General features: G+C 34.4%; 3 protein-coding genes and 1 non-coding gene across 4 annotated transcripts; 2 read left to right on the top strand and 2 right to left on the bottom strand.

Annotated features, from left to right (window-relative positions):
- Positions 1-9,500: 9,500 nt before the first annotated feature.
- LOC130972428 (small nucleolar RNA R71) lies at positions 9,501-9,604 on the bottom strand. The gene has a single exon (XR_009083596.1). It is a non-coding gene; the product is annotated as a small nucleolar RNA R71 (small nucleolar RNA).
- A 24,815-nt stretch (positions 9,605-34,419) lies between these two features.
- LOC130968326 (protein PSK SIMULATOR 1-like) lies at positions 34,420-40,888 on the top strand. Its single transcript, XM_057893530.1, has 12 exons — positions 34,420-35,306; positions 36,738-37,063; positions 37,145-37,237; positions 37,374-37,464; positions 37,594-37,687; positions 37,954-38,051; positions 38,165-38,234; positions 38,472-38,575; positions 39,455-39,571; positions 39,726-39,802; positions 39,926-39,970; positions 40,082-40,888. The coding sequence occupies exons 1-12, from the start codon at positions 35,031-35,033 to the stop codon at positions 40,566-40,568; spliced, it is 1,878 nt and encodes a 625-aa protein (XP_057749513.1). The 5' UTR covers positions 34,420-35,030; the 3' UTR covers positions 40,569-40,888.
- A 2,722-nt stretch (positions 40,889-43,610) lies between these two features.
- On the bottom strand, positions 43,611-47,681 carry LOC130968933 (MACPF domain-containing protein At4g24290-like). Its single transcript, XM_057894445.1, has 7 exons — positions 47,202-47,681; positions 46,513-46,751; positions 46,205-46,373; positions 46,039-46,092; positions 45,351-45,543; positions 44,907-45,073; positions 43,611-44,597 (listed from the first exon to the last, which is right to left on the bottom strand). Exons 1-7 carry the CDS (start codon positions 47,457-47,459, stop codon positions 43,908-43,910), a joined length of 1,770 nt encoding a protein of 589 aa, XP_057750428.1. The 5' UTR covers positions 47,460-47,681; the 3' UTR covers positions 43,611-43,907.
- Positions 47,682-58,019: 10,338 nt separating this feature from the next.
- Positions 58,020-60,554, top strand: LOC130967948 (MACPF domain-containing protein At4g24290-like). Its single transcript, XM_057893008.1, has 7 exons — positions 58,020-58,042; positions 58,153-58,442; positions 58,523-58,761; positions 58,864-58,993; positions 59,066-59,249; positions 59,353-59,519; positions 59,597-60,554. The coding sequence occupies exons 1-7, from the start codon at positions 58,036-58,038 to the stop codon at positions 60,278-60,280; spliced, it is 1,701 nt and encodes a 566-aa protein (XP_057748991.1). The 5' UTR covers positions 58,020-58,035; the 3' UTR covers positions 60,281-60,554.
- Positions 60,555-72,089: the final 11,535 nt, after the last annotated feature.

Genomic DNA, 72,089 nt, shown 5'->3' with positions numbered 1-72,089 from the left:
TATTCCTCTCTGGGCTCTGATTGTCCTCAGAGGGATTTTGGTTAGCCATCTGTTCATTTCTTGGCTTCCTGCTATTTTGAAGTGAGGTATTTAATGTTTTCCCACTTCTTAATTGAACTTCTTGGCATTCTTCTGTTATTTGTTTTGACAGTTGCTTTTCTGTTTGCTTTAACTGTACTTCCATATTTCTGTTAGCCATTCTTGTTTCTTGTAGTATTTCCTTGAATTTGGCTAGCTGCTGAGTTAGAAAATCCAGCTGCTGATTGAATTCATTAGCCTGATCTACAGGACTAGGTTCAGCAGTTACTGTTTTAGCTTCTTCTTTCATGGAAGATTCACTGCTTAGGTACAGATGCTGATTTCTGGCAACTGTATCAATAAGCTCTTGAGCTTCTTCAATTGTTTTTCTCATATGTATAGATCCACCAGCCGAGTGATCTAGAGAAATCTGAGCTTTTTCTGTAAGCCCATAGTAGAAGATGTTTAATTGCACCCACTCTGAAAACATTTCAGAGGGGCATTTTCTTAGCATCTCTCTGTATCTCTCCCAGGCATCATAAAGGGATTCATTATCTCCTTGTTTGAAGCCTTGGATGCTCAGCCTTAGCTGTGTCATCCGTTTTGGAGGAAAATAGTGATTCAGAAATTTTTCTGACAGCTGTTTCCATGTCCTTATGCTGTTCTTAGGTTGGTTATTTAACCACCTCTTTGCTTGATCTTTTACAGCAAATGGAAACAGTAATAATCTGTAGAAATTGTGAAAATTGTGTACTGTGTCAGCAATTTGTAAAAATTGTGCCAGAAACTCTGTAGGTTCTTCCTGTGGAAGACCGGAATACTGGCAACTTTGCTGCACCATGATAATGAGCTGAGGATTCAACTCAAACTACCAACTCCAATGGAGGGTATACATATACTGCTCCCATATGAAACAGTAGTGGGGTTAGCATATGACCCCAGTGTCCTTCTGGACGGTTCATTTCCACTTAATTCCATGATAGAACAAGGGAGATGATATGTATGTTGATATTATTTATTTTATAAAAATTTATTTTATAAAATAAAATAAAAATGAAATAAATAAAAATGAAATAAATAGAATAAAAAAAAGAAATTGAAAATATTTTGTGAAGATTTTCGAAAAATTTGAGGAAAAAGAGAAAGTGGTTAGGATATTTTTGAAAGAGATAATAAAATATATATTAAAAATACCTTTTTTATTTTTTAAAAAAAAACTTAAAAAGATAAGAATTGAAAAATTTTGAAATTGAAATCTAAATTTTTATATAAAAATTTCGAAAATGTAGTTTAAAATTAGTTAGAAAAGATATTTTTTTGAATTTTGAATTTTATTATGAAAGAAAAAAAACACTCAAAAGACACAAGACTTAAAATTTTTAGATCTAATGCTCCTTATTTTCGAAAATTTTGGAGGAAAAACACCAAGGAACACCAAACTTAAAAATTTTAAGATCAAAACACAAGAAAGACTCACGAACACCTTGAAGATTCACAAGAACACCAAGAACAAAAGAAAGAACATCAATCTTAAAATTTTTAGAAAACCAAGATAAATTTTCGAAAATTAAAGAATCAACAAGAAAACACCAAACTTAAAGTTTGGCACAAGATTAAATCAAGAAAAATTATTTTTGAAAAAAGATTTTAAAAAGAAGATGCCCAATTGCCAAGAACATAGACAAACGCTCTAGCCAATTGAGAGTAAATGTAACACTTGTTCAAAATAGGTATATTCCTTTTGGAAGATTAATGCTTTAAAAAGAACACAAGTGAAACAAGAAAAGACACAGAACAAGACAAACCAAAGATCAAACAAGAAAATTGACAAGAACAATTTGAAGATCAAGGAAGAACAAGAACATGCAATTTGAAAAATTAAGAGACAAGGAAAAACATGCAATTGACACCAAACTTAGAACAAGACACTAAACTTCACGAAAAAAATTAGAAATTGAAAAAGAAAAATAATATTTTTGAAAAATTTTTGAAAAGGGAATAAAGGACTCAGAATTTAATGACTCTATAATAACAAAAATAAATTATTCCTAATCTAAGCAACAAAATAAACCTTTAGTTGTTCAAACTCGAATAATTCCCGGCAACGGCGCCAAAAACTTGGTGCACGAAATTGCAATCACACTTTTGCAATCCGCACAACTAACCAGCAAGTGCACTGGGTCGTCCAAGTAATACCTTACGTGAGTAAGGGTCGATCCCACGAAGATTATTGGTTTGAAGCAAGCTATGTTTATTTTATTATTCTTAGTCAGGATTTCAATTAAAATTATCAGTTTGAATTATTAGAAAAATAAAAGAGCGTGAATTAATTACTTGTAATGCAGTAATGGAGAATATGTTGGAGTTTTGGAGATGCTTTGTCTTCTGAATTTCTGTAATGTAATATTCCATCCATGGAAAAGTGCAAAGTTCCTTCTATGGCAAGCTGTATGTAGGGTGTCACCATTGTCAGTGGCTACCTCCCATCCTCTCAGTGAAAACGGTCCAGATGCTCTGTCACAGCACGGCTAATCAGCTGTTGGTTCTCGATCAGGTTGGAATAAGATCCATTGATCCTTTTGCGTTTCTCATCACGCCCAGCAATCGCGAGTTTGAAGCTCGTCACAGCCATTCAATCCTTGAATCCTACTCGGAATACCACAGACAAGGTTTAAACTTTCCGGATCCTCAAGAGTGGCCGCCATCAATTCTAGCTTATACCACAAAGATTCTGATTACGGAATCTAAGAGATACTCATTCAATCTAATGTAGAACGGAGGTGGTTGTCAGGCACACGTTCATGGATTGAGGAAGGTGATGAGTGTCACGGATCATCACCTTCTTCATAATTAAGCGCAAATGAACATCTTAGATAGGAACACACACGTCTGAATGGAGAAATAGAAATAATTGCATTAATTCATCGAGACGCTGCAGAGCTCCTCACCCCCAACAATGGAATTTAGAGACTCATGCTGCCAAGGAATATAAAATCCAGTTCTATAGACGTCATGAGATATAAAACAAGTCTCTAAAAGTTGTTTAAATAGTAAACTAGTAACCTAGGTTTACAGAATATGAGTAAACTAAGATAATTGGTGTAGAAATCCACTCCTAGGGCCTACTTGGTGTGTGCTGGGGCTGAGACTTAAGCCTCCCACGTGCTTGGGCTGTTTCTGGAGTTGAACGCCAGGTTGTAACGTGTTTTGGGCGTTGAACTCCAACTTGTAACTTGTTTCTGGCGCTTGACGCCAGACTGCAACATGACACTGGCGTTGAACGCCAGTTTACATCATCTATCTTCGCGCAAAGTATGAACTATTATATATTGCTGGAAAGCCCTGGATGTCTACTTTCCAACCCAATTGAGAGCACGTCAATTGGACTCCTGTAGCTCCAGAAAAACCATTCCGAGTGCAGGGAGGTCAGGATCTAACAGCATCAGTAGTCCTTTTTCAGCCTAAATCAGATTTTTGCTCAGCTCCCTCAATTTCAGCCAGAAAATACTTGAAATCACAGAAAAACACACAAACTCATAGTAAAGTCCAGAAATATGATTTTTGCCTAAAAACTAATAATATTCTACTAAAAACTAATTAAACATGCTAAAATCTATATGAAATTACCCCCAAAAAGCGTATAAAATATCCGCTCATCAATGATCAAGTGACATTCATCATCATTCTCACTTATGAACGCGTGCCTGACAACCACTTCAGTTCTACCTGAAAACAAGCTTGAATGCATATCTCTTGGCCTCCTGGTTCACGAAGCATGGTTGCCTCTCCTGACAACAGAGTCTTCCATTCCGTGCGATCAGAGTCTTCGTGGTATAAGCTAGAATCGATTGACAGCATTCTTGAGATCCGGAAAGTTTAAACCTTGTCTGTGGTATTCCGAGTAGGATCTGGGATGGGATGACTGTGACGAGCTTCAAACGCGCGAGTGCTGGGCGCAATGATATTGCGCAAAAAGATCAATGGATCTTATTCCGACACGATCGAGAACCGATAGATGATTAGCCCTATGTAACCCGTAGCCGGACCATTTTCACTGAGAGGACAGATGGTAGCCATTGACAACGGTGATCCCCCAACATACAGCTTGCCATGGAAAGGAGTACGCATGACGGGATGAAGGCAGTAGAAAAGCAGAGATTCAGGAGGAAGAAAGCGTCTCCATACGCTTATCTGAAATTTCCACTAATGAATTACATAAGTATCTCTATCTTATTTTATGTCTTATTCATCTTTTAATTATCAAAACCCCATAACCATTTGAATCTGCCGGACTAAGATTTACAAGATGACCATAGCTTGCTTCAAGTCGACAATCTTCGTGGGATCGACCCTTATTCATGTAAGGTATTACTTGGACGACCCAGTGCACTTGCTGGTCAGCTGCACGGAGTTGTGAAGAAGTGTGAAAATCACGATTCTGTGTACCAACTACTCTTGAATCTTATGTGGAATTTAATCGATTTTTACACTTAACCTATTCGGTTAATCAATTAACTAAGATATTAGCTATTGATTAATTAAGGAGAAACCGAGGAGCCAAAACATTAGAAATTAGTTAATTAAGATTCATTGTGAATAATCCTTGCTTACTTTGTACAGAGAAAATAAAGTTTAATTCTTCTAAAAACTTAAGCATTCCTGAAATCCTTGACTTTTCCATCATATATATTTTTCTCCAACAATCACACGTACTGCCTCAAGCAAATCAAAACCCTAGCTTTCAAGTTCCTTTAAGCTTTTACTTTTCCAACAAGTTTTCAAGATGCACTCAACAATTCTAGGTTTTATTGATTTAATTAGTAGTTTAATTCGATATTTGTGTGCTCAATCCATTAATCCTCGTGGAAACGATATTCACTCACCGTAGTATTACTTAAACAATCTGGTGCACTTGGCGGTACCCGTGAGCTTCACTTTGCGCTCATCAAATTTTTGGCGTCGTTACCAGAGATTAACAGAGATTGACATTATACGTTGGATTAAATTGCTAAATTAGATCCTATTTTATTTTTTATTTTGTTTTCTTTTTACTATTCCATATTACTTCTTTTCAAATTTTGTGTATAAGAAAGCAATGGATAGCATCCTTGCAGTCAATAACTGCATGTTTGAATAAATTTTCTTGCTCAAAGCACAAATAGAGCAATTAAAGGATTCATAAGTTCTTACGTGTGACTTGTGTGGAAGAACACATATAAATGAAGAGTGTGAGTTACATGAGTACTACCTTGGATGGGAGAATCACCCTAATGATGGCTAGTGGAATCAAAAACAATATTTCTCCAATGTTGCATACCAACAACAAGAAAGCCAAATACAATTCCAAAATCTCCTTGAGCTTGATGTAGAGAAAATATCACAAACTGTGGCTGAGTTTTTTCTTGAGAATATGATAGATAGATTGTCTCAAACTATTGCTAAGTTTGTTAAAAAAAACTCAAGATTTTATGCAAGCAACAAGAACAAACTTCAAAAACCAAGAAATCTCCATTGACAATTTGGAGAAGCAAATAGGACAAATTGTTAAGCAATTGGCAGAGAAGCAAGCAATTTTCTCTCCAAGCGACACAGTACCTAATCTTAGAGAGGAATACAAGGCTATTAACATTGAGAGCCCACACTCCAGTCCATTGATCCGAGAAGTTCTCAAGGAAGAAACCATTGAAAACTCTCCAAAGCACTCAATTTTTGAAGAAAAGGGAATGAATCTGATGAGCGGATAATTTATACGCTTTTTGGCATTGTTTTTACATAGTTTTTAGTATGTTTTAGTTAATTTTCATTATATTTTTATTAATTTTTATGCAAAAATTATATTTTTGGACTTTACTATGAGTTTGTGTGTTTTTCTGTAATTTTAGGTATTTTCTGACTGAAATTGAAGGACCTGAACAAAAGTCTGATTCAGAGGCTGAGAAAGGACTGCAGATGCTGTTGAATTCTGACTCTCCTGCACTCGAAGTAGATTTTCTGGAGCTACAGAAGCCCATATAGCGCGCTTTAAATTGCGATGGAAAGTATACATCTTGGGCTTTCCAGCAATATATAATAGTCCATACTTTTTCCGAGATTTGATGGCCCAAACTGGCGTTAAAACGCCCACCAAAGACCCTTTTCTGGCATAAAACGCCGGAACTAGCACCAGAACTGGAGTTAAACGCCCAAACTGGCATCCAAGCTGGCGTTTAACTCCAAGAATGGCCTATGCACGTGAAAGCTTCAAAGCTCAGTCCAAACACACACCAAGTGGGCCCCGGAAGTGGATTTCTGCACTATCTGCACTTAATTACTTATTTTCTGTAAACCCTAGTAACTAGTTTAGTATAAATAGCACTTTTTACTATTGTATTAGGGGGCTTATGCCATTTTTCGCATTTGAGAGGCTGTCCATTCGGCCATGCCTAGACCTTTTTCTCTTATGTATTTTCCAACGGTGGAGTTTCTACACCTCATATATTAAGGTGTGGAGCTTTACTGTTCTTCAAGAATTAATGCAAGTACTATTGTTTCTCTTCAATTCACGCCTACTTCTTCTCCAAGATATACTCTCGTTCTTAATTCAGTTAAGTCAGAATGAAGGGGTGACCCGTGACAATCACCCACTATCTTCGTTACTCGCTTAGCTAAGATCCGCGTGCCTGACAACCACAAGCGGTCTACATGATGTTCAACGTAGTCATTGGACGACAGCCGGAGTATAATCTCTTGGGTCTCTGATCCACATATTTGACTCACCTCTCCTGACAATAGAGCATTCGAATCTGTGAGATTAGAACCTTGGTGGAATAGGCTAGAACCAATTGGCAGCATTCCTGAGATCCGAAAAGTCTAAACCTTGTTTGTAGTATTCCGAGTAGGGGCTGGGATGGGATGACTGTGATGAGCTTCAAACTCGCGAATGTTGGGCCCAGTGACAGTGTGCAAAAGGATAGAGAGATCCTATTCTGACACAAGTGAGAACCGACAGATGATTAGCCGTGCGGAAACCATACCTGGACCATTTTCACTGAGAGGATGGATGGTAGCCATTGACAATGGTGATCCACCAACATACAGCTTGCCATGGAAGGGAGCACGCATGATTGGATGAAGACAATAGGAAAGCAGAGGTTCAGAAGAAACAAAGCATCTCCAAACGCTTATCTGAAATTTTCACTAATGAATTACATAAGTATCTTTATTTTATTTTATGTTTTATTTATCTTTTAATTATCAAAACCTCATAACCATTTGAATCCGCCTGACTAAGATTTACAGAATGATCATAGCTTGCTTCAAGCCGGCACTCTCTGTGGGATCGACTCTTACTCACGTAAGATTTTATTACTTGGATGACCCAGTGCACTTGCTGGTTAGTTGTGCGGAGTTACAAAAGTGTGATTGCAATTTCGTGCACCAAATTTTTGGCGCCGTTGCCGGGGATTGTTCGAGTTTGAACAACTGACGGTTCATCTTGTTGCTTAGATTAGGTAATTTTATTTTATGTTTAAGCTTTTTATTTTTATTTTTTTAAAAATTAATAAAATCATTAAAACAAAAAAATTTTGTGTTTCTTGTTTGAGTCTTGTGTCAAATTTTATGTTTGGTGTCAATTGCATTTCTTTTTAATTTTTTTTAGATTTTTGAAAATTCATGCATTATGTTCTTCTTTGATCTTCAAGTTGTTCTTGATGATTTTCCTTGTTTGATCTTTAAATTTTCTTGTTTTGTGTCTTTTCTTGTTTTTCTTGTGCATTTTCGAATTTATGGTGTCTAAACATTAAAAATTTTTAAGTTTGGTGTCTTGCATGTCTTTCTTTTCTTAAAAATTTTTCAAATTCTTAATGTTCATCATGATCTTCAAAGTGTTCTTGGTGTGCATCATGACATTCAAAGTGTTCTTGCATGCATTATTTGTTTTGATCTTAAATTTTTATGTCTTGTGTCATTTTTGTTGTTTTTCTCTTTCCTCATTAAAATTCAAAAATAAAAAATATATTTTCCTTATTTCACTCATAATTTTCGAAAGTTTGCATTGAATTAGTCAAAGATTTTCAAAATCATATCTTTTCTTATTAGTTAAGTCAAAATGTCAATTTCAAACATTTATCTTTTCAAATCTTTTTCAAAAATAAAATCTTTTTCATTTTTCTTTTAATATTTTTGAATTGTTAGGATAAAAATTTTCAAAATCTTTTTCTTAATTTTATCTTAAATTTTCGAAATTAATACTAACTTTTAATGTTTTAATTCAAAAATTTCAAGTTTGTGACTTTCCTATCAAGAAAAATTCAATCTTTAAATTCTAGAATCATATCTTTTTAGTTTCTTGCTAGCCAAGTCATCAACTTTAATTTCAAAAATCAAATCTTTTTTTCATATCTTTTTAATCATATCTTTTTCAAAATAAGTTTCAATCATATCTTTTTAGATTGATAATTTCAAAACCCTTTTTCTAACTTCCTATCTTTTCAAAATTAATTTCAAAATCTTTTTCAACTAACCACTTAATTTGTTTGTTTTAATTTTAAAGTTTACTATTTCTTATCTTTTTCAAACCACCTAACTACTTTTCTCTCTCATTAATTTCGAAAATTAGCTAACATTTTTCAAAAATAAATTTAATTAATTAATTTATTTAATTTTCAATTTGCTTTTATTTTCTTTCTTAAATTTCGAATTCTAAATTAAAATAAAAACAAAAATATTTTTCTTCTCTTTTAACTAATTTTCAAATTCCCTCTCCCCCTCTTCTCTTTCTATTTATTTTATTTATTTACTAACACTCCTTCTCCACTCATCAAAAATTCGAACCATCTCCTCCTCTCTGTGTTTGAATTTTTCTCTTTCTTTCCTCATTCTTATTTTCTTCTCTTCTACTCACACAAAGGAACATCTATATCTTGACAAAGAGGATCCCTATTATTTTCTGTTCTCTTCTTTTTCATATAAGCAGGAACAAGGATAAAGACATTCTTGTTGAAGCTGATCCTAAACCTGAAAGGACTCTGAAGATGAAGCTAAGAGAAGCTAAAGCACAACACTCTGGAGATGACCTTACAGAAAATCTCGAAAAAGAAGCGGACATGGCAGCCGAACCCAACAACAATGCAAGGAAGATGCTTGGTGACTATGCTGCACCAACTTCCAACTACTATGGAAGAAGCATCTCAATGTCTGCCATTGGAGCAAACAACTTTGAGCTTAAGCCTCAATTAGTTTCTCTAATGCAGCAGAACTGCAAGTTTCATAGACTTCCATCAGAAGATCCTTATCAGTTTTTAGATGAATTCTTGCAAATCTGTGATACTGTTAAGACCAATGGGGTTGATCCTGAGGTCTACAGGCTTATGCTTTTCCCCTTTGTTGTAAGAGACAAAGCTAGAACATGGTTGGATTCACAACCTAGAGAAAGCCTGAACTCTTGGGACAAGCTGGTCAATACATTTCTAACTAAATTCTTTCCTCCTCAAAAGTTGAGCAAGCTTAGAGTGGACATTCAAACCTTCCAACAGAAAGAAGGTGAGTCCCTCTATGAAGCTTGGGAGAGATACAAGTAATTAACCAAAAAGTGTCATGCTGACATGCTTCCAGAATGGAGCATCATATGTATCTTCTATGATGGTCTGTCTGAGTTATCTAAGATGTCATTAGACTATTCTGCTGGTGGATCCCTTCATCTGAAGACACCTGCAGAAGCCCAGGAACTCATTGAGATGGTTACAAATAACCAATTCATGTGCATCTCTGAACGAAATCCTGTGAATAATGGGGTGACTCAGAAAAAAGGAGTTCTTGAGATTGACACTCTGAACGCCATATTGGCTCAGAACAAAATATTGACTCAGCAAGTCAATATAATTTCTCAAAATCTGACTGGATTGCAAGCTGCATCCGGCAGTGCTAAAGAAGCCTCCTCTGCAGGAGAAGCTTATGACCCTGAAAATCTTGCAATGGAAGAGGTGAATTACATGGGAGAACCCTATGAAAACACCTATAATCCTTCATGGAGGAATCACCCAAATTTTTCATGGAAGGATCAACAGAAGCCTCAACAAGGCTTTAACAACAATAATGGTGGGAGAAATAAGTTTTGCAATAGCAAACCTTTTCCATCATCTTCTCAGCAACAGACAGAGACTTCTGAGCAGAGCCTCTCTGGCTTAGCAAGCATAGTCTCTGATCTATCTAAGGCCACTCTAAGTTTCATGAATGAAATAAGGTCCTCCATCAGAAATTTGGAGGCACTAGTGGGTCAGCTGAGTAAAAGAGTTACTGAAACTCTTCCTAGTACTCTCCCAAGCAGTACAGAGGAAAACCCAAAGAAAGAGTGCAAGGTCATTAACATGACCAAAATGGCCCAACCTGAGAAGGAGGAGGAGGACGTGATTTCCATTGAGGAAAACCTCAATGGACGTCTACTGATCAATAAGAGGTCCCCTAATGGAGAACCAAAGAAATCTGAGGCTCATATAGAGACCATAGAGATTCCATTGAACTTTCTACTATCATTCATGAGCTCTGATGAGTATTCTTTCTCTGAAGAGGATGAAGACATTGTTGAAGAGCAAGTTGCTCAGTATCTAGGAGCAATCATGAAGCTGAATACCAAGTTATTTGGTAATGAGACTTGGGCGGATGAACCTCCACTGCTCATCAATGAACTGAATGCCTGGGTTCAGCAGACATTACCTCAAAAGAAACTGGATCCCAGAAAGTTTTTAATACCCTGCACCATAGGCACCATGACCTTTGAGAAGGCTCTGTGTGACCTGGGGTCAGGTATAAACCTCATGCCACTCTTTGTAATAGAGAAACTAGGGATCTTTGAGGTACAAGCTGCTAGAATCTCACTATTCTGGGCGTTAAATGCCAAAACTGGCAGGCAGACTGGCGTTTAATGCTAGAAAGAGTGTCTGGTGTCTGGCTGGTATTAAATGCCAATAAGAGTAGCAGAATGGGCATTTAACGCCCAGTCTGGCAGCATTCTAGGCGTTAAACGCTAGAATTGGCAGCCAAACTGGCGTTTAACGCCAGAAATGGGCAGTAGCCTGGCATTTAACACCAGAAATGGACAGCAGCCTGGTGTTTAACGCCAGAAATGGCACACAGAGGGCGTTTAAACACCATGAAGGTGCAGGGATGAGAATTCCTTGACACCTCATGATCTGTGGACTCCACAGGATCCCCACCTACCCCACCTCACTCTCCCTCTTCTTCACATCTTTCCATAACACTATTCCCCAACACCCACCTACCTCACCATTCAAATTCAAACCATTCTCCTCCCAAACCCACCCATTCTCCACACGCTTACCCTCTCTCCCTTACCCTATAAATAACCCTCCTTACCACCTTCCATTTCACACATCTCCAACACTTAACCCCCTTGGCCGAATTTCCACATACCTCCATCTCCTTTATTTCTTCTTCTTCTCCTCATTTCTTTCCTCTTTTGCTCGAGAACAAGCAAATCTTTTAAGTTTGGTATGGGTAAAAGCGTTGCTTTTTGTTTTTTCCATAACCATTAATGGCACCTAAGACCGGAGAAACCTCTAGAAAGAGGAAAGGGAAGACAGTGGCTTCCACCTCCGAGTCATGGGAGATGGAGAGATTCATCTCAAAAAGTCCATCACTAGAAAGAGGATGGAGCAAACAAGCCCATCTCCTATGAATCATTCACCTTTCTTAAATGAAAAATGTTCCTAATTACAAAAGAATAAGAAGTACATAAATTTCAAATTTTATCTTGAAATTAGTTTAATTATTTTGATGTGGTGGCAATACTTTTTGTTTTCTAAATGAATGCTTGAACAGTGCATATTTTTTATAGTGAAGTTTATGAATGTTAAAATTGTTGGCTCTTGAAAGAATAATGAAAAAGGAGAAATGTTATTGATAATCTGAAAAATCATAAAATTGATTCTTGAAGCAAGAAAAAGCAGTGAAAAAGAAAAAGCTTACGAAAAAAAAGAAAAAGTAGCAAAAAATAAAGAAAAAAAAGAAAGAAAAAGAAAAGCAAGCATAAAAAGTTAATAGCCCTTTAAACCAAAAGGCAAGAGTAAAAAGGATCCAAAGCTTTGAGCATTAATGGATAGGAGGGCCCAAAGGAATAAAATTCTTGCCTAAGCGGCTAAATCAAGATGTCCCTAACCATGTGTATGTGTCATGAAGGTCCAAGTGAAAAGCTTGAGACTGAGTGGTTAAAGTCGTGATCCAAAGTAAAAAGAGTGTGCTTAAGAACTCTAGACACCTTTAACTGGGGACTCTAGCAAAGCTGAGTCACAATCTGAAAAGGTTCACCCAGTTATGTGTCTGTGGCATTTATGTATCCGGTGGTAATACTGGAAAATAAAGTGTTTAGGGTCACGGCCAAGACTCATAAAGTAGCTGTGTTCAAGAATCAGCATACTAAACTAGGAGAATCAATAAGACTATCTTAATTCTGAGTTTCTATAGATGCCAATCATTTTGAACTTCAAAGGATAAAGTGAGATGCCAAAACTGTTCAGAAGCAAAAAGCTATTAGTCCCGCTCATCTAATTAGAACTAAGCATTCATTGATATTTTGGAATTTATAGTATATTCTCTTCTTTTTATCCTATTTTTTTTGGTTGCTTCGGGACAAGCAATAATTTAAGTTTGGTGTTGTGATGAGCAGATAATTTATACACTTTTTGGCATTATTTTTACATAGTTTTTTGTATGTTTTAGTTACTTCTTATTATATTTTTATTAGTTTTTATGAAAAAATTACATTTCTAGACTTTACTATGAGTTTGTGTATTTTTCTGTAATTTCAGGTATTTTCTGGCTGAAATTGAGAGACCTGAGCAAAAGTCTGATTCAGAGGCTGAGAAAGGACTGCAGATGCTGTTGGATTCTGACCCTCCTGCACTCGAAGTATATTTTCTAGAGCTACAGAAGCCCATATGGCACGCTCTAAATTGCGATGGAAAGTAGACATCTTGGGCTTTCCAGCAATGTATAATAGTTCATATTTTTCCTGAGATTTAATGGCCCAAACTGGCATTAAAACGTCCACCAAAGACCCTTTTCTGGTGTAAAACGCCAGAACTAGCACCAGAACTGGAGTTAAATGCCCAAACTGGCATCCAAGCTGGTGTTTAACTCCAAGAATGGCCTATTCACGTGAAAACTTCAAAGCTCAGCCCAAACACACACCAAGTGGGCCCCGAAAGTGGATTTCTGCACTATCTGCACTTAGTTACTTATTTTCTGTAAATCCTAGTAACTAGTTTAGTATAAATAGCACTTTTTACTATTGTATTAGGGGGCTTATTCCATTTTTCACATTTGAGAGGCTAGCCATTCGGCCATGCCTAGACCTTTTTCTCTTATGTATTTTCCAACGGTGGAGTTTCCACACCTCATAGATTAAAGTGCGGAGCTCTGCTGTTCTTCAAGAATTAATGCAAGTACTATTGTTTCTCTTTCAATTCACGCCTACTTCTTCTCCAAGATATACTCTCTTTCTTAATTCAGTTAAGTCAGAATGAAGGGGTGACCCGTGACAATCACCCACTATCTTCGTTACTCGCTTAGCCAAGATTTGCGTGCCTGACAACCACAAGCGGTCTACATGATGTTCAATGTAGTCATTGGATGACAGCCGGAGTATAATCTCTTGGGTCTCTGATCCACGAATTTGACTCGCCTCTCCTGACAATAGAGCATTCGAATCCGTGAGATTAGAACCTTGGTGGAATAGGCTAGAACCAATTGGCAGCATTCTTAAGATCCGGAAAGTCTAAACCTTCTCTGTGGTATTCTGAGTAGGGTCTAGGATGGGATGACTGTGACGAGCTTCAAACTCGCGAATGTTGGGCACAGTGACAGTGTGCAAAAGGATAGAGAGATCCTATTCCGACACAAGTGAGAATCGACAGATGATTAGCCATGCGAAAATCGTACCTAGACCATTTTCACTGAGAGGATGGATGGTAGCCATTGACAACGGTGATCTACTAACATACAGTTTGCCATGGAAGAGAGCACGCATGATTGGATGAAAATAAAAGAAAAGCAGAGGTTCAGAAGAAACAAAGCATCTCCAAACGCTTATCTGAAATTCCCACCAATGAATTACATAAGTATCTTTATTTTATTTTATGTTTTATTTATCTTTTAATTATCAAAACCTCATAACCATTTGAATCCGCCTGACTAAGATTTACAGGATGATCATAGCTTGCTTCAAGCCGACAATCTCTGTGGGATCGACCCTTACTCACATAAGGTTTTATTACTTGGACGACCCGTTGCACTTGCTGGTTAGTTGTGTGGAGTTGCAAAAGTGTGATTGCAATTTTGTGCACTAGAGTCCCACGATATGCATGCACAAAATATCACTGAAAAAGATTCAAAACCTGTGGTCTAAGTATAGATAAGGCTTAATCCCACAACAAATGAAGTTGTTCACAATGAGGTAGTAATATTGTGGGAGGCATCCCAATCAGTGAGTAGTTTATTCTCTCCTCCATTAAAGTCCTTTCTTTTAACCAATTGAAAAAAGAGAAAAATATTTTAATGAATGAGTTAGATCTTAGTTAATTTTTGCTTTCTATTCATAGTTTTTCTTTATTGATTTTAATTTTTAAAACTAATTTTTAAAAACTTTTGCTACCATCATTGTTTTCTTCTTATCCATGCATCACGTAACACAACGTATACTTAATATTCTATGTTCCTCCATACTCTTCACCACTTTATCATATGGCCAAACATTAGTTTGGTGTTCACCAATATGTACATGGCCAAACTTTAAGTTTAGTGTTGCAATTAAGATTAAGGAAGAGAATGAAGAGGGCAACAAGGACAGAAAGTGATTGAGATAATTTGGTGTAAGGTGGTTAGTATTTTTCTTTTTCCCTTCCATTTCCATTGACTTTTCTTTCTCTTACTCAAGCATCTTGCATGTTTCCTTTATTTGCATTATCTAAACTTGTACTAAACTTGTCTTCTGAAACTTATAATCATCATGAGAGAGAGTTGTTTTGATGGAGAAAAAATTGAATCTAATTAATAAAGTTCTCTTATAAAAAGTGGTGGTCCATAACCATGTGATTATATTCCATAGATTATGGTAAAATATTAATAATCTTGGAGGAAAGAGAAAAATGATTCTTCGTGAGCAGAGACATAGAAAAGTATTATGAGATCTCTAAACAAAAAAAATTCTTGAGTTGAATTGGAAAAAAAAAGAAAAAAAGAGAGAAAAGAAATAGCCAAAAGAAAAGAAAGAAAAATGAAAAGATCAACAGAAAAGCAAAAATTACAAAGCTTTGAACATCAATGGCTAAGACCCAGTTATGTGCCTGTGGTGTCGATTGTCCAAGGAAAGACTTGGGTGATTAGATTCAAGGGTGTTTCATCACCCGATAACTTGGGCCAACAGGCTCGGGATTATCAATCGAAAGCCCACAATCAAGAGCCACCTTGAAACAAGACATTTAGAAGTCTAAAGAGGCTCTTGGCATCGATGTCTAAGAAATAAAAGCTTTGGCTATATGCTTCTGGTGCGACCGTGTCAAGGAGAAGTTTAGGTAATTAAATCCATATGGTACTTCATCACCCGGTCACTTAGGCCAACTGACCCGAGATTATCGATTGAAAGCCCATTATCAAGAGTTGCCTTGAGACGGAACATATAGAGTTGTCAACTAAAAAGGTTCTTTCTATTATAAATAAAGGATTCAAGGATCAATCAAAGCTTAAAGAAAAGATCTCATAATATCATTCGAGCCTCAGTTCTAAAGGATTCTTCACTCTTAAGACTTCAAGATTCATTAAGAAAGAAGAGAATCCATTTACAATCACATGATTTGTTAAACCCCACTCTTAAGAGGGATATCAGCTTCAAGAAGATTCAATTCTCCATCATTTATTCAATTCCTTTCTTTTCTTTTCTTTTTGTTTAGGGACAAGAAAAGTTTTAAATTGTGTTGTGATGCATTCACATCATTAATTATTTTTCTTGCTTTAATTCATTGTTTTCTTAGGTTTAATTACACTTTTTTTCTTCTAATCTTACTACTTTTAAGTATCTTGTACTACTGAGGTTTTCTAAGTGTTTTCAAGGAATTATGATTAAAAGAGAAGTAAATCAATTAGCAAAGAGAGGTTAATCAAGGAGCAAGGCTTAGCATGAAAAATGGAGAGCCAAAGATGTAAGAGTCAAGCCATACAAGCCATGCACCTAAGCAGAGGAAGGGCGTGCCATGCCCTATGGAACTAAGCAAAGGTGTGCCACGAGAAGAGACAAGCATGTGATGCCTTGACCAAAATTCAAGCCCTGGAAGCAAATCAAGAAGGAGGGTGTTCTACGCCCCAGCAACAAAAAGAAGGGCATGCCACACCCAAGTAAGAAATCAACCGTGGGAGAAAATTCATAAATGTTGTCCATCCTGACCTCTTCACACTCCAACGACTATAATTTGAGTTAGAGAAGTTCAAATTAGGCGTTTTCAGTGACGTTGAAAAGCTAACATCTAGACCTTCACAACGATATGTATATGTTTATAGTGGACGTTCAGTTTGAGCCGCAAACAGCCCTCGTCTTTGCATTTCAGAAATCAGCGTCAGGAGAAAAAATTTGCATGGCGTGCCACGACCAAGACAGCAAGTATCATGCTCAAAACATCCAAGACATGGCGTGACATTCCCAGACAAGTAAAGGACACACCCAAACACCCTCCTACATGCTTAGCTTCAATTCTACATGCTCAAAAGCCTAAATTTTTCACCAAGGCAAGCTTTTGGGAGCCATTCAAATAAAGGGCGTGCCACACCAAGAAGTGGGTGTACCACGCCCTAGCCAACCAATAAAGGGCATGCCATGCCCTAGTAAAAAACTAGCCCCTAGAAATGATCCAAACTTGGGCGTGCCACAGGGGATGTAAAATTCTAAAAAAGTGATAAATAATTAGTTAATAAACTAAATATGAGTATATAGGGTAAAGAAATTAATAAATTATAAATTGAAATTTTTTCAAAAGAAAATTAAGTTAGAAAATAAGATTGAGCGCAAAAATATAGATAATTGCGAAAAAAAACATATATTGTCAATAACAATGGCTGTACCGCCTTAAATTTGTCCGGTACTGTGAGTGAAGAAATTAATTATAAGTGAATATGGTTATGAATTTAAAATTTTTAATTTAGGAAGATAAAAATATTTAAAATACTAATTAAATTCGAATCTTAAAGGTTTTGGCCTAAAATTGGGCCAAACGAACTAAAACGTGAACCAGACCCAAGTTAAGCCCAAGGCCCAAAATGTATAAGCCCTAGTTATGGGCATTTTAGCTCATTAATCTAAGAGAGAGAGAAAGAGAGAGAGAGAGAGAGAGAGAGAGAGAGAGAGAGAGAGGCACTGAGATCGGAAGAAGAGAGAAGAGAAGGGGTTTTACTATTCACCTTCATCTTTGATCGTCCATAACTTTTGATCCAGAGCTTCGATTGATAAGCTGTTTATGGCCACACGTCACTCTCCTCATCCTCTTCGATTCTATCTAGGTATTGTAATGATTACCTCAAATTCCTCTACCCAATTTTATTTTTCTCTTTTAATTCATGTTTTGATTTGGATTTTGAAGAAATCTTGTGATTTTGGTTATTTAGGAGTGCTCTAGTATGAGTTGTTAGTGAGTTTCATCCAAATTTTGTGTGGGTTAAGGTAAGAAATCTTAACTCCCTTCATTATCCCTAATTTTATATATGAATCCTAGTATGAATTTTGAGATATATTGTTGCGACTAGATTATATGGAATAGAGATTGATAGGGTTGAATTTGGTGTGAAGCAGAACTTGATTGAAAAATTTGAGTGCTGAACTTTTAGTGGCGGACCTTGGAGATTGAGTGAGGAAGGGCTTCAAGGGTTTGAACTGCTGACATTCAGGTACGAGTTTGAGTTTCAAGTAAGCATTATGTAAAAATGTGAATGCCTAGGTTAGTTGCCCCTAGGATAAAATTGAATTATATTGATTGTATTTGTAATTAGTTGGTTGTGATTGAGAATTGAGGATTTGATTGTTATTGAGTTTGGGTATGAATTATGATGAGAATATGATATGTTGAATGAGATATAGTGAGTATGATGTATGTTGACAATGAATTTGTGGTTTAGCATTAAATTTTGTGAATTTTGGATATGAATGTGGTGTTGTGCAAAAGTGGGCCTAAGGCCGTAAAGGGGGTGATGCGTGCCTTATGAGGTAAGCTATGGTAAGTTGCATAATTGCTAATATTCAATTTGATTGTGATAAATGAATGTTAGTTTGGTTGGATTGAACCTTGTCTAAATTGAGTGTTGAATAGATAGAGAGTGATTAAATTATTAATAGAAGTTAGAATTGATGTGTGGACTTGTTGATAAGTTGTTGAATGGTGAGAAAATAGTGAATGGGTATTGAGTATACTTAGAAAAGGGTTTTGGTATGATTTTGGATTGAGAATTGGTAAAAATATATGTTTTTAATATTTGGTAAAAATAGAGTTTTTGGCCAACTTCAGCGGGCTGTAACTCTGTCCTCGAAGTTAGAAATTTGATAAAATAGATTTTAATACAAATTTATCTAATGATATTTCCAATGGTTCAAGAATGGTTTAAAGATGAGTTTTGAGTAGAAAGTTATAAAGGTTTAAAGTTTGTGTTAAAAACTGAATTTCTACAGCATAACAGTTTTCTGTTTTGCCAAAAATGAAATTTTAAATCTTCAACCATTCTTCTAGCCTTCTAAATCCCTGTAAGCTCTGTTAGGAATCTAGAGCCAGTAAATTGAGGGTAGGGGAGTTAAGGAAGGAGCCTAGTGAGTTGATAGTGAGAGATGATGGTGAACAAATATGATTATGACTATGAATGAGGTAAAATATGTTGTTTATGATAATTGATGATGAAGCGAGTTTGGTATTTAGTAAGGGAAGTATTGGATTTTGAATTACGGATTGATAAGGCATGGTTGAATGAAGGGGAGCTGGAATTGAGAATGGTTATGAGGACGGTGGTCGTATCTCACTCACGTGTTAATGAGAGATGTAATATTACGGAATGGTGATTAACTATGAGTAAGGTATTGACGAGGGTGAGTATGATATCCTGAGAATGAATGGAATGTGTACAATAGTGACTGTGAATATAATGAGGGTTTCTGGCCTGGCAAGGTGGAGGTCAGATCCCGCTTTCTCAGTGCGTATCCCAGTATGTGAGGATGGTAGTTTATCCTGCCCACGGTGAGGACGGAGGTTTGATCCTACTCACGAGTTAATGAGAATGAGTAATTGATAAGTGACTGGGATTTATGAGCTTTGTAATGTATGAAACAAGCAAGAGAGATTAATGTTAATTGAGTTGAGTTGTCCTAGCAAGGACGGTAGTTTAATCCCACTTATCATGGTTATTGAATAATGATTTTTGTCCCAACAAAGACGGTGGTTTGATTCCGCTTGTCATGGTTATTGTGCGTATGCGGGGATGGTGATTTTATCCTACCCGCAGTGAGGGTGGAGGTTTTATCCCACTCACATACTATTGAATTATTTAGCAAGAACGGAGGTGTGATCTCGCTTGCATATTATTTTGTGTTTGGCAAGGACGGTGGTTTAATCTCGCTTGCAGATTGAGTTGTGAATGTAACCCGAGCAAGGATGGTGGTGTCATCCCGCTTGTTTGAGGTGCCCAGTAAGGATGGTGGTTTAAAGGACGGTAGTTTAATCCTGCTTGCGTGTTCTGAACAAGAATGTTGGTTTAATCCCACTTGTTTATGGAACCTACAGATGAGGACGGTGGTTAAATCCCACTTATCCAAGTCGGGTCTGGGAACATAATCGACACGTAAGCTCATGGCAAGTAGGACAGGCATGCATCATTTGCATCTATATGACATTGTTTAGGTGTGCTTATTGTATATATAGTTTGCCTATGTGATTATTATTGTTTAATTGCTATCTGTCATAATTGCTGTAATTAAATTTGGTTGTGTTTAAATTTTGTTACTTGTGTTTGCTATTACTAATTAACAGTGAGACCACGTATATGGATGCTGAGATAAAATAGGAGAATTTGATAATGAAAATAAACAGGATGAGTGAAAGGTGATAGAACTAATAAGATACAGGTTGAAAGAGACTTGAGGTTTGATGAAAAGAGAAAGGGCGAGTGAAAACCTGAGATGTATGAATATAGTTAGATATACCTAACATACCTTGTTGTTTTTCTGGTTTAGTATACTTCTAGGCTTGGATTTCTGTCTGTTGCAGTTTTAGGAATGCCTAGAGGATTTATGTAGTCTTTACATCATCTCTGCTTTGGAACTATTACCCTACTGAGAACCCTAGAAGGGATGATGTTATCATCCGTTTCGAAAATTTTTACTATATAGATACTGGACGTGATGCACCTCGTTGAGCGTGCCAGTTTCTCTTTGCAAAGTGAAGACTGTCTTTTGGAATTTTTACTTTTGCTTTGACATATATATATATATATATATATATATATATATATATTCTCCACTAGTGTATGTTATGACTTGTACATCCCTCTTAGAGGTTGATTATGGAGAAATACGACTTATATTTATGCTTTTGTCATACTTTTCAATTGTATTATATTAACTAGTCGGCCTTATCTTTGCAGATCAAGACTAGTGTTGCTATATATAACCTTTTGAATCATATATATATATATATATATATATATATATATATATATATATATATATATATATATATTCTGTCGTTCTGCTTATGTATATCGTTACCTTTCGAATGTAATGTGATTTTGCTTATGTCTCTGCTTCACGGGCTGCTAGTATATCATATTACTTCCATTATATATGTATATATTTTGTTTTTAGATGTCGTAATACTTCACCACGATTGATTTATGATCTAGGCGTAAAGTTTTATGTGGTAGGATATTACAAAGGAAGCAAAGCGTGCCATGCTTAGGCTAAGCCAAGAGATGGTGTGCCACGTCAAGGAAAGGACGTGCCACGCCCTAACAATTTCAAGCCCTGGTGGTGTTTTCCAAACCAGGCATGCGACGAGGAGTGTGGGCATGCCACAGTATCCCAAAAGTTGCCTTTCCGACGTTGATTCATCACAAGCCCAATCTTGAAGATTTGATTTTGATTTTAAGATTAAAGAAGATTCTGTAGCTAATTAGCTTTGAATTCCTTTTGATTCTGTTTTGAAATTTAAGATTTGGATTAGTTAGAGATTATCTTAATTATTTTGATTAAGATTAAGATTAGAATTTGAATTTGGATTAGAGAAAAACCTAGGTATAATAAGTGAATTACATTCATAGAGAGAACGCACGGCGAGTTCACCGCAGACTTTTCATCTTTGTGTTTTTACATTCTCCATAAGTCACTAATCCTTTGTCAAAGGGTTAGGAACTCTGTTTCTGTTTTCTATGAATTATTAATCTAAGTTTTCTTCTGTTTTAAAGCTTGCATTGATCTGTTTAAGATTGAGTATTTCGTTATTCATCCTTAAAGGATTGTAGTGTTGACAAGTGTGCTAATCCCGTTTTGAATTTGTTTACTAACTCGACAAAGCTTATATCCGAATTGTGCTTGAAAACTCTTTCACATGGCTTTCTAAATTGACTAGACATAGCGTTTTTAAAGCGTGTGACACAGCACATGATTTTTTATTACCCTAGTTTTGAATACATGATATATAATTCGGATTAGAACGAATTTTGAAAATTGTGTTTCAGCATAGGATTCAATTAGACATGACTAACTTGGATACATGACATATAATGCGACCTGAGGACTACTCTTGAATCTTATGTGGAATTGAATCGGTTTTCGCACTTAACCTCTTCGGTTAATCGATTGACCAAGACATTGGCTGTTGATTAATTAAAGAGAAACCGAGGAGTCAAGACATTGAAAATCGGTTAATTAAGATTTGTCGTGAACAATCCTTGCTTGCTTTGAACAGAGAAAATAAAATTTAATTCTTCTAAAAACTTAAGCATCCCCAAAATCCTTGACTTCCCTGTCATATATATTTTTCTCCAACAATCACACGTATTGCCTCAAGCAAATCAAAACTCTAGCTTTCAAGTTTCTTCAAGCTTTTACTTTTTCAGCAAGTCTTCAAGATTTTAGCACTCAATAATTCCAGGTTTTATTGATTTAATTAGTAGTTTAATTTGGTATTTGCGTGTTCAATCCGTTAATCCTCGTGAAAACAATATCCATTCACCGTGGAATTACTTAAACGATCCGGTGCACTTGCCAGTATCTGTGAGCTTCACTTTTCGCTCACCAAAATATAAGAGTAAAATTAATTAATTAATTAATATATGCAATTATATTAGACTTTTTAATTTTAATAAGTACAAATCAATTTTAAAAATCTCCACTTTCTTTTAAGGGGTTGCAAGTATAAGTGCATATTATTTTTAATTTACCAAACACAAAATGTAAAGCTTGTACTTTTGAAGAGCACAAATACCTCATCAAAAACTTTACTTAAACTAAGTCTTATTTTCATTTTAAATATTTTATTTATCTTATTTTAATCTTCTGATTAAAATTATTTTTTTTTAAATATTTTTTTGTTATGATTTTCTTTTAAACAATGAGAAAAATCATAATCATAGTGATGATTATAATAATTTGAGAGTAAAATTAATAAAAAAATAATATAATAATAAAATAATATTTTAAAAATTAATTTTAACTAAAAATAAAATTTAAATGAAATAAAAAAAATTTTAAATATTAAAAACAAAATATTATAAACTAAAATAATATTTTATTCTTTATTCGTTTATTGTACTCATAGGTCATAGGTATTGTTAATAAACTATTAAAATAATATTTAAAATTTTATATTATTGACAAAAATAATTCTAAAAGATATTAATAATAAAAATTACTAAAAAATTTTAAAATATAACAAAAAAATATATATTAAATATGACAAAAAAATTATTAAAAAATTTAAAAATATGACAAATAAATTACTAAAAATTTTAAAAATAAGACAAAAAAATAAAAATTATAAAAAAACTTTAGAGAATATATTTTGATTTTTTTTACAATTAACATTAAAAAAATAAAATATTTTCATTCTCAAAATTTAGTAATTTTATATCAACTATTTCTGTTTTATTATGAATGATCAAATTGTTGTTTAAATAAAAAATCTAATGATCAAATTATGCTTTAATATTTTTTGCACATTCTAAATACTTATTCAAATGTTGCTAAAAAAAATGAGAACCAAATCAAACCGGTTAGTTTAACCAAATTAATTAAAAAACGGTCATTGGATTAGTTCATTGTAGTTAAAAAATCATTTGGCAACGAATTAATTAAAGAATCAAAAAAATTAATCAAAGAATAGATCAATTGGTAACTGGTACATTTTTTTAATGATTAATTGATTTAAAATAATAAAACATAAAAAAATTCAAGAAAAATATTTTATATATGATATATTATTTTATTATATCCAATTGATATTAAATTATATTTTTAAATTTTAAAATCTCTATTTTTACTAGTTCAATAACCAGTTTGATTTTTAGAATATTTGTTTCAATCCTATTCTAAAAATTTTTAATCTGTATCAAATATATCTTGATAATTAATTTTTTAAAAAATTTAAGGCTAATTTAATAATAACTTCACATGGATAAACACAAAATTCTTTAACTGATTACTATTTGTCGAACATTATAGTTAGATTGGTTATAAATTTTTTTATAAATTAACTATTAAAAATATAATTAATATAAATAAAAAAATTTTAGAATAAAAATATAAATTTTTTTATTTAAAAATTTATTTTTAATCAACACATGTTTCATAGGCTCAAGAATTTGATTATGGATTCAGGGCTGGTGTTTTAGTTGAAAATGAGTGTACTAAGTGTATTTACAGCATGATAGACGTGCCAGATTCAAGGTCTAATACGCAGGGAGTATGTTGCATGCAGTACGTGGGGGCATGGAAGACACGTGGCAAAGCCTGCTTGGTTTGGCCTGCAGCACGTGGGGAGCATATTGAGTCAGCACAAGGGCGTGTTGACACGTGGCGATGTCTGGTTGGTTGGACCTGAAGCACGTAGGGGTGTGCTGAGTGAGCACGCTTGGGGCGTGTTGACACGTAGCTCACTTTGATTGGCAGTTGAAGCAACACGTGGTGGGCGTGCTGAGTGCTCCCCTCTATATAAGGCAAAGCTTGGTACCATTTTCATTGTGAAGAACAGTATTCTTTGAGTGTTTTTTGAGTGTGTTGGTAGTGTAATGGAGGGTACCGCAAATTTGGTAATGTATCGCAATGGTGAGATTATACAGAATACTCATGAAGAAGTGAGGTTTGTGTGTCAGAATCCGTTTTTGTTTGTGGTTTCATGCACCATGACGTTAATGGAGTTTCAGAACGGTCTCTATCAAAGCATGAAAAATGGTGTGTTGAGAAGAGTGAGCAGTATTCTGTACCGAAATCCGGTTGTAGGTTTTAGTGGTCTAATACAGTTTCATATCATGCCGATCATTGACGAAGCGAGTATGCAGAATATGTTCCAAATTCATCGACAGACTCAGATGCAACATCAACAGATTGAGCTGTATGTTGAGTTTGAAAACATAGAGGCAGATGGGATTCAAAATAATTTAGATATAGAGGATGATAGAGCTGTTGTGTATGACGGAATGAATAGTGACAACGAGGAGAAATTCGAAGCCACTTATGAAGCTGGCGGCGAAGACGATGATGGTGATGTGGGAGTTGAGGCAGCAGCAGAGAATGTAATGGTTCATCCCTCAGTTAGTCAACCGATGAACGTTCTACCTTTTATGCTTAACTTGGATCTTGACGCCATGCATACACCGGAATTTTCAGAATATGCAAACATAGGTACATGATGAGTGAATAATACGTTTTTGTTAATTTATACTTTAGATTGATTAATAAATGATGATTTCTACTTTCTGTATGCATTGCTGATCTTGAGGACGGAGAGTTCAGGATTGGAATGGAATACTGTTCTAGAAAGTCGGTCGTCACAGCAATTAGAAGTTACACTATCTCTAGAGGAGTTGACCACAATGTGTATGAGTCTGAGCCATAGACGTTCTATGCAAAATGCAAGACATATGGGCGTGGGTGCGATTGGTTTATTCGAGCCAGCTTGATACGAAAAAAAAGTTGTTAGGAGATACACAGATACAATGGTAGGTAGAGGTGGCAGGCGGGGAAGCCCGCCCCGCCTTGCCTAATGAGGCGGTCCTAGAATCTTGCCCCACCCCGCCTAATGGAGCCCGCCTAAACTCTTTTTTTTAATAATATTTGTAAGAGCAATAAACAATCCCTTCTGTTTAAATCAATATAAAACCAAATGTTAAATATAAATAGTCTCCAAAATAAATAAACATAATCCAAAATACAAAAATATAATTATAAATAGTCCCAAAGGTAAAATAAATATAATCCAAAATCCAAAAAATATAATTATAAATAGTCTCCAAAACAAAATAAACATAATTTGAAATACTTAATTTTCATTTTCATCTTCATGTAAGTCAATAACATCATTGGAACTAACTCCTGAAGAATAGCCTTCTCCTTTTGCAATATCTTCCTCATCTAAATCTTTCTCTATAAAAAAGTAAATAAATATATTAGAAAAATAATACATAATAAGGAACAAAATCACTCAAATATGTATGTTATAAATATAATTATACCATAATCATCATATCCACGTATCCAATTTCGAGTGCAAATCACAGCTTCAACATTATCTGGCAATAAACGACTTTTATACTTATTCAAAATATGAGAACCCATGCTAAATGCAGATTTTGAAGCCACGGTAGTAATAGGAATGCTCAACAAATCTCGTGCCATTAGTGATAGTGTTGGAAAACGATGATGGTTGTCTTTTTACTATTGCAAAACATCTATGATTGCATCATTGCAAAATAATGTTGCCTCACTCAAATAAATATCAAGTTGGTTCTTTCTACTTTTCACTTCAGCTTCTTGATTACAGGACATCAAATCCTTTGCATTGTAAACAATATATGACTCAAAAAACATGAACAATAAAAAATACATATAACCAAGTAGAGTGAATATAAGATAAAAATACTTGCACCAATAATTTTAATAAGCTGAGTTCTAATTGCAGAAGATGTCGCTTGAGAAACATTGCTTGTAATTTGGGAAGCACTCTCTACAGTTGTAGAGGAATTATGGTCATAAACCTCAAAGAGCTTGTATAACTTACTCTTCACATGCTCCACTTTGTCTTTAGCACTAATAGGATCAATCTCATTATAGCAATGAACCAAAGTGTTGAGTTTAAATCTAGGATCAAGAACTGCTCCAAATGCAAGAACAACAATGTATTCCTTCCAATATTTCTTGAACTTAATCATCATTTGTTCTCCCATGTTCCTTATAACCATTTCATCATTCTTTAAACTATTCATCAAAATAAGCTGAATTTTCCAAACTTGTAAAAAATACAAGTTGGATGTTGAGTAAGAAGTTCCAGACATCAACTTGGTAGTTTCGTAAAATGATAACAAAAAATTACATATCTTTTCAGTTCTTTTTCACTCATCTGATGAAGGACAATATTCCCTAAATCTAATTTATTTTACTTTATACATTTCAAAAGCTTTTTTTATATGGAATAACATTTGCAAGCATTGCATAAAGTGAATTCCACCAAGTAGGAACATCTAAACATAATGCAATTGTATACTCAAGTCCCTCAATATCTTGAAAACATTCTTTAAACTTAACCATTCGACTTTCAGATTTTCTCAGATACTTAATACAATCTCTAATCTTATGCACTGCATCATCACATATTTTCATTCCATCTTGGATAATAAGATTTAAAATATGAGCAGAGCAACGAATATGAAAGAATTCACCACCACACAACAATGAACCATACACATCCAAAGTACTTTTCAAGTGATCAACACAAGTATCATTAGAAGAAGCATTATCCAAAGTAATGAAAAAAATCTTTTTATCAATTTTTCACTCATTCAAAAGCATAAAGATTTTAGAAGACAACTCAAATCTCGTGTGAGGAGGAGGCATATGACAAAAATTTAGAATTTTACTCTGTAATTTCCAGTTCTCATCAACAAAATATGCAGTCAAACATATATACCCCTTATTGGTATTGGACGTCCAAAGATTAGATGTTAAGCAAATTCTATTTGGAATGGAAACTAAATTTTTTTTAAGTTTTGAAGCTTCTCTCTTGTGAACTTTCACTATGTCAGACTTAATCGTATTTCTAGTAGGAAGTTTCAAAATTGGACTTATATATTTCACCCAATTTCTAAATCTCCTATTATAAACCATATTGAATGGCATATTCCCAGCAACAACATAAGAAGCAAATATATCTCTAGCCACTCCGGAATCAATCTTAAGTGAACCCATTTTAAGTTGCAATTCTGCTATAGTTTGACCAATATCTTCATGCTTAATTTGAGTACAACTATCAAGATGTTGTTTTAAAGTAAAAGTGCCATATTGCTTACCTCCAGCTTTAAACACCTTCTTGCATCGTTTACACTCAGAACGTTCTACTCCATCCTTATCTGGACTGAGTTTTCTAAAAAAATTCCAAACATCAGATGTTGCTGGTCTGGCCCTTTTCGAATTAGGTTCATCAACCTTGACCGGAGCAGCCTCAGAATCAGCTCCAGTAGTAACAAGGTTACTCCCAATTTCAGAATTCATATTTTCTGAAATAAAAGCAAATGTTAATTGTTAAACTACGTATCAACCATTTTAATTTAGTTAACACTCAAAACCATTTAGTTAACACAGCAAATCTGCATCAGATTTAATTAACACTCAAAACCATTTTAAAACAAGCATCAATAATTTTGATTTAATCAAAACTCAACCATTAAAAAACAAAACAAAAAAAGCAAACAATATATAAATCTCCATCAGATTTAAGCAAAACTCAGAACCATTTTAAAACAAGTATCAACAATACTGATTTAATCAAAACTCAACCATTATCAAACAACATAAAACACAGCAAACAAACCTAAAGCTCTGATCTAAAACCTAAGCTAGAAAACTAACATACTAGACAAACAGTGACGAGCCGATGGACAGCGAGAGGACAGACGAGCCGACAGAAGAGGCGAGGATCAGTGGCAATGAGGACAGACGAGCACACCCAGAGAGTGAGAGGACAGACGAGCATACCCAAAGAGCCCAAGACCGAGACTAGCGATGACGACGGCTAGATAGAGTAGCAGCGGTGACTAGAACCCAGGAGGACCGAAGAGCGACGGTGACGAAACGTAGAGCCCCGCGACTGCTGGGTGCAACTTTGCTGTCTGTGTGAGACTGCGAGCGTGAGCACGGAAGTGCGAGCATGAGGAGTGAGGACGCACTGCGACGGCGCCAGATGCTGTACGGTGGGGAGTGGTCAGCGGCGGGAAACTGGAGATGTTGAAGCTCTGTGTTGTGACTTGTGAGTTGTGAATAGGAGGGAGTGAGAGTGATAATCACAGTATCCGAGTGGTAGGGAGTGAGGACTGAACTGAGAAGGCTGCAATTAGGATTTGGGGAGGGTAGGGTTTCATTGGGGGCGAGTCAAATTGTATGGAAGTTAGGCTCTGGCCTTTTGGCTAAAAATATGCTCAGCCTTTTATAAAAAAGAAAAATTTGCTCATCTCGCCGGGAAAAGCCCGCCAAAGCCCATGGTTTAAGCGGTGCGGGTTAAGCAGATTTTTGTTATTCAGTGGTCCCACTTTTCCAGCCTGGACCGCCTTTTTTGGCGGGTTATGTGGGTCGGCCTGGCAGGTTTAGGCCTGTTTTCCACCCCTAATGGTAGGCACACGTGCACAATGGGAACGATTTCACAATATCATTCCAAGTTAGACTCGGATATAGTTGCTGAGGCTATAAGGCCATTGGTCGAGACTGACCCGTCCATCAAGGTGAAATCTATAATAGCGAAAGTCCAGTCAAGGTTCAACTATACCATCAATTAGCGAAAGGCTTGGTTGGCAAAGCAGAAGTCTATAGCCAAAGTTTTCGGTGGTTAGGAGGATTCTTACCAAGCTTTACCATGGTGGCTCTCAGTCATGGTTCAAAAGATGGCTGATTGAATTTTCCAAATAGAAACATGACCACTGTACAATGGGAGTCAGGAGGTGCACAGTGTCAAAATACTTCATCGTGTATTTTGGAGTTTCAATCCATGCATTAGGGGGTTCAGGCATTGCAAGCCTCTAGTTTAGGTTGATGGCACACACCTATACGGAAAATACAAAGGTACACTTCTAGTTGCTATTGCACAAGATGGGAACCAGAACATTGTGCCTATCGCTTTTACCTTGGAGAAAGGGGAGACAGCTAATGCATATCACTTCTTTTTTAGGAATCTGCGAATGCATGTTGTTAGAAGAGACGGTGTGGGTATGATTTCGAACCGATATGAGTCAATCCGGGCAGTAGTAAATCGTTCCGGAGGTGACTAGCAACCTCCAAGAGCATGGTGGATGTTTTGTATAAGACACATCAGCAGCAACTTCTTAAGGGCATTCAAAGTCCAGCACTTGCAAAAACTTGTTGTCAATATAGGGTATTCAAGGACGGTGGAGGAGTACAACATCAACTATAAGAGGTTGGAAGAGTTAGGTAAGGCATATGCCAGGTGGTGCAATACCATTGGACTCAGATATTGGGTATTAGCATTCGACGAGGGACATCGATGGGGCAATATGACAACGAACCTTGTCAAGTGCATTAATTCAGTGTTGAAGGGTGCCCGAAATCTACCTGAGTTGGCGCTCGTCCGAGCAACATATTATCGGTTAAATAAACTTTTTACGCGGAAGAGTGTGGAGACTCACGAACCTAAGCGTGCTAGATTTACGTACTCTGTATTTGCACAACAGCGGATAGAAGCAAATATGCAACATGCTGGGAATATAGTTGTGCACTGGTTTGATAGACGAAATGAGATATTTGAGGTGCGCAAAATGACTAACGGAAAGGTGTTAGTTGTTGATCTTGCGCGATGGACGTGTGACTGTGGCCACCTTCAGGTGGAACGACTACCATGTCGCCATGTTATTGCTTGTTGTGCTAACCAACGTCTCGATTGACTGTTGTATATACATGATATATGCATACCCAAATTGACGCATCACTCGATCCGCAGGGTGCCATTCGACACACTCGAATGACAACAACAGAGCAACAATGTCACACACCTCAAGATGTCTATGTAACTCGTCGGGTATGATCAATCCATCGTACGGCCGCCACTCAAACTGCCACATATTATTGGAATATTAGAACCCTAATATTACTGTTTGGAAATAGGAATCACAGAAACCTAAATATTTACCTCCTCCATGTAGTCTATATCCTGCCTAAATCTCGCTGCGGTCTTCGATAAACACGTTGTGGTCCGTGCTGAATGACTCCACCTGAAACATGATTCATTGAAAAAATTTAAAAAAAGTCAACGTAAATCAAATATGCATCATGAATATAATGCAAGACTAAAATATGAATTATTATCTCTTGACAACTAGTATCCCAGTCTGTGGGAGTGTTTGTCTCGGTACGGACGCAATACACGACAGTCACTCCCATGCCCAAACAAACAACAGATTAAGAGAGCCATCCATCTCCTTAGTATCATATTGTGATGCACGAAATAGTGCTCTGTAATGATGTGCGAGACATGTTGACCCCCAACTATAAGTATGGTTCCGCTCGAAATCGCGAAGCAACGGTTGATACTTCGCGTGGGCATATGCAGTCGACTTATCCGTGAATAGGGTCGAACCCGACAAAAAAAAAATCTAGCATCTGACGTATCTCTTAATAGACTCCTCAGTGTCCAACTGCTCTGCGTCTCTAATACGCGGAATCCAACCCAACTTTATATAAGATTTCGAAGAACTACTAACTTTTGGTTCGCAATCGAATATCGCGATGCTCGGACTCTATAGGAAGTCGCTACTACTATCTGTCCAGCCGCTCACAGGCTCTCTATCAATGGGTAGGACAAATATATGAGCGACATCTTCCAGTGTCACATCAACCTCACCCACCGGCAATACAAAGGTGTGAGTTTCTGGTCTCCACCTTTTCACCAAAACAGCTAATAAGGGGGTAAAATCCTCTTATCACCCCAATCCTAAAAATGTGGTAGAATCCTATAAAGCGTAAGTAGTTTTCGACTATCATATTTCACGTCTGCGACGGATGCAGTTTACGAACCATCAAATTCCTATTAGACTAGGTCAACAAAAATATATATATATTAGTTTAACTAAATATAATTATTACAAATAAATATTTATTTATAATACAAATTGACATCAATATAAATATTGTTATAAATATTCACATGTTTATTATAATATTTATTTATTAAAATATTTAAATTATTTATTAAACATAAAGAAAAATATTTTCATTCGAAGAAAAATAATAAAAAAATTATATATTAACATTTATTTCTTTAAATATTATAAATAAATATTTATATTTACACTTATTTTCCAAATTAATAAATATGAATTTTTTTTCAAAATTAAATAAAATATTTAAATAATATTTTTTATCAAAATATTTATTTTTCCAATATTTAATAACAAGATATTTTATAAATATTTACATATTTATTATAATATTTATTTATTAAAATTTTAAAAATAAATATGCACATATTTATTTTTAAAAAATCAAAATATTTATTTATTTATTAGTATTTTCATAACAAAAATTATAAAATATATATTCCATTATAGTATTTTTATAACAGAAAATTAATCTCATTATAACAAAAAAAATTATATATTCATGTTTATATAAAATAAAATAAAATAAAATTATATTAGACAAATAAAATTTTTATTTTAAAAATTTTATAAAATACAAAAAACAATAATCTTACTATATTTTTATATGATACTAACAATAATAAAATTTAAAAATTTTAAATACATAAAAAATTAAAATTTATCAACTTACATAAATTAGATGATCCAGATATTGATAATATATTTTTCGAGTGTCGTATAATTACGTACTATTTTTTAATCACTACAAATTAATAATTTTATTTAATAATTTTTTTTTTGCTAACAACACTACTCACACTCTTACTACTACTAACACCTACTAACAACACTCTTTCTCTCTTTCGGTGATATGTCCCTCTTTTTTACACTTTTTTTCTCTCTCGGTGTGCTGTCGTGCCTCTCTTTTATGCATGAATGAAATGGGTATGAAGCTTCAATTTATACAACTTTAATGGCTGGTTGTTGGTTACCGAAGACGGAAACTGTCCCTCACATGTAGATAGACTCACAACACGCCTCGTGTACTGCTGCTGCATCATCGGAACCCAGCAAAAACTTGCAACGCTTCACGGATTTCAGAGCAAGACGCCTCCCGCGTGTTGGCAGGGCACTGTCACTTGTCCTTACCCGCCACGTCACTACGCTTTCTACGTGTTGGTGGGAGACTGACACGCTATTAACGAATTCAAACACCATACTTTTAGCGTGTTGAATCTAACACCCACAACTAGACAAAACACTTTTTTTTAATATTTAGTTAATACACTAATATTAGTTTTATATGAAAAATCATTTGTGTGTTTGATGATTATTTTTTTTACGTGCACGAAATATTTTTTTATACTATACATTATACTTTATGCATATAAAATGGTGAAAACTCAGGTGAAGTCAATTTCATGTGAAGTTGATTTTACATGAAGTTAATATCTAAAAATCGTTAGATAAAAATTTAGTCAAATCAGTTAAATCATCTAACGACTCTTATATATCAATTTTACGTAAAGTCGACTGAGTTTCATAAAATATTCAATCCGATTCATTCCTCGGGTTGCGTAAACAAGTTGCTTAAAAAGCTTGTGTGTTGTTGGCGTGGGGTGGATGCCTGGTCTGCTCTCATTCTTCCTTTCAGTCAGCGGTCTTTGGTTGACTTCCCTTAATTGGGCCTTCTAGATATATTTTCCATTTGTCTTCTTAATTAACCCCATAATAACTAATTTAAATTGATCCGTTTACAGTAAATATAAAAAATTTGTATAATCCACTACCAATTAATTTTTGTGTGCGTCGGATTAGAAAATATTATAAACAAAAAGAAACCACGGAAATAATAATTTAACAGACGCACCTAATAATGAAGCTATAACGAAAAGAGCCTTTCCTACCCATTACACAGGCTAAGTTCAAGGTTGTTATGATAGCATAGCCTAGGCAATGATGTAGTAACAAATTTGATTTGAAGCGTAGAAATAAGAGGAGACAAAACAATAGTAAATGGTAAATGATTAAAACAAATCAAAAAGGTTCGTTACACACGAGAAAAGGTCAATAATCTTCGTTCCCACTGCCGCTTTGCTTCTTCCACGAGTTATTTCACTTCCTACGCTGCTTGCAATTTTTCGTAGCCATTTGTCATGTTCACAACCAACGTCAATGACTTTGCTTTTGGTTTATCAACAAATTGAATTTCTTCCGCAAATTATCAAAGCAACCCACTTGCAACAACACAATAAAGAAGTACATATTTCAGAAAAATACTAGATTATTAATATTTAACTAATTCTCTAATTTTTATAAAAAAATATTATATATATTTTAAAAATTAACTTTCAAATCAATATATATTCTATATGAATAATTAATTTAATAGTTGATTTTTTATCTAAATAATGTAATTAATTTTTTAATATTATAATTATTGGCCTTTAACATTCTCTTTAATTTAATTATTATAATCAATAAAATAACAAATATATTTATTTTTATCTCTTACTCTTTAACCTAATAATAATAATGATTATCAACGAAATATAGTTTAAATGACATAATTTTTTTTATACTCATTCAGAATTCGTGAGTTTAGTCACACAAAAAAAAGAGTTCGTGAGTTTAAATTTTACTCTTAATTTTAAAAAAATTAATAATAATAATCTTAAAAAATATAAAAAAGAAATTTAATAAGTGAATATTAAAAATACTTCTTAAATTATATATTTAAATAAAAAATTATTATTTAATTTAATAATATTGTTAAGTATATATAAAAATTAACTATTAAAATTAATAATTAATATAAAATAAAAGTTAAAATATAATATATATATATATATAATAATTGATTTTATTAATTGATTTTAGTATATAAATAATATTTTTGAGTGATCTAAAAACCGTAAAAGAATAAAAGACCAATCAAACCGCAATGGTAATGGACTTATGGGGTGTATGTATTTGGAGAAAGTTTAGCAACGAATGATGAGTAATGAGTATAAATAGATAAATAAATAAGGAAGTGTCATGTTATGCATCGTTGGCATTGACGATGCGCAAGAAACGAAGATGGAGTAACTGGCATTTAGCAAAGTTGATTGGTAGGTCAGAGATGTTCAAAGTGTTCAAGTATGACAACTTGCATCGATGCCTTCCCTCTTGCATTTGCAGTCCAATGCTTTCTGTGTAGTCACTCACAACGCTACTCTTCTTAGCGTTTCCTCACTTCTCACTGCTAAACTTAGACCTACCACACCACACACACGCCGCCTCATGTCTCTTTGATTCTTTCTCTCTCTCTCTCTCTTAAATAAAAACTATGTTTTTGCTCTCTCCCATCCCTTCTTTTTTCTTATTTATTTATTATTATATTATTTTTCTACTTAGCTCAAACCAATGGCAACTTGACTGTGGACTTTTTCTTCTCTTTGTTCCAATCCCAGAATCCCTTTTCTCCTCCCCTTCCCTCCCTTTCTATTATTCTTTTCGCCACCAACATTGAAACCCTTCTTCTTTATTGATTCCTGATTTGGATGAACATACGAAGTTGCTACTCTATACAAATTTCTTATTTTTGGGAATTTAACTGTGCTGCTGGATGCCCCAGTTGCTCAGAGATTGAAACTTTGATATAATATATGGGGGGTCTTTGTTCCAAGTCTGCCAAGGGTGGTGACAGGGTGGTTGCCACCACAGATGGCGCCAAAGAAAACCATAAGAGCTACAAGACCACCGTGCCTTCTGATTTGGCACCTGCGCCTCACACAAAGGAGGACAATAACAAGCATGAACGTGGTGCTGAGAATGCTGCAGGGACTGGTCCTGATGAATTCTATGATGGAATCCCACGCTATAATGATTCTTTTCCGAATAAGTCAAGGTCTGTAAGGTCAAGGCAGACTGCTGTTGCAAAGGTTGGTGTGTTTGATGCTCCTTCTTTTTTCAGTTTCATCTTTCCTTTTTTTCCTTGTTCATAACATTCTTTGCAATTTGATGAATAGATTGAGTTAGATAGATCAGGGTGAGTGGAAGTGTGGAGGAGGATAACGATTGTTCCTAGAATTACATATTTAGATTCTTTCTTTGCAATTTTAGGGTTTGATTACTATGTTGCTGGTAATCAAAAGATTCGTTAGTTTTATGTTAAGCATTTGATTCCGATTGAGAGGTTGGCATTTTGGGAATGTAATTCTAACTAAAGTGGTTTTTTGAGATGGGGTTGTCTATATTTTTGAATGATGAATGATTTCAATTATTAGTATAATAGGATTGGATTCGACTATTAAATGTCACACTTAGACGGCAATCCCTGCCACAACATTGAATTCTATTTTCATTCCAACCAAATCTTGACATTGTCAATTTAACTGGCATATTTGATAGGGGAGGGAACATTTGTTTTATGGTTTAACTCTCATGGTAGCTTGCTTTGTTGTTTCGTTTCCTTTATATTTAGTTTCTTCATGTATGCACATATGCATCGATATCTGCAAACCTCGAATAATTGAAAACTCAACTATGCAAATGTATAGATCTTGATATAATTTAAAATATACTGCAAACAGTATCTAATTATTTCTTGACAATATTTAAAGTTTGTTATTTAATTCCATTTGGAGAAATATGCTTGAAGCTTGCAGGACTGTAATGTTATCAGCGGCAATTCTTTATTGTGCCTAGGTTGTGTGTTCGTACGTCAAATTAAATTCAGAACAATTATCTTTGTTAACTAGTTCTAAGTAGTGTGATTACTAATCATAGGTAAAGTATACTTTTTATTCCTAACATTTGCGATTTCTTTAAAAATACCCTAACGTTTAATTTTATTCAATTTTGTCCTTAATGTTTTCGATTTATTCAATTTTGTTGCTAATGTTTCCGATTTATGTGAAAAGTACACCTGGATGTTTTCAACTTTGTCCCGAAAGTCTTAGATGGAGTTATTGTCCAGGGGTAATTTTGACACAAATCGAAAACATTAAGGATAAAATTGAATGAAATTAAACGTTAGGGATATTTTTTATGAAAATCACAAACGTTAAGGATAAAAAGAATACTTTATCCCTGATTATAAAAGCAACAGGAATCTAAAAAAAGAAACAAAAGATCAGTTGAGGTGATGAGAGGAGCTGATATTTACAAGCCTTGTTTTAGTAACCTGAGATTTATATATTATTTGGGAGTAGGGTTTATAGATGCAGATTTACTGTTTAATTATTAGTATTTAGGGACTCCGTAATTGTGCTGTTTGTGTATTGGATATCTTATTTCACTGGGAGAGAGAATGGTTAGAAATATATTATCATTGGAGAAGAATGAAGAGGTACTAAATCTTTTTACTTCAGGTTTCAGAGGTGAGTTCACGTCTAGGCAGAGCCGGTACTTACGGAATCGGGAAGGCAGTTGATGTTTTGGACACTCTTGGAAGCAGCATGACAAGTTTAAATGCTGGCAATGGGTTCGTTTCGGGCACCATGACAAAAGGGAATGAAATTACTATCTTAGCATTTGAGGTAGCAAACACAATTGTGAAGGCTTCTAATCTCATGGAATCTCTTTCTCCTGCAAGTATTAAGCACCTGAAAGAAGAGGTGCTTCCTTTAGAGGCTGTGCAAGATTTGGTATCAAAGGATACGGATGAACTTCTAAGAATTGTTGCTGCAGATAAGAGGTAAATATCAGCTTCTGTTCCATCAATTGTTTTAGCACGAGAAAATGGCAACTGCATTTGATTTTCTGTTGATGCTTTTAGGGAGGAGTTGAAAGTTTTTTCTGATGAAGTGATTCGATTTGGAAATCGTTCAAAGGATCCTCAGTGGCACAACTTGGACCGTTACTTTGAGAAGTAATATAAATTGTACTCACTAAATTTGTCTTATTATTGAGCCTTTCAGAAAAATATTTTTTAACCCTTTATATCATTGGTTGTTCTGACCCTTTTTGTTCCTTCTTTTGTCTTTTCCTTTTAATTGTGAATTTAGAATTAGCAGAGAACTTAATCCTCAAAGACAATCAAGGGATGAGGCAGAATTGATCATGCAGCAATTGATGAACTGGGTTCAATTTACGGCTGTGAGTGTATTCCTTCGCTAAAGAAATATTTACTATTGCTCCAGGACTGATTTACTTCTGAAGCTCAAATGTAGTAAAAACTTCTTTCTAAAACAGAACTTTTGGTAAAAAGTACTTTTATCACCTCAGGAATTATACCACGAGTTACATGCTTTGGATAGATTTGAACAAGATTATCAACGTAAGCGTGAAGAGGAGGATAACTCAAGTGCAACTCAAAGCGGTAATTCAGGAGAACACCATTGACATTCAAATCTTGTTTTTGAAAAACAATTTCAACCTAACCAAAAATCAATAGTTTGATGAATAATAATAATTAAAAAAAAAGGGTTAAGTTTTGTATTGCAAAACTTTTATTATCAAAACTTGAACAAGAATCAAATTGAACGCATAATTGGTTCGGTAAAGTGGAGAAATATGTACAATAACATCATATACCATCCCAGTATGAATGCATATATATCTTTGATATCTTTTTTCATCATATAGGTGATAGCCGTTCAATCTTAAGGGCAGAAGTAAAAAGCCAAAAGAAGCAAGTTAAACATTTAAAGAAAAAGTCGCTCTGGTCCAGAAGCTTGGAGGAGGTAATTTCATGTTACTGGTGTTCATGCATTTGATTATCTCATCTCTTAGTCTCCTAAAATAAAAGGAGAAAGTGTGGAAATTGTGGTATAATTTGCATTCTAACTGGTTACAGGTTATGGAGAAGCTTGTAGACATTGTAAGTTTTTTACATCTGGAGATAGATAACATCTTTGGCAGTCCAGGTATTAATCCACTTAAAGGCATTAAGATCATACTGTTATGCTTCTTGTTTTACCCTCCTGTAATTTTCATTTATCAATATGAATACTTGGTTGAGGTCATTGATACCCACTAAACAAATTTTAGCCATGTATGAACCTTATTTTGAACTTGGAAGATCTTTCTAATCAGTTCGTAGTGAAAGACTACCTAGTTGTATTGTATTATTAAAATGTGTTATTATCTATGGGTACCTGCAGATGTCCGTAAACCATTAATCGGAACCATGAGCAATCGCCAAAGATTGGGCCCTGCGGGCCTTTCTTTGCATTATGCAAATATAGTGCTTCAAATTGATACTCTTGTAAGTGAATCATTGCCATCAACTATTTATTTCATCATGGGTCTGTTTTTCCATATGCCTTCCGACAGTTGATGTATAATTAATCAAGTTTGCAGAGTTGCTTCTCATATTTTGTTTTTATAAAAACGATCTCTCTCCTTGCCTTCTTAGAATCTTAGTTTTCCTCAATAATATAATAGGGTTCCAACCATTTGTGACTTGATCTTGAGAAGTGCATGACCCTTATTGCAATTCTTTTCTAATGAGGTTATTGAAATACTAGGTTGTCGATAAAGTTTAATGCAAAATTGACATGCTAATAATACGGTTATATATGTTCTTACTTTTTCAGTTTTCTTTCATTATGGTTTAAGAATATTATAGACTTCAAACCGTTCAATTTGCATTTTACATTGAATAAATATAAAACAACATATTCACTACATTTATTATATAATGACGATGAGTGTTATACTAAACTCGTGAAATTTATTGTTAAAAATATTATTTTCGGTTTACCATGTCAAATTAGAATGTAAGTCCGTGCATCTCACGGGTTTAACACTAGTAATTAATCAAGTTTGCAGAGTTGCTTCTCATATTGTGTTTATAAAGATGATCTCTGTCCTTGCATTCTTAGTTTTCCTGAATAATATAATATGGTTACGACCATCTGTGACTTGATCTTGAGAAATGCATGACCCTTATTGCAAAGTGAAAATGGGAGGATCCTAAAAGCTTGATATGTGACATTCTTATGAGATAAATTTCGAATATTGCCCTGCTCTATCAGTTTCCCTGATTCCCAATCTTGATGTGTTATTGTTACATATGTAAGCCAAAGACTATATCTGTAGATGAAGATTATTGTGCTAACTGCTAAGCCTCTGTTGTTGTCAGGTTGCCAGATCCAGTTCTATGCCTGCGAATACGAGAGATTCGTTATATCAGAGCTTGCCTCCTAATATAAAGTCAGCTTTGCGTTCCAAATTACCGTCCTTTCATGTTGTAGAAGAGGTATGATCTTCTCTGCTGATACTTACTCAATTCTTTACAGTCACTACCATGTCATTCCCTTAGTCACTACTTCCTTTGAAAATATCCCATATTGATTAAGCTTTTTTGTTTGTTCTTTCCCTTGCGGTTGCTGTTTGCGGTTTGTTTCCTGCAGCTCACTATAGCAGATATAAAAAATGAGATGGAGAAAACATTGCATTGGTTGGTTCCAATTGCTACAAATACAGCCAAGTAAGATTTATGGATTTTTATATTTTCCTATGTGAGAATTTTCTATAGGCATCAGTTAATTTGCTTTCTATTATAAGCTCGCAATTTATTATTTTTCTTTCGGTTGCTCCAAAATTGAATCAGGGCCCATCATGGTTTTGGTTGGGTAGGAGAGTGGGCAAACACTGGGTAAGTAACAATCTGCTGTTTCTATTTGATATAAACATGCATGATTTTCCATTTTATCTCTTATTTAGAGTGTTCCTATTCTGTTTCTAAATATTTGTTTGGTTCTTGCAGCTCTGAGCTGAATAAGAAGACCTTGAAGACCGATATAATGCGGATCGAAACATTCCACCATGCAGATAAAGACAAAGTGGAAAATTATATTCTTGAACTTCTCTTGTGGCTTCAGCGTTTGGCCATCAAAAGTAAGGTTGGCATAGATGCAGGCGAAATGAGGCTTACCACGAAATCTATCGGCACTGCTCCACAGAAGACAAATCATTCTGAATCGCCGTTGCTAACAACTGATGAGCAGAACATGTTGCAGGATGTAAGTAAGAGATTCCGAATGAGAGGGATCAGTAAAAGCTTGGACCTGGACAGTGTGAAGGCTAGCTTGACAGACAAGAGCATACTTACAAAGAGTAGCAGTTACTCATCAACGGTTAGATGCAAGGAATTTTCTTTTAATAGGATTTGCTCTAAGCTTCCCGTGATTGATTTTGATATCGACAAGAAGAGAGCGTTGGATCTGATCGATAGACTAGACGTGCCTAGATAATTTGCAACCATGAAGACAGAGTTGTTGTCCTTGTGTAAATATGAAGCAGCATATTATTCAGGCTCCAAGTGCTGAATGCAAGCCTTGCATGGGTGGTATTGTGCACCATGATTGATGTAGATAGTTGCTGTCTTGTCTGAAATTGAGGGCATTGTTGAGAAGATAGGCATCAATGTTTGCAGTGGTTGCCCGTTTGGCTTTAGAACAGGGTGGTTTCTGTTTTTGGTTCTTGATAGTGAGCGAGTGTATAGACAATATAATATGAGGATATGGCAAGGTTTGTATTATCATATAATATTATTATTTATTTATCCTCGTTATATTTTTTGGCCAAGTGTTGCATCCATTGTTGTTGAATAATGAAAAAAGGACTCGGACTCGTATACTACCTTACGTGGTGTATAAAGAATACTGATGGATGAGAAATGTCACGGAGTTTTTAAACGGAGTAAATTAATAAAGTGAGAGATTGATTATTTTTAAATTAGAATAGTGGAATATATATTTTATAAAATTAATTATAATTAATTTTTTATTTTATTAATTTTTTTATTTTAGAAGATCTAAATTCTTTATTATTACGTAAAGATGATAATGAAAATTATCACACGAAGAGTAATCATCAAAATGATATTATATTATTCCATTTTATAGTAATATACTATAGGAAATATAGTATAACAATTCACATGTATCTTGATGGTTGTCATGGGAAGGAAATATAATAAAATAAGAAAAGAGAAATAGAATGTTTGAGGGGGCGTCCAGACAGACATGAGGCATCCATATCGGGGACAAATGCATGCACCACCACCGCTTCCAGTGCACGCAACGCGGCTTCCATTCCTTTGACTTTGAACATTGACCAAATATCTTATCCTTTCATCCAATTACGTAAAACTTGCATCAACCCAACACAAAGGAATAACTGTTATTCAGTAATTTAGTACTCCATAATTTCACACTTTCTCAAAATATCCTACTAACCAATTAGTACGGATAAGTGATTTTGTTCATTTTCTTATTAAAAATTATTATACGCACACCAAAAACCAGACATTAAATTAATTATTATGTATTTATCTATAAATAAGTATATATTTTATTTAATTTATTTTTAATATATATTTTATACAAATTTGATGATTAATTTTTTTTATATTTGTTCATACCCTAATCCAACACGGTCTAGAATCAAATAAATCAAAAAGGTCTAATCTAAAGATTAGCCTTCACCATCCACCTGACCTCTTATAAAGAGGTCAGACTTGACATAAACTCCTCCTTAAAGAGGTCAGGCTCGATAGATAGCTGGCAGATAATACTTATTCAAATAAGAAATGTTCCTAAAATCTCTCAACTCATTTCTAGGAGCAATATTTCAACAATCCTAAGATAAAGGAACGGTTAATCCACATTCAGAAGTGGAACTACTCCTACAGTAGTTATTGGATCACCACTATATATACCCTGACACCCCTCAAGTATCTCTAAGTTCCAATACTCTCTAAACCTGCTAAACCCCTTACTAACTTAGGCGTCGGAGTGTCTTTGCAGTTACCATCCCCATTCTCCAAAACACACAACTCGGACGGCGGCTCCCGAACGTGAACAAGTCGGAACCCACCTTCCTTTGACGTTTGGGCCTATCCCACTAGGCCAATTCACCTATTTCAAGTTACCCACATAACAATACTCATAGTATGACTTTTTTTTTAATTGATAATGATATTTTTTATTATGTTATTTTAAAATTATTTTTTATTAAAAATTTCCCAAATTTAAAATACCAAAAATAAAGGATAATTTAGAAAAGTACATAAAAAAGTGACATCAATTTAAATGTTCAGATGATTAATAATAATATAGTCAGTATACACATTACCGCTTTGTATTTTTAATATGGGGGTAGAAGGTAGTGTTTTTAAATAGATGGTGTGTTTTTTATTTATATGGATATCATAAATTTGAGGGTCGGATTTGTGGTGTTTTAATTTTTTTTTATTGGTAATCACAAATCTGAGCCTCAGATTTGTGATTTTAATTTTTTTTTTAAAAGTACAAATTTGAGGGTTAGATTTGAGTTTTTTTATTTTAAATTTTTTTTGAATATACAAATTTGATCCTAAGATTTGTAATTCTATGAAATCTGATTCTAAAATTTTTTTATTTTTTCAAATTTGAGGGTCTAATTATTTAAAATTTAAAAAAAATTAATCCATATAAAAAAATATACCAATTATGATAAATTACACAATTTTTTTCCAGCCACACATTACATAGCAAGTTTTATTAATTCAACTACAGAAACACTGATGATAATGACGGAAAAATAGAAATCTTGTTATCTAATGATTGGCTTCTTGCATGGTTGGTTCATTAATGCAATGATGGTTCACGGGTCAGAGAAAAATCTGCTGTACCTTTACCTGTTCCTCTCACAATTGCCAAATGACAAATGTGGAGGCAAGCTAGATTTTTATTTGACTTTTGCTGCATCCAAACATCTGAATCAAACATTATCATTATTATGGCGTAGGCCGGATTCGTTTATTGAAACATGGACGCTAGTTATTACATACGGTACGTCTATGGTTTATTTGTTAAGACATAAATTTAGATGGCACGATGATATATAGATATATACAAAATACATATATTTAGTGTTTCTTTTTAAAATTGAGATACGGAGACAATACATAAACATAATTTAATTTTTTTTATTCTTAATTATTTTTAAAATTACTAATTTTTATTCTTGACTAACTGTGACAGTGATGAAATATATTAAAAAGAGTAAAATTAACATTTGATTTATACATATGTATCTTGCATACTATTACCAAACACATTATAAAATTTGTATATCTTTATGTTCATATATCATTTGTTTATGTGTCTCAAAAACACTAACCAAATGCAACCTTATGAAACACTCGTCTAAACACAGTCAACGTTTACCCGTCTAATTACCTAATAAAGCTTAAAATGGTATATGAAAAAACCTTAAGAAATAAAGCACCCAATAACCTTGCAAAAGAATTAAAATGAGAATTAAATATCCTTCCATTGTTCAAAGTTATTGATAAAACTGGAACCACTATCTACTTGAAGAAGCCACGGTCACCAACACAAAAGAAATACACTCAAAACATCCAGGCATCATCAGTTCATCACTACACAAGCTTCTCTCAAAAACTACAAGGATCCCCCCCAAAAGTGTAGGTATACACAAATAATGGTAACACGATCAACTAGTAAGTAACCTATAATGAATGGAGGCAAATGTACAATGGAAAAGAATCATGCATTATATATACAAACCCCATTTGATATTTTTCAATAACCTGCCACCTCTTCATCAGGTAAAATGGCCGTTAAAAGAGAATACCTCACTTTCAGAGATATTTTACCCTTATCTACCACAAGCCTTGCACCGGAGACAACCCAATACCCAGGCAAGTCTTGTGGTCCTCTTGTCATTTCTGTTGTATCAACAAACCTCAGAAGTTTTGGTGTCTGAGTGGGCACCGGAGGTCCTGCAGGGTATAAAGCAGAGTTGATGTTTACGTCCGATGGTCGTGGCGGCGGTGGTTTTTGAGGACCTGAGAAGTGAGTACTGATCAAAGTTGAAATTATTCCGGATTTCTGAGTGAAGCCAGGAGGATCATCCCACTGAGGTGCTTTCACTTGGGTTGCATTAACAACTTTGGAGAAATGAAGTCTTAGGAACAGAACACTTTTCAGACCAGCTTCTCCAACTTCGAAATGAGCGCCAGTCACAATTGAGGTGTCATCTTCAGACTGAACAGGGACTGTGCAAACATGGGAGAAACTCTTCCACTGGACCTTCTCATAGTATTTGCGTTCTTCCAAGGACACATCAGATACATTCCCGTTAGGCTCATCTTCAAGTTGGAAGGTCTTGGGCATCGATGAGAGATGCTGTAGATGGATTGCCAAACAGTTGCTTCTCTTTCCTTCCAAATACAACCGAAGGCCTGTCACAGGCTTCTTTCCCACATCAACCTGTAAGTAGTTCAAAGTCCATCTAAATCAAACCATTTACCGGACCATCTAAAGAAACAATAGACCCTTTGCTAGTACAAGTATATTGATCAACAAATACAGTATGACAAACAATTTAAGTGAATGGTCAATAATTCTGGTCCTAAATTCTAAAATTTTCTTTAATAATAAAAGAAAGCAACATATGGGGAAGGTATTAACATGGCTGTCCACAGGCACTCAAGACAACTAATACTCGTCAAGAACAAAAGAAACAAGAAACCGTTTGGATTCATGGGAAAATGTTCAATGTGAAACAAGCAGCATTACCGGTGTTGTGTTAACATAAAGCTTCGGACCCATGAAACTGAACTGCAGTGATGCACTATTCCGTGGCTTTCTTTCAGGACCAAGGGCTAGTTCACCAAATACAGGAGCCCATTGCCTTGGAAGCTGGAACTCCAAAAACTGATGCAGTTCATCAATCTGTGGTTTATCTGTGGTCACAGGTCACAGTCCATGGTTATACACTTACATATTCAAGGATCAATAATCACAATTATTGCATATATTGAATTAATTTCATAGACATCAAACATTGGGAACAATGCCGAAAACCCCGCCTCCTCTTTAACTAAAGTTGCCGTGAATGCAATTATAATGTCACAAACACAAGATTATAAAATTGCTGCCATAATATTTAGAAGATTCCATATGTTTTGAGTCAAAATGTAAATAAGTAGATGGCTAAAGAAACCATGCTTAGTTGCTTACATCGTAGATAGAGATTTATTGCATGAGTTAAATATCCACTCCCGTTTATTCCACTAAGTAGTGATGTAATTGGTATGAATGACATCGATATTACATCAGGTTGGGACCAAACAGTTTGGCACCACTCATTATGGGAGAGAAATTTTTTGCGACTTCCACCTTTCCTCTTGCACATGAACTTGGTATCCTGCACCTAAAATATAGTAAAAGGGAAGGAAGAGTAAGAATATAAGTTGTTGTGTTTCCTTTTGTTTTATTTATTCATTTGATTTTGGGTTGTGGCAGTAAAAAGATGATATTGAAAAATATATCAATTTGATGACATTCTTGGCTAGAATGGAATACTTAATTCTATCAATAATGCAACAAAATATACACTTGTCCACCATCAATATTCAGCTGTTTAAATGCAGATCTCAGTAATGGACATGAAATTATAGTGTCAATCACAAAGGTTTGGAATTTTATATTCAAACACAATACAATCTCTATTAAACAAAAGAATCAAAGTAATAAACCAAAGAATAAAAAACTAGCCCATCAACTGTCTTCATGTTACGCAGTAAACAAATTGCAAGGAACAGGAAAAAGGAATTAGGCCGAGGTTATCAGAGCCAAAGCCAATACAATTGACAATAAGGATCCTAACCAGGCATAAAATTCAGTTCTCAAAGAAAAATATACTCACCTGTGATTCAGAATATGATGCAGATGGAATGTCGAAACCAAGCCCATCATCAAACTGGCAGGAGAAGACACAGTTACAAGTTATGCTTGCTGGCTGCATATGGCTAATAAGTGGATTTCAAGTGGGGAAAAGGAATGAAATTCGAATTGGAAAGCAACATCCAAACCTTATTCAATCCAGCTTGCTCTACGAAGAGTTTGTCTGCCATCTCCCTCAATGTTTTCTGCACTTCAGCAGGTTGTAGAGAAGATGAGTACTGCTGCTTTGCATAGATTATATCAGTTCCTCCTATTTTCACCCCGACTATTACATGGGTCCCAAATTCGTTAATAAACCTAAAATGATAAGACAAAAGATCATCTACATAATCTGAACCTACAATATATATTTAGATATAAATACCATATTTAACTACTAGCATAAGATATAAATGTATGTAAGGAAATGAAGCAAAGGTGTGACAGGTGAAAGTACTTTGCCAATGCAGCAGGATCCCAAGAAGAAGGAACAGCTTGCTTGACAAAATCACCAAGCACCACCTGAGTTTTCTCAAGTGCAAAGTTGTAGAGGGCGATGGAGACCCCGTCGAATGCAAGACTTTTGGTGCTAGCAGCATCTTTCTGCCATGCTCCTGTGAACTCGAATGCAGCATTGAAGTGCCCTGTTGGAATCTTTCCAGACAGTGACAACTCCTGGTTAAACTGCTCTGACATCTGTACAAGCGGTAGTAAAACAAACAAACAAGCCATTCTAAATTGTCAGACAAAACAACAATTATAATCATCCACCTTCAATAATAATAATAATAATAACTTGTGTTAGGATAATAAAACAAGTCAGTAAAATAAAAATTATACTACTCAGCAAGCAAAATATTTGATTCAACCATCTTAATAAGAGTAAAAAGAAAAGAAGTTAAGGCTCCATGTCCCTTTTCTTGAATTATTCAAAAGTGCGTTAAGGCCATAGTTAGCAAAACCCTAATAAATATGAATAGTCAAGTCAAATTAAAATAAAATATCTAGCAAGAATAATCTACTTTCAAGTTGAAGTACAGAAGAAGAAGAAACTCCGTTGCTAGCTCCAAAAATGAAAAAGCTTTGACTTTGGGAGAGGGAAAAAATGAAAAGACGTGAATTTAAGGGGAAAGGGAAACCGTAAACCTGCTGAAAAGAGAGTACATCGGAGCACAATCTGGTGCGTTCGCCTTTGTCGCAATTGATGGATTTGGGGACATTGGGGATGGTGATGCGGCCGGGGAGGTCGACGGTGCGGAGGGAGTGGTGGTCGATGGGGACCAGCCTGGTCTTGCAGGACTTTAGCTTGAGATCGGCGGCGAGGTCGTAACCCAGGCCAATTGCGTTGATTGCTAACTCCGCCGCAGCCTTGGCGTCCCCCACCACCCCCACCTTCTTCGACATGCTGAAGCTAAACTTTCACAGTTTCATTAAATATTAATTATTAATTAATGACCTCACAAGAAAGGGAATATTGTGATTGTGTGTGTGTCTGGAGTGAAAGGGAAAAGGTTCAAGTTTGGAAGAGAGAAAAAGGCAAATGCAATGTAGCTGGCCTGGCTGCTTTTGCTATTGCTATTGCTATTGCTATTGCTATTAGTTCACGGGAAGAGAGAGAGAAAAGAGTAATTCATGTGTACCGCCTCTAGTCAAACAGGAGCATAGTGGTAAGAAGTAAGAACCGAACCATAATCAACTCAGTCAGATTATTGGTGTATTAATTTATTAATTTAATTAATAAATTATTAATTGAAACGATAGAATTAACTTTATATAAATAAAAAATTTAAAATAAATAATTTTATTAATATTTTAAAAATAATTAAATTTTAACAAATTATAATTAACAAATTATAATTTAATTATTATTAAATAAGTATATAAAATTTTAATATTTTTTATAATAAAAATTTTTTAATTTTATTTTTATACTAAAATAACTATTTTTTATTTTAATAATTAACTAATTAGTTTATATTTATTATTTTTATTTAAAAATAATATTTAATAAATATTATATAATCATAAAAAGAATAGTAATATTATAATTAATAAAAATATAATTAATTTAAATCTAAATAAATATAAAATTAAAATAATATTAATAAAATTATTGTATATTTTTATTATATAATTAATAATTAATATATAAAACAATTAAAAAATAACATAATTTAGTGACAAGCAGAGTATGTAATAAAGAAAATTTAGATTTAAATTATATCTTTAATAATTTTAGATTTTTTGTAGGATGGACCAATTGAGAGTCTGATTCACTGATTTTAGTCTCTCTATTTTTTTCACCTAAATAGAATAACAAAAATCTAAAATATAGAATTTTATTAGGTAAAAATAAAAAAAATATATAAATTATAAATAACATTTTTGTAAGAAAAAATATTCATAAATTTATAATAACAAAATATCAAATGATAATACAAAATTTAAATTAACAAAATGCATAATAAGAAAATGTAATATATAGTGAATTTATATATATATATATATATATATATATATATATTATGATGATTATATAAGTATTGATAAAATTAAAATTATATTTTATATTCTTATAATATTTTTAATAATATTTTTTAAAAAATATTATTAAATAATAAAAATATTATTTTAATTTTAACTATACCCTTTCAAATACTATAATCACTATAGTGTGTGTGTATATATATATTCTCTAGCGTGTGTCTTAGATATCAATATTGAATGTTTATCTTTTTGTACAAAAATCTACTAGGCTAATAGGTATTATATATGTGCAACTTTAAAAGCTTACTACCATACCGCAATTTATTTGTTAAATGATAATGTTGAGTTTAGCCAATTGTTTCTATTGAAAAATTATTTTATTAATCCTATTTTTGAGAATTTAGAATTTAAAATTAAAGTTTAGAATTTAAAATTAAAAAAAGTAATTGATATTTAATTAAAAAAGTTAGTTTTTTAATTAAATTCATATTTTTCATTAAACACAATATCTTTCTCGGTTTAAATATATTATGGTATTCTTAGTAAATTATGATAAGTAGCTCAATTTACGAATAAAAAAAATAGTAATTTATATAAATTACAAAATACGAAGCATGTATAATAAATTTTAGTTTAAAACAATCTAATAAATATAGATCTTTTATTTTATTTATACAAAAAAGTCTTTATTTTTTTATATTTTTTTATCGTATAAATATGATAGTCATATTTTTTCATTTTTAAAAGTGATTGAAAAATTTTTTATTTTCTATTTTAGATTTTTTTTATTATCTCAATAAATGTAGGTGAGTTTTAGCATGCGCCGACTACAGATTTTTTTCCAAATTTTATTTTGACTTTAACTAGTCTTTAATATTAGAAAAATTCTAGCATGCTGATGGAAGTAGTCTGCATAGGATGATGTCTCGCCATGTCATCGTAAGAGAGCGATGCGTGTAAGGTAAGGTTGCTAGTGAAACGGTCGTTGTGTTAGTTTTATTACGGCTAATTAAGTGGTTAAGATAGGTGGGTTAATAAAATCTTTTGTATGAGCTTCTTGAGTTATGTTGGTTTAAAATGGAATATTAGTGTGAGCTACAGTAATCCCCGATGAATTTGGTGAATTGTTGGCGTTGAACCAAAAGCGGCATGAAATAACGTGATCTATGAATGTGAACGAAATGGATCATTTACTTAAAAATGACGCAGCATGTGAAAGAACAAAATAATGATAAGAGAACTTCGTGGTAACAACATTCACCTTAGGGTTACATGCAATGTGGATGTAAATATTTTTTCAATTTAGATGAAATTAGTGATGTTGAGAAATTTCTGCGACATATTCCAAAGCATGGGTACATTTATGAAGAATTGGAAAGATGATAATGTATAGACATTATTTAGTTGATGTGTCGGTAAAATTATTTGCATGAGGGTATAAAAAGGTTGCTGTTCATATTTATTGTAGCTTGGTTTAGGGTTTGATGATGGATTAATGTTAGGATGTATAATTAAGTATGTAAATTGTTACGAAAGACAGAGATAGATGCACTCATGTGCGTGATCATTATGTACGAATAGTATGCAGTGGGATAATTGAATTAGTTGCATTGAGTTAGCATGGCATATTGAATATCACGGGCCATTAAGCTATATAGTAACTGTCTAATAGGTTTTCTTCTTATGTTTTATATGGGTTTACTTGCAACTTATCGTGAGTCATGTGGGAAGCAAAATGTATTTCATTAGTAGTTAAGGTAAGTAATGAGTTGTAATCAACTTGAGTTATGAATATTGAAAGAAATTATTAAGTTTGGATTTAGGATTTTGGTGGTGGTGTAAAAGATTTATTGGTTATCCTTAAGGATTTACTCGTTAGGGTTATTAATGTGGAAATTAGGCTAAAGTAGTTACCGTTGAGAATTTTAGGATTTATAGGATAGGCTTAAGATTTAGGGTTTAGAGTTTAGAGTTTAGGGTTAATATGGATGGTTTAGTGCTCTATGGTTTAGGATGTAAGGTTGGGTTTGAGGTTTATTGTTTAGGATTTAGGTTTAGGGTTGGGAGTTAAGTTTTAAGGTTTAGGGTTTTAGGGATTACGATTTAATTTCAGAACAAAAGTTTATATGTACATGCATGGAGAAAATAAAGCAAGTAACAATCACAAAAAAATTGAATATCTGGTATTGAGGCGGGGATAAGAGCGTTGATTCTACATAAGGGATGTAGAAATGGATGAGAAGACAGTTTATTAAGTTGTTATGCATGCAGGAATAAGAGCGCTTATCCTACATAACGAATATAAAGATGGTTGAGAAGACAATTTATTAAGTATTACACTGTCATTGGCACAGTAATAATACGTGATTTTCAAATGAACAAGGTTTGAAAGTTTAGGGTAATAATTAAATTTGTGCAACACAATTTCACCGGTAAGCCCCAATTCCATCTCAAAATCTCTACCCCCTTTTTTATTCTTGAAAGTGAGCTTTATAATGAAATTTTGTCAAATTCAGTGTTCTAGATTCGATTTAGCTTGCGGGACTCATTGGGTTTGAGTTGTTAAGTTTGGGTGCGGTAAGAATCTCCTAAACCCTAGCCAAATTTGATTTTATTATGTGCAACCTGAAATTGAAGTATACATGTGTATTAGGTGTGAATTAAGTATATAATTATGCATTGGAATTGAATTGTGGGCATTTGGAAGCTTGGTGGTGATTGGTGCTAAGATTGTGGTTGATTTCTCAAACTTGTGGGGGCTGTATGTATAGCTAGTGTGGCTGCCTTGGACCAAACGCGGTAATCGGCCAAAGTATGGTTTAGGTTCGCGTATTTAACATGTAAGGTTTTGTGAAAACTTAGGTTAGAGCCTTATAAGATAAGTTGAAATGGTTAAATGTGTTAAATGATTAGTGTTTGTGATGTTGATGGATAAATTGATGTGGTGCTTGTGTTGAGTAATTGACAATGGGAGTTAAATGTATGTATGTATATATATGCTAGTATGATGATGATGAATGAAGGGTTTATGATTATGGCAAAGTAATGATATGGTTGAGATAGTGAATAGTGTTTATTTGGATTGGTTGGTATTGTTATGATAAATAATGTTGTGATAATGATTGAAGAATTTTATGATAATGATAATATTTGGAATTGGAATAATATGTTAGTTGTGAGTAAAATGTGTAAAGTTGGGTGTGATATGATTGAGCTAAGGTTGCAAGAATGGTTGTGTGACGGTGAAGAGTAAGTTGTATTGATGATTATGGCATGTTGAGCTGAATGAGAATGGGTTTTGAAAAGGGAATGTGATTTTGGGTAAAAATGGGGTTTGGCATGTTTTGGTAAAAAGTGATTTTTATGAATTTTGGAAGTCCATAACTTGCTCCTCAAATTTTGGATGGAAATGAGATTTGTTTCAAATTAAAGAAGGTTTTAAAAGCTTGAAAATGATATAAGGTTTGCGGAAAACCGAATTTTATAGAGGAAGTTATGGACGCTGAAAATTCGGTGCTAAAAACTAAAATTTTGGAAGTTGCAGCAGGATCAGGAAATTCTGATGTGTGCCCATGCGCACAGCTGTGCGCACGCACCCAGCAGTAGCAGAAACCTACCCGTGCGTACGCGCGCCTTTGTGCGCAACGCACACCTGGTGTTTTTCAGAAAGTGTACGTACGCACGCCCTTGTGCGCACACACACACCAGGATATGCTTTCTGCTGGTGGCGCTTGCATAGGTGAGGCACACGCACACCAAATAATTCCTGGTTGGTGTTGGTGTGCGCACGCACGCATTCGTGTTTTCTTTTAAGCTGTGCGCATGCACACATGTGTGTGTACGCACGCACTCTGTTTTCTGGCACCTGTGTTTTTATGATCTAAACATGGTTTTAGACCCCTAAACCTCTATTTTTGCCTTGTTAACCCTGGATCTTATTAGTAAGCTTAGTAATTAGTTGAAGCTAGGAAATAGAGATAACTTGGGAATAAAGTAAAGATTAAAAACGACAAACTGTATAAAAAGGAGGTTCGTGTATGAACGAGTTCTGATGCTAAGGCTTGAATGATTGATTTTCTACAAGTATTATAAAATGTATGAGGCAAGTAAGAGAGTAACGTAATAATTTGAGAATTGATGATATTAATTAATCAAGGATAATAAAATGTATAATCAATGAGTTAAGTGAAAGTGAGAATGATGAGATGAGACATGAATTAGTATTCAGAATGAAAATGATAAATTGTAAGAAATGATTGAATAACTTGAGCTTGGGGCGTTGTCCCCATGTCAGCCGGAATTCTTCCCATGGTTATTATTAAGCTTGGGATATGGTTTTTCCCATGTCAGTTTGGGGTGTTGTCTCTTTTCCCCATGTCAGCTTGGGATTCGTCCCATGGAAATTATTGAGCTTGGGAGCGTCCTCTTCCCCATGTTAGCTTGGGGATTCTCCCTATGGTGTATTTTGAGCTTGAGAACATGTCGGGATGGCTACGTAACCGACAGTTGCTATCAACAGCCATAGGACAGGCATGCATCATGTGCACATTGTTTAAGTTGCTTATTTGTGAATTATTTGGAAATGCCTACGTGATTATAACTTGCTATTTGTTGTACTTGTTATCTATATTACTTGTAAGTTACTTGTGTTTTTCTTGTTTGCTTATTTGTCTGTGTAAACTAATTGGTGATGGAGGAGCGGAGGAAGGGTGGACCGGTTTGGAATTAATGTTAGGTTTGAAATAAGTAATAAGGTTAGAATTCTTTAGGTCACCTACCCCTTTTATGGCTTCTGCTTAGAGTTTTAAGTTTTATAACTGTATGTTGGAGTTCTAGGATTGCCTCTGGCATTCCCAAGACCTTATATATTATATGCGTGGCACCTTTACCATGCTAAGAACCACCGGTTCTCACTCCCATATTGTATTGTTGTTTTCAGATGTAGGTAGAGAGGCTCTTTGCTAGGCGTCTGGATTCCCGCAGCGGAGTGGCCTATGGGTTCTTTTGGTTATCAGTTTATGTATATATGTACTTAGCTTTCTCTCTAAGAAACTTGACTATTTTGTTCCTCATAGAGATTACAAGAGAGCTAGGGTCCTATTTCTGTATTTTGGATGCTTGGGATACTTATGTATATATGTAAATATTCTCTGGTCATCCTTGGCTTCGCAGGCTGAGTCAAGAGCTAGCTTCACTGTATTCTTGGCCTTCTTTTACTCTTTCACATATTCATATTTGTAACCTTTAGGTTTCTTAGCACGCAAGTAATTCCTTTTCTGAGTGTTGCGCTTTTTATTTTGCAATTTTGTTTTACCCATTTTTTAAGACTCCTAGTTAAATATTTCTTTCACTATTATTATTATTATTATATTCTTACCTTTAGAATATGTATTTCAGGATGAGGATGATGATGATGTGGAGCCCGCCACGATTACCAATGATAGCGATGATGAGGATGCGAGAAGTACTCCAGTTGGGGGTGGTGGAGCGGCTAGTTCAGGAACTCCGCAGTACCCCCGCACTTTTTAACTTTGAACTTGGATGCCATGCGACAGCAGGAAAAACCTGTCTTTCCTAGAGGATTTAGGGCCAGAGATACAAAGGATACAGGAGGACTAGCTGAGTTCCAAGTTGGTAAGCAGTTTCAGGATAAAGAGGAAGCCGTGCTGAGCGTGAAGACTTACAGCATCCGACGTGGGGTTAAGTATAAAGTGTTGGAATCCAATTATCATAAGTACCATGGGAAGTGTAAGGAATTTGGCAAGGGGTGCACATGGTTGATTCGTATTAGTCTCCGCCAGCGCATGGATATTTAAGAGGTAAAACGGTACAATGGACCGCATATTTGTCTGGCCACTTCGATTTCCAGTGATCACAGGAAGCTTGATTACCATGTGATCTCGACTTTCATATTGCCTATGATTATAGCTAATGTTGTCGTGTCGATCAAGGTACTGCAGAATCTAACAGAGGCCCATTTTGGTTTTAGACCGACTTACAGGAGGGTTTGGATGGCTAAGTAGAAGGCCGTGGCTCAAATTTACGGAGATTAGGAAGAGTCATATAATGAGTTGCCGCGGTGGGTGCTAGGTGTGCAAATGACGATGTCGGGTAGTGTGGTAGTGTTGAGGACGAGTCCTGTGCGACTGTGTGGCTAAATCGATGAGGAGCAAGCTTATTTCCACCGTCTTTTTTGGACATTCCCATCGTGTATCGAGGTCTTCTGATATGCGCGACCAGCAATATGCACGCTACCGGCAATATGCACAACTCCATCCAAGCGATATATTCGATTTGAGTCGTCTTTCATTTATGTGGTATCAAATTTGTAGCACAACCTTATTTTCTTTGGATTTTGGGATGTGGTGGGATAGGGAGGTGAAATGTAATTCGAATGAACTGAATTCGAATTTTATATATAGGAAGAATGAGAGTAAATCAAATTAGGGGCCAAAGATTTATATTGAAACCACCTTGTATATAAATCGAATTATGCTGCTTCAATTTACCTCAATTCGAAAACCGTTGCTAAATCGACATTCCCTGATTCGATTTACTATGGGAGAGCTCAAAACCATTTGCTCCCCTAGTAAATCAAAACTCCCTGTTTCGAATTACACTCTTACATACTAATTTGACATGCACTAATTTAATTTACCATTATTACTTGTAATTTGACAAAGTCTAATTCAATTTATATAGGACTTGTAATTTAACATAGACTGATTCGATTTACATAGTTACATGCATTTGGGATATGTGCATAACGTATTTTGATTTAGGTAATTTATGTAATTTTTTCAAGCCTATGATTTATATGGGTGATTTGCCTATAAAAGAATTTATTATCAACTTTTATATAATAAGAATAGAAGTAAAATTTGAATTTGACAGAAGCTTTTCATATTAACTAATGCTTTTTTTAAGAGATTTTAACTTTTTGAAATTTAGATTTGACAATAATAACGTCAAAACGAGCAATGGACAACATTATTTACTCAAATCCTAAATCTAGTAAAATTATGAACTTTGGCAAGAGCAAGAGAAGCTCATACGGCGGCGGTGGAAAACAAAAACTTGTTTTTCGACCAATTATAGTCCGTTGTCACAACCAAGGACAACAACAAAAATAAGAGAAAGTCTCCAAATTTAAGAGAAAATAATAACAATGAGGACATATTTTTCTTCACATCCAGCGTGATTCTTATTCTGGAAGTGAAGAAAAAAGAAACATAGGTTAATGAAAAAAGAGAAGAGTGGACGGTTGTAATAATGGAATTAATGAATGGAAAATTTTAGATTTAAAAAAAAAAAAAAGGGTAAAGGGTAGAAAAAAATTTAGAGTTTATAATATATTTTTAACTATTTAATTGCATTATTTAATTAAATTTTCATATCAATATCACTTAGAAAAGTTAGAAGTTAGAACACTTAATTTACATGTGGATGAATCATTAACAGTATAATTGACGATTTGTTAGATTTGTCTAATAGGAATTATTTTTTGTGGGCACAATTTAGTTTTAAATTTTCTATGGTCAATGTTATCAGTGTTTATATTTTTTATAGTTAGTTTTGATACTTTAGTTTTTCTTTTATATAATAAAACAGGGCTAACAAACTAAATTATGAGACATATAAAAGACATTCTGCTAACATCATCATTAATTAAAGAATTTAGTTAACACGTATTTTAAAGGCTAAAAATACACAAAAAATTTATTATTAATAAAAAATTTTAAATATTTTTATTTAATAAATACAAAACATTAAAAACTAAAATTAAAGAGTGATAGTTTGTTTAGGAGATTAAATATACATTATTTATTTTTTAATTAATTAATACTGTTAAACTACTAAAATGAAATGAAAATTTATATTACTAAAAGAAATAATGTCAAAAAATATGAATGACAAATAATTTTTTAAAAAATTAAAAAATATAATAAAAATAGTCAAATATTAAACATATATTCTTAAAAAATTTTGAAAATTGGATTTTGACAATAAGCTTAATTAAAAAATAAAGCTTTTTTATTATTAAAATTTGGTGATTTTATGCTATAAATTTATTTTTTAATTTTTTTATGTGGTATTTTGTAATTTTTCTAAGTTTAATTTTGATGAATTGATAGTGTAAAACACGTGCAATCATAAATTATTCACTAAATAAATTATCATTTGTACTCATAAAAGATACAGATGGTGACAAATGTACTCATATAAGAATAAAACGACAATTATAGCCACAGAAGATGACTTATGTATGCCAAGAGTACCCGAACGTTGGTTACACAATTGGTTCCTTTGGGTATTCTTGGCACAGAGAAGCTATCTTCCGTGGTACAATTCTCGTTTTTTTTTATATGTAGGGACGGTTTTAAGTGCAATGGTGTGTAGGCAAGCGCCCCACTATAATTTGAAATTTTTTTGAGTAGTATATGATAATAATATTTATTTGCTCCCATTAGATTATTAAATTTGATCCCACAATAATTTTTTACTCACTTTTGGTATTTAATCGTCAATTTAAAAATTTTATATTAGATATTCGTTAGAATGATCAATTCTCAGATTTAAACGAAATTAGTGTTCTTTTTTTAAAAATCAACTCAAAAGAATATTATTTATCTTCTTTTCAAATTAGCTTTAAATTTTGTGTAGCAACTATATTAATTGAAAGAACTTTTTTAACTATTAATATTAATAAGAGTCCGCTTCTAATTATGTAGGGAAGTGAATTTTTAAATAATTATTTAGTAATATATATGGAAAGAGAAGAGAAATTTTGATGGTAGTGTTAAGAGAAAAATTACTTAATTTTTTAAAAATATGAAACTTAAAAGAATAGAATTTTAAATTATATATTATTATTTAAATTATTATTTTAGTGTTTTAATCTGTATATTAGATATTTTGAAGACTAATCATATTTTACAATAACAAAATAGAATCATAACAATAATCCTGTTATATGTACATAAAAAATAATTATTTGTATAAAATATATATTAAAATATAAAATAAACATTGAAAATAAGTTAAAGAATACATATATTTGTACATAGATATATAGTGGTTAATAGATAATTTAATATTTAATTTTTTATATATACATATTATTTTTATTATAAAATTATTATCATGCTATATAAATTTGGCCCCACTACTAAAATTTTCTGGATCCATCACTGTTTATATGGATACGTTTGTCAGCGTTTATATCTTTTATGATATAAATAGTAATTTATTCATTATTTACATGATCAATATAAAATATATTTATTTTTGCTAATGTGATGATATGTGATTAAATGCACATGTAAAACGGTTTTACACAGAACAAAAAAACAGAACAAATTTTGTTCATTCTAAATAGTTTGCCTTATATTACATGTAAATTAACTGCTGGGACTAAAATCCCGCGAATATTAGTTAATAGCTAGTATCTGAAAACTGAAAAGCATGCAAACCTAATCCACTCAACAAGTCAATGCACTGTATGACCCTCTATCCTTCCTTGCTACTTCCATTATGAAATTATTACACAATCTTTGAAACCTAGTCTTTTAGATTTGCGTTGACTTGGTTTAATTTCATCTTAACTCAGTGTGTAGTGGTTTTGTTCACTCAAGTTTGAGAGTAATGGAAAGAAGAATAGACACACGTTTTGAAGCTGCCCAGAAGGCAATAAACTCAATTGGTTTGGGTTTTGACATAACCCAAGATATAGATTTTGGTAACTGTAAGAAGGGTTCACGGTTGATCCTCATCAATGAGAAACAGTGCCGCCATCTTGATATTCCTGAAGGCCTTTCAGTTCCAGATGTCCCTGACTCCATCAAATGTGTCAGAGGGGAATCCAATAGAGTCCACTCTGAAGTTCTCACCTTACAAGAGGCATCTTCATCTTCATCTTCTCTTGCTTACTTGCTTTAGTTTAATAAACTAATCCTTTCGATGTTTAAACATGTTTGAAGATGTTGGAGCACTTCAACCAAGAAATGTGCTTGGGAGGGAAAACTGCGTCTGGTCATTTCTGTGCATCATTTGGATTATCTGGGAGATGCATAAAAGAGTTGACTACCATTAAGTCTCTTGCATATGATGGATGGTTCATCAAACGTTATGCCATTGAGTTAGAAAGGTATCATGGTGAGCTCCAAGACCATGTCAAAGAAGCAGTGCCATCCTCATGGGACCCTGAGTACTTGGCTAGGTGAGTCTGATCTGTCCTTGTGACTTCAAAATGATGTTTAATTAATTCTTTTTTATTTTCATCATCAAAGGTTTATAGAGAAAAGGATGTGATATATGTTAGGCAAGATGATCCATCATACCTTCATCCAACTAGTATTCAGAAAATTCTCAAGGATACAGCTAACAACAAGTTCATGGATTCTGCAGAGAATAATTGCCTTGCTTTTCAAGAATTATGCAACACCAAAGAGGTATATATCCATGGCTGCATGCCCATATTAACTTTCACAACTGGTTTAGTTACCTCTCATCTTTGTTTCCAGAATATTGTTGTGATACACGATAGAAGAGGTGGTAGAAGAGGAAAGATGTATCATGGTGAATGGTTGGATACTTTAGACTCAGAACCTGATGTGATATCAATGATTCTTCTGCCTCTGACAACACTATTGAGAAGTATCCGAGGAAGTGGATTTGTGAGCCATGCCATAAACCTTTACCTTCGTTGTAAGCAATTATTTGATATATTAGTTTCACCACAAAACAGAATATGTGCCATGAATATCTGAATTAGCTGAACCCTGCACATGAATTGTGACTTTTTAAACAGACAAACCTCCAACTGAAGACCTTCATCAGTTTTTCGAGTTTCAGCTGCCAAGACAATGGGCACCTGTGCTTAGTGAAATTCGTCTCGGTTCTCATTGGAGGCACCAAGTCAACACCTGGCTTCGATTTAGTATCTTTGGCCCTAAGCTTTACATAAACACGATTCCTGTGAGTATTAAATCATATCATCAGCATTGGTATTGGTGAATTTTCAAGAATGTTGCACTCACCTTTGATCACATTAGGTTGATGTAGGCAATAGACCAGTGATTGGATTGAGATTACAATTGGAAGGAAGAAGAAGCAACCGATTGGCAATTCACTTGCAGCATCTGGCTTCTCTGCCAAAGTCGTTCCCACTCTCAGACAATGCGAACGCTTACTTGTCATGTGACTCTTACAGCTGCAGCAACCACAAGAAAGTGAAATGGAACTGCTTCTCATATGTGTGTACAGCTCCTGTTGAATCAGATGACAGTCTTTCCATGGTGACAGGAGCACAACTACAAGTTGAAAAGAAGTGCCTGCTTTTGAGGCTGCGCTTCTCCAAGGTCATCGGCGCCACGCTTCAGAAGCCACCTCAGTGGGATCAGTCCTCTAACATTGGCTATTTCAGCCGCAAGTATGGTGGCATATTGGCATTCATTTCGAAGGAGGGACAAAAGGGTCGTCCGAAACCTGGTGACAAGACCATTGGCTCTAATACATATTCTGCTGCACGCCCTGCTCCGGTTCACACTCCTAAGCTTCAAAGATTTGTGGACACAACTGAAATGATCAGGGGACCAGAAGATACTCCGGGATATTGGGTTGTTTCTGGAGCAAGGCTTTCTGTCCAGAATGGCAAAATATATCTGCTTGTTAAGTACTCACTCTTGAGCTTTGTTGTGCAATGTGAAACTCAAGCTTCAGAGCAGTGCTTTATATAAGGCTTATTTGAGGTAAAAGTTGTTGAATGTGTCTGCAGAATCTGCTGGTTTTTTGGTGATTGTCTAGGACAAATGTTATCAGAATTTCAAGCTAATATTGGATTGATTATATATATATAGTGAGACTGATTCAATGACTTGTGTAGTTTTGTTACTTAAAGTGACTCACTTTATTGAACGTATTTAACTAGTATAAGATCCTAATACTATTAGGCCTGTAATTTGTTAATCAAAATTTTTCACTTTGTATTTTTTTTTTTTTGGAGACTAGTAATTTGGCATGGTCAAAATTATTTAATGATAACAATCAAATTGGTATTTCAATTTTTACATGATTAAATTAATTCCTCAATTGATTTAATAAACTTTTCAGCAATATTAACTTGTTTGGTATTTGTATGTCTATGTATTTTTATAGGAATAACAAGAATGAATCATTTTTATCTTGTTTGGTATCTATTATAGTTTATAAATAGACCTAAGCAAGCATGAAGCATTATAATTTAACATTAAAAGAGCGTGATTATATTGACGAGATTTTATGTTATTGTTGTTGTCGTCTTTTTTTTACGTTCCTCTTTTTTTTGCATTTCTTTTCCTTTGCGTGTTTTCTTCTCATCGTCATTCTTTTATTGCTGTATTTTTATTTCTTTTCCTCTTTCTCTCCTTGGTAATTTTGCAACATTATGAGTTTTTTCTTCTTCTTTATTTAATTTTTCTTCTCTTTTTCTTGGTTTTATTCCTCTCAAGAGAGTGAAACAAAAAGAATTATAACAAAATGAAATAAGAAGAAGAGGAAGAAGCAGTAAAACATGAGGAGAAAGAGTTTTGAATTGTGCAGAACAACGAGATTAAATGCACCTTAATTCACTCAGAAATGAACTGAAATTACATCCAAAATGAACCGAAAATTAAATTTCGAATGAACCGAAATTACTTAATGATGACGATATATAAACAAACTCGTTTCAAAACAAGCATAGATCAAATGCAACTTATTTAAATCCAGAATAAACCGAAATTACTTAATAATTGTTTTCGAAAACAAACACACAAACAAAATTGAATAATCAAAAATTCACTAAAAAATAAACTGAAATTGCTTCTAGAATGAACTTGAAATTACTTAATGACGACGATACACAAACAAACTCGTTTCAAAACAAGCACGGACCAGGTGCACCTTATTTAAATCAAGAATGAACTAAAATTACTTAATAATTGCGGTCGAAAACAAGCACACAAACAAAATTGAATCATGAACAAAAACACATCCAAATCCATCAAGTGATTTTGCAGCATTATGCATTTCTTCTTTGTTTGATTTTTCATGTTTTTATTATTGTTAAGGGAGTAAAATAAGAAGAATTGTGGAAAAAAAAAACAAGAAAAAAAAGATGAATAAGATAAGAAGAAGAATCTAATGAGGAATTTTGAGGAGTTTTTCATTCTTGCTTCTTCTTTTTTGTTTAATTTTTCTTCTCTTTTTCTTGATTTTATTTTTCTCAAGAGGGAATATGAGAAAGAAAAGTTTTGAATTGTGCAGAACAACAATACCAAATGCATTTTAATTCACTCAGAAATGAGCTGAACCGAAATTACTTAATGATGAAAATACACAAACAAACTCATTTCAAAACAAGCACAGCCTAAATCAATTTTGAACAAAAACACATCCAAATCAATTTTGAATTAGACAATGTCATCAAACGGCAAAAATTCGATAATAACGATAACAATAACAACGATAACAATAACGACAATACGTATTAGAAGAAGACAATGACGATAATGATGATGATCATGATTGTTGAGCCTAGTTTGATTTTGGGTTAATTAATGATGACAAACATTCAATTGGGTTGAAAGTCCAATATTGTTTAATGTGTGTTTTATTGTGGCAGGCCCATTAATTCTCTCACAGACAAACAAAGCTACCTATTCATTCCTTTGATGCTTCAAGTAAATGCACAAGCCCAATACCTCTCTTTTATTTCACCGTTCAGCATGATTGAAAGGCTATGCATTTGGCAAAAGAAAAAGGGCAGGTGTCTATATCATGAGCAAAACAGGACAGCTTGCAAACAAAGGAGGCAACAACACAGCAAGGACAGGTGTGGCTCTGTGAAAGCAAGAAAAGGAAACTAGGACAACCACTAACCCAAGGACATCAGCTGAGCAATACTAGGATAGTGGTTGAGCAAAACACAATCGAGCAAAGAGCACAGAGCAGCAGTAGCAAGGAAATGGAGTAGAATGCAAAAGAAGAGCATGCCAAGGAAGAAGGCTAAGCAAAGGACAACAGAGGTAGTGGTTGAGCTCTTCAAGCAGCAGAGGTAGTAGAGCAGACTACTGCCAGCTATGACAGCTCCAATGAGCAGCTGGTACAAGAAAATGGAAGAGGCAACAATGAAGCCAAGTTGAAGATATATAACAAGCTTCATCCCACCATTTCAAGATAAGAGAGAGGATACACACCTCAGAGCACCATCTCTAAAACAGAGCTGGAATCTCTTTCTTCTACTCAAGCTTAATTCTGATCTTTGTGTTATGGCTATCTTGCATTATTTTCTATTTTGAAAAAGGCAATTATGTGAGGTTCAAAAGCCAAGAGAGAAAAGGCAAGAGTGATGCAAAATAGCCACTAATTTCTGATGTATTCTGGGTTTATGAACTAGGATTAGTTCCCCTTTCCAAGTTGGGTTAGCACTTGGAGAAATTGAATCTGGTTGATTCTCCTTTCTAGTTGGGTCAGCACTATGGGAAGCTAAGCTTTTGGTGATGAAAGCTTGGGGGTAGATACTAGTTGAATTAGGGAGAAATTCAATATTATTGGTGTTTGTAATCTGTGAATGATTAGTGAAAATTCTACCATGGTTTGTGGTGGAGATTGGACGTAGGATTCATTGCACATAGAATCCGAACCAGGATATATGCTGGTCTTCATCTTCTCTTCCCTACTCCTTACTATTCTGCATATGAGACTATTTCAAATAATCTCCTGCAAATCGTGTTATAGCAAAAATAGAGTTTGAAGCTTTAAGTTTTAAACTAACTTGATTCAACCCCCCTCTTCTCAAGTTCAACTAGATCCATCAATTGGTATCCAGAGCAAGGTCTCAAGGAGGCAAGCTTCACAACTTGGAGCAAAGATCCATGGCCAACAACATGAATCCCAACATCGTGGCGTTCATTCTCACTGAAGGGCAGTCTAATAATAGACCTCCCTACTTCAATGGCAGCAACTATTCTTACTGGAAAGAAAGAATGAGAATCTTCGTACAGTCAATCGACTACAACATCTGGAAGATCATTCTCAACGGACCAGACGTCCCTACTAAACAAAATGCTGATGGAGAAGTTGTGGCAAAGGAAGATAGTGAATGGACAGATGAAAGAAAAGAAGAAGGTTGAACTCAATGCCAAAGCAATCAATCTGATGTATTGCGCAATCAATTTTGAAGAGTTCAGAAAGGTGTCAAGGTGCAAAACGGCTAAAGAAATATGGGACAAGCTTAGACTCACTCACGAAGGCACTAAGCAAGTGAGGGAAACTAGAATTGACATGCTGATGAAGGAGTACGAAATGTTTAGTATGAAGGAGGATGAGAGCATCGATCAAATGTTTGAAAGGTTCTCAATAATCATCAACAATCTGGACGCAATGGGAAGGAACTACTCTGAAGAAACTCTAGTGAGAAAGATCCTGAGAAGTCTTACTAAGAAATGGGAAGTAAAAAGCACAGCCATCTCTGAAAGAAATGATTTGATCAAAATCACCTATGATGAGCTGAGAGGCAAGCTGCTGGCCTATGAAACCACTCACATGTCTCAAGACAAAGATGACAAAAAGAAAAGTATAACACTAAAATCAAGAATGACAGCCCAAAGAGAAGAATCTGATGACAGTTTCTCAGATGAAGAAATGGTGCTCTTTGCAAAAAAAAAATGAGAAGACTACTGAGATTCAAAAGCAAAGGCAAAGGAAGCTCCTTATCCAAAGATGTCAAGAAAGATCAAGTCAAGTTCACATGCCATCACTGCAAGGAACCTAGTCACTTCAAGTCAGATTGCCCTCAACTTAAAAAAGGCGAAAAACCCAAAAAAGACAAAAAGAAGGTAATGATGGCAACATGGGAGGACTTGGAGAACGACACCAGCTCAGAGAGCTCAGATCAAGAAGCTCAACTATGTTTGATGGCAGACCATGATGATGAAAATGTGGTAGATCTTTCTGACTTATCTATTGATGAACTGCACTATATTATCAAAGACATCTCTGTCAATTCCAAGAAATTCTTGGATAAGTATGCAAAATGCAAGAAAGAAAATGAGGCTTTGAGGATTGAAAATGACCTTCTGTTAAAAAAGGTTAAGGCAAATGAAACTGGAAATGAAAAGTTTTTAAAAGAAGAAAACACTGCCTTGCGAGCTGAACTAGAAAAATTCAAACTCAAGCATGAAGTTACTACTTCCATTGATTTGATTTCTGAAAACAAGAAGCTAAATGAACAAATAAAAATTTTGAATGAAGACTTGGCAAAGTTTATTCAAGGTTCTCAAAATCTGAACAAACTGCTAGCTAGTCAAAGGTTTGGATCTGAAAAATCTGGACTTGGATTCAAAGAGGAAAATAAGGCTATTTTTAAACAAAACTTTAAAAAATCTGAAGCCTCCTCTTCCAAGCTTTTCAAACCAAAAGAATTTAGCAAGCCTCAAAAATCAGTGAGCAAGAATCAGTGCTACAAGTGCAACAGAAATGGTCATGATCCTCCTCAATGTTTCATCTTTCCTAGGTCTTTTGGTAATGATAGTAAATTATATAAAGTTGTTCATGATTTTAATGATCTTGGGCAACCAAGAAGATTTCACATCAAAGGATCCAAATAGATTTGGATACCTAAGATTAGTTGAAGAACATGGAGGTTTGCGTTACATCCAAGAAGAAAAAGAACATGTGGTATCTTGATAGTGGATGTTCAATGTATATGACCGGAAGGGATACTTTCTTCATTAAACTCAACAAGTATAATGGAGGATTTGTCACTTTTGGAGATAATGGTAGGTAAAATAATTGCCATTGGTAAGGTTGGCAAAGATTTTTTAACTTGCATAGATAGTGTCTTTTTAGTTGATGGGTTAAAGCATAATCTATTGAGCATAAGTCAACTGTGTGACCTTGGATATGCTATAACCTTTCGGAAATCTGATTGTAGGGTCATAAATGAGAAAACAGAGGCTATTTTATTTGTTGCCAAAAGAAGTGACAATGTTTATGGTATCACTCTAGATGATCTAAAAGTTCAAAATGTAACTTGTTTTTCTTCAATGGAAACTGATAAATGGATGTGGCATGAGAAGTTAGGACATGCTAGCATGTTCCAAATCTCTAAGCTCGTAAAAAGAGGCTTAGTTAGAGGCCTTCCTAATATAAAGTTTGATAAGGACATCATTTGTGATGCTTGTCAAATGGGTAAACAAATTAAAACCTCTTTCAAATCCAAGGAAGATGCCTCTACTAAGAAATCATTGGAGTTGTTGCATCTTGATCTGTTTGACCAACTAGGACTCAAAGTCTTGGAGGAAAGAGCTATGGCATGGTAATTGTGGATGACTATACTAGATTTGGCTGGGTGTTCTTTCTTCCTCATAAACATGAGGCCTTCTCTGTTTTTGAGAAATTCAGCAAAAAGATTCAAAATGAAAAAGGTTTAAAAATTGTTTCAATTAGAAGTGATCATGGTAAAGAGTTTGAAAATCAATTCTTTGAATCCTTTTGTGATGAACAAGGCATATCACATAACTTCTCTTGTCCAAGAACACCTCAACAAAATGGTGTTGTGGAAAGAAGAAATAGAAGTTTACAAGAAATGGCTAGAGCTATGTTATGTGAATATGAAATTCCCAAGTTCTTATGAGCTGAGGCTGTGAATACAGCTTGCTATGTTTTAAATAGAACCATTATTAAAAAGTTTTAAAAAAAAACCCCATATGAACTTTGGAAAGGGCATCCTCCCAATATTAGCTATTTTCATGTGTTTGGATGCAAGTGTTTCATTCTGAATATTAAAGAAAATTTAGGAAAATTTGATCCTAAAATACATGAAGGCATTTTTCTGGGTTATTCCACAAATAGCAAGGCCTATAGGGTTTACAACAAGAACTCCAAAATAGTTGAGGAGACCATGCATGTCACTTTCTGTGAATCTAACAATGTTCCCAGTGTTTGCATTGATGATAGTCCAGGTTTTGAAGCTGAGGTTCCAAAGAACACTGAACTAGTTCCACAAAATCCAAGTTCTCATGAAGTTGCACCTGTTAGCAGCGAAACTCCAAATTCTGCAGGAGACAATTTGGAATTATCTCCTGTCGCAGCTGAAAACACTGATGCAGAGGCAAATGTTGATCAAGAGGAACCTGAATCCTCAAACCAGTCAAGAAGACCAAGAGAATGGAGGTTTCTGAAAAACTATCCTGAAGAGTTCATAATTGAAAATCCTTCCACTAGTAGAACCACTCGTTCATCTTTGAAAAGAGCCGAATTCAATAACATTGCTCTTTTATCAAAGATTGAACCTCAAAACATCCAAGAAGCTCTTGCTGATCCGTCTTGGGTGTTAGCTATGAAGGAGGAATTGCAGTGATTTGAGAAGAACCAGGTCTGGTCATTGGTGCCTTATCCAAATGAAAAGAAAGTCACTGGCACTAAATGGATTTTCAGAAACAAGCTGGGTGAAGATGGATCCATAGTCCGAAACAAAGCTAGATTGGTTGCTCAAGGGTATGATCAAGAGGAAGGGATTGATTTCGATGAATCCTTTGCACCTATAGCTTGAATGGAAGCCATCAGATTGCTCCTGGCATATGCTGCTCACTGTGGTTTCAAGCTATTCCAAATGGACGTAAAGTGTGCTTTCCTCAATGGCATAATAGATAGAGAGGTTTATGTGGCTCAACCACCTAGGTTTGAAAACAAAACTTTTCCTAACCATGTTTTCAAACTAGCTAAAGCCTTGTATGGTTTAAGACAAGCTCCTTGATGAGCGGATAATTTATACGCTTTTTGGCATTGTTTTTATATAGTTTTTAGGATGATTAAGCTACTTTTAGGGATGTTTTCATTAGTTTTTATGTTAAATTCACATTTCTGGACTTTACTATGAGTTTGTGTGTTTTTCTGTGATTTCAGGTAAATTCTGACTGAAATTGAGGGATTTGAGCAAAACTCTGAAAAAGGCTGACAAAAGGACTGCTGATGCTGTCGGATTCTGACCTCCCTGCACTCGAAATGGATTTTCTGGAGCTACAGAACTCCAAATGGCGCGCTCTCAACGGCGTTGGAAAGTAGACATCCAGGGCTTTCCAGCAATATATAATAGTCCATACTTTATTCGAAGAATGACGACGCAACTTGGCGTTGAACGCCAAGTACACGCTCCTTTCTGGAGTTAAACGCCAGAAAAACGTCATGATCCGGAGTTGAACGCCCAAAGCACATCATAACTCGAAATTCAACTCCAAGAGAAGCCTCAGCTCGTGGATAGATCAAGCTTAGCCCAAGCACACACCAAGTGGGCCCCGAAAGTGGATTTATGCATCAATTACTTACTCATGTAAACCCCAGTAGCTAGTCTAAGTATATATAGGACATTTATCTATTGTATTAGACATCTTTGGTCTCAGTTTTGTTTTATTCTTCATCCTAAGAGACTATTGATCACGTTTTAGGGGGCTGGCCATTCGGCCATGCCTGGACCTCTTTCACTTATGTATTTTCAACGGTGGAGTTTCTGCACACCATAGATTAAGGGTGTGGAGCTCTGCTGTACCTCAAAGATTAATGAAGTTCTATTTTCTCTTATTCAATTCTCTATCTTATTCTTATTCCAAGATATTCATTTGTACCTAAGAACATGATGAATGATGATGAGTTAGATAACCCTCATTATTATTCTCACCTACGAACACAAGTGATTGACAACCACTTCCGTTCTACATGCAACAAGGCTTGAATGTGTATCTCTTAGATTCCCCAACAGAATCTTCGTGGTATAAGTTAGATAGATGGCGGAATTCATGAGGATCCGAAAAGTCTAAACCTTGTCTATGGTATTCCGAGTAGGATTCTAGGATTGAATGACTGTGACGAGCTTCAAACCTGTAACCTGCTGGGCGTTAGTGACAGACGCAAAAGAGGGATTCTATTCCAGTAGGGGAGGGAACCGACTGGTGATTGGCCGTACTGTGACAGAGTGCGTGAGCATTAGCTTTCACTGCGAGGATGGGATGTAGCCACTGACAACGGTGATGCCCTACACAAAGCTTGCCATGGAAAGGAGTAAGAAGAATTGAGTAGAAGCAGTAGGAGGGCAGGCGTCCGAGAGCTCTACAGCATCTCCATTCCGCTTATCTGAAATTCCCACTCTTGAATTACATGAGTATTTCTATCCATTTTATTCTCTTTTTATTATTAATTTTCGAAAACCATAAACAATATTTAATCCGCTTAACTGAGATTTACAAGGTGACCATAGCTTGCTTCATACCAACAATCTCTGTGGATTCGACCCTTACTCACGTAAGGTTTATTACTTGGACGACCCAGTACACTTGCTGGTTAGTTGAACGGAGTTGTGAATTCAAGTTAAGAAAATAAACAGTGCCCTAAGGGTATATTCATACTAAAGCTCAAAAGATAGAAGAACATAGTGATCACAATTTCGTCCACCAAGTTTTTGGCGCCGTTGCCGGGGATTGTTCGAGTATGGACAACTGACGGTTCATCTTGTTGCTCAGATTAGGTAATTTTCTTTTCAAAATCTTTTTCAAAAATTTTTCTTTTTATTTTTCGTTTTTTTCCAATTTTATTTTCGAAAAATAATAAAAAAAAATCATAAAATCATAAAAACTGAAAAATATTTTGTGTTTCTTGTTTGAGTCTTGAGTCAATTTTTAAGTTTGGTGTCAATTGCATGCTTTAAAAATTTTTCTTGCATTTTTTCGAAAATTTCATGCATTCATAGTGTTCTTCATGATCTTCAAGTTGTTCTTGACAAGTCTTCTTGTTTGATCTTGATGATTTCTTGTTTTGTGTCTTTTCTTGTTTTTCATGTGCATTTTTGCATTCATATTTTTCATGCATTAAAAATTTCTAAGTTTGGTGTCTTGCATGTTTCCTTTGCATCAAAAATTTTTCAAAATTATGTTCTTGATGTTCATCATGATCTTCATAGTGTTCTTGGTGTTCATCTTGACATTCATAGCATTCTTGCATGCATCTTGTGTCTTGATCCAAAATTTTCATGTTTTGGGTCATTTTTGTGTTTTTCTTTAAAAATTTAAAAATAAAAAATATCTTTTCCTTAATTCCCTCCAAAATTTCGAAATTTTGGGATTGACTTGGTCAAAAATTTTCAAAATTAGTTGTTTCTTACAAGTCAAGTCAAAATTTCAAAATTTTAAAAAAATCTTATTTTTTTCAAAATCTTTTTCAAAAATCATATCTTCTTCAATTTTTTTCTATTTTTTCGAAAATTTCAAAAATCTTTTTCAAATTATTTTCAAAATCTTTTTCTTATCTTTATATGTAATTTTCGAAAATTCACTAATAATTAATGTGATTGGTTCAAAAATTTGAAGTTTGTTACTTTCTTGTTAAGAAAGGTTCAATCTTTAAATTCTAGAATCTTATCTTGTAGTTTCTTGTTAGTGAAGTAAATAATTTCAAAAGTTTTGAATTAAATCTTTTTATCTTTTATTTTATCTTTTTCAAAAATTTTTATATTTTTCAAAATTTGATTTCAAAATATCTTATCTAATTTGCTATCTTTTTCAATTTTGATTTCAAATCTTTTTCAATCAACTAACTAACTTTTTGTTTGTTTCTTATCTTTTTCAAAACCACCTAACTAATTTTCCCTCTTCTATTTTCGAAAATATCTCTCTCTTTTTCAAAAATTCTTTTTAATTAATTAATTGTTTCATGTTTTAATTTTAATTACAATTTATCTCTAATTTTCGAAAATCACTAACTCTTTTTCAAAATTATTTTCGAAATTCCTCTTCTCTTTTCTTCTTCTATTTAATTATTTAATTACTAACACTTCTCTTCACTTCTCTTCATCCATAAAACCGAATCCATTCTTCATTCTTCTACCCCCTTCTTTTTCTACTAACATAAAGGAATCTCTATACTGTGACATAGAGGATTCCTCTTTCTTTTCTTGTTTTCTTCTCTTTCATATGAGCAGGAATAAGGATAAAGGCACTCTTGTTGAAATTGATCCAGAACCTGAAAGGACTCTGAAGAGAAAATTAAGAGAAGCTAAATTACAACAATCCAGAAGAGACCTTCTAGAAAATTTCGAACAAGAGGAAGAGATGGCCGAAAATAATAATAATAATGCAAGGAGAATGCTTGGTGACTTCACAAAACCAACGTCCAAGTTTGATGGAAGAAGCATCTCCATTCCTGCCATTGGAGTCAATAACTTTGAGCTTAAGCCTCAACTAGTTGCTTTAATGCAACAAAACTGCAAGTTTTATGGACTTCCATCTGAAGATCCTTATCAGTTTTTAACTGAGTTCTTGCAGATCTGTGAGACTGTAAAGACGAATGGAGTTGATCCTGAAGTCTACAGACTCATGCTTTTCCCTTTTGCTGTAAGAGACAGAGCTAGAGTGTGGTTGGATTCTCAACCCAAGGATAGCCTGAACTCATGGGATAAGCTTGTCACTGCATTCTTAGATAAGTTCTTTCCTCCTCAAAAGCTGAGCAAGCTGAGAGTGGATGTTCAAACCTTCAAACAAAAAGATGGTGAATCCCTCTATGAAGCTTGGGAAAGATACAAGCAGCTGACCAAAAGATGTCCATCTGACATGTTTTCAGAATGGACCATATTAGATATATTCTATTATGGTCTCTCTGAATTTTCGAAAATGTCATTGGATCATTCTGCAGGTGGATCTATTCACCTGAAGAAAACACCTGAAGAGGCTCAAGAACTCATTGACATGGTTGCAAACAACCAGTTTATGTACACCACTGAGAGGAATTCCGTGAATAATGGGGTACCTCAGAAAAAAGGAGTTCTTGAAATTGATGCTCTGAATGCCATACTGGCTCAGAACAAAATGTTGACTCAACAGGTCAACATAATCTCTCAAAATCTGAATGGATTGCAACATGCATCCAACAGTACTAGAGAGGTAGCTTCTGAAGAAGCTTATGATCCTGAGAACCCTGCCATGGCAGAGGTTAATTACTTAGGTGAACCTTATGGAAACACCTATAACTCATCATGGAGAAATCATCCAAATTTCTCCTGGAAGGATCAACAAAAACCTCAACAAGGTTTTAACAATGGTGGACGTACAAGGCTGAATAATAGTAAGCCATATCCATCATCTTCTCAGCAACAGACAGAGAACTCTGAACAAAATAATTCTAATTTAGCCAATATAGTCTCTGATCTGTCAAAGGCCACTTTCAGTTTCATGAATGAAACCAGATCTTCCATCAGAAATCTGGAGGCACAAGTGGGCCAGCTGAGCAAGAAAGTCATTGAAACTCCTCCCAGTATTCTCCCAAGCAATACAGAAGAAAATCCAAAAGGAGAGTGCAAGGCCATTGATTTAATCAAAGTGGCCGAATGCACTAGGGAGGAGGAGGACGAAAATCCTAAGGAGGAAGACCTCCTGGGACGTCCCTCAAGCAAGAAGGAGTTTCCTATTGAGGATCCAAAGGAATCTGAGGCTCATACAGAGAACATAGAGATTCCCATGAACCTCCTTCTGCCATTCATGAGCT

Source organism: Arachis stenosperma, chromosome 3 (genome assembly GCF_014773155.1).
Source record: "Arachis stenosperma cultivar V10309 chromosome 3, arast.V10309.gnm1.PFL2, whole genome shotgun sequence".
NCBI lineage: Eukaryota > Viridiplantae > Streptophyta > Magnoliopsida > Fabales > Fabaceae > Arachis > Arachis stenosperma.
The sequence above is the reverse complement of the archived record's forward strand: the minus strand, read 5'-3'. Positions and strand labels throughout refer to the sequence as shown.

What these genes read in the sequence shown, in the direction of transcription:
- LOC130968326 (XM_057893530.1), top strand. Translation starts at nt 35,031, where the DNA reads ATGGGGGGTCTTTGTTCCAAGTCTGCCAAGGGTGGTGACAGGGTGGTT. An exon ending in TAACATCTTTGGCAGTCCAG is followed by an intron (nt 38,235 to 38,471) that starts GTATTAATCCAC and finishes GGGTACCTGCAG; the next exon opens with ATGTCCGTAAACCATTAATC. An exon ending in TGCTTCAAATTGATACTCTT is followed by an intron (nt 38,576 to 39,454) that starts GTAAGTGAATCA and finishes TGTTGTTGTCAG; the next exon opens with GTTGCCAGATCCAGTTCTAT.
- LOC130968933 (XM_057894445.1), bottom strand. Translation starts at nt 47,459, where the DNA reads ATGTCGAAGAAGGTGGGGGTGGTGGGGGACGCCAAGGCTGCGGCGGAG. An exon ending in ATGTACTCTCTTTTCAGCAG is followed by an intron (nt 46,752 to 47,201) that starts GTTTACGGTTTC and finishes CCGCTTGTACAG; the next exon opens with ATGTCAGAGCAGTTTAACCA. An exon ending in TTTATGTTAACACAACACCG is followed by an intron (nt 44,598 to 44,906) that starts GTAATGCTGCTT and finishes AACTACTTACAG; the next exon opens with GTTGATGTGGGAAAGAAGCC.
- LOC130967948 (XM_057893008.1), top strand. An exon ending in AAGTTCTCACCTTACAAGAG is followed by an intron (nt 58,443 to 58,522) that starts GCATCTTCATCT and finishes ACATGTTTGAAG; the next exon opens with ATGTTGGAGCACTTCAACCA. An exon ending in GACCCTGAGTACTTGGCTAG is followed by an intron (nt 58,762 to 58,863) that starts GTGAGTCTGATC and finishes GATATATGTTAG; the next exon opens with GCAAGATGATCCATCATACC.